The 72,089-nt window shown below is 32.1% G+C and overlaps 2 protein-coding genes and 2 long non-coding RNA genes across 7 annotated transcripts; 2 read left to right on the forward strand and 2 right to left on the reverse strand.

Annotated features, from left to right (window-relative positions):
• Nucleotides 1-34,115: 34,115 nt before the first annotated feature.
• Nucleotides 34,116-41,813, forward strand: LOC103487628 (long-chain-alcohol oxidase FAO4A). Its single transcript, XM_008446016.3, has 4 exons — nt 34,116-34,488; nt 35,842-36,111; nt 39,129-40,269; nt 41,000-41,813. Exons 1-4 carry the CDS (start codon nt 34,135-34,137, stop codon nt 41,698-41,700), a joined length of 2,466 nt encoding a protein of 821 aa, XP_008444238.2. The 5' UTR covers nt 34,116-34,134; the 3' UTR covers nt 41,701-41,813.
• Nucleotides 38,907-46,457, reverse strand: LOC127150259 (uncharacterized). 4 transcript variants are annotated; one of them, XR_007822463.1, is made up of 5 exons: nt 46,316-46,457; nt 46,025-46,203; nt 45,664-45,764; nt 39,546-40,230; nt 38,907-39,209 (listed from the first exon to the last, which is right to left on the reverse strand). It is a non-coding gene; the product is annotated as an uncharacterized LOC127150259 (long non-coding RNA). The 4 variants fall into 4 exon arrangements; XR_007822461.1 differs by having other exon boundaries at nt 38,908-39,209; nt 45,660-45,764; XR_007822460.1 differs by having other exon boundaries at nt 38,944-39,209; nt 45,660-45,748.
• On the forward strand, nt 46,080-48,284 carry LOC103487629 (protein MODIFYING WALL LIGNIN-2). The gene is made up of 3 exons (XM_008446018.3): nt 46,080-46,223; nt 46,307-46,509; nt 47,837-48,284. Exons 1-3 carry the CDS (start codon nt 46,116-46,118, stop codon nt 48,075-48,077), a joined length of 552 nt encoding a protein of 183 aa, XP_008444240.1. The 5' UTR covers nt 46,080-46,115; the 3' UTR covers nt 48,078-48,284.
• Nucleotides 48,285-49,588: 1,304 nt separating this feature from the next.
• LOC103487627 (uncharacterized) lies at nt 49,589-55,038 on the reverse strand. Its single transcript, XR_537304.3, has 5 exons — nt 54,811-55,038; nt 54,527-54,725; nt 53,143-53,204; nt 51,173-51,300; nt 49,589-49,702 (listed from the first exon to the last, which is right to left on the reverse strand). It is a non-coding gene; the product is annotated as an uncharacterized LOC103487627 (long non-coding RNA).
• Between the last annotated feature and the right edge of the window lie 17,051 nt (nt 55,039-72,089).

Consider the following 72,089-nt stretch of genomic DNA (forward strand, 5'->3'; position numbering starts at 1 on the left):
ATTCACTATTCTATGCCATTTACTTAGGATTGTAGCTGATTTTCATCGACAGAGATTATCGATGTTAAGGAAATGATTGTCATGTTCTTGCACGTCCTTGCCCATGAAGTGAAGTACCGCGTTATTCAACGAAAATTTGTACGGTCCAGTGAGACAATATCGCAACATTTCAACCTCGTCTTGTTGGCTATGCTACGACTCCATGATGAGTTGATAAAGAAACCAGTGGCAGTAACAAACAATTGTACTGATCAACGTTGGAAGTGTTTCAAGGTGCATGTAGTCGAAGTCGTATGTATGTCACGTATCAGTACGTCTCACTAAACTTGCAAAATTGCCTTGGGTTATTGGCATAAAGGTCAATGTGCTCGCAGCAGATTGCCCTACATTAAGAATGTGTAAGGGGAAAATTGCCACTAATATACTTGACGTCTGCGACATAAAAGGGGATTTCTATACGTACTGGCCGGTTGGGAAGGATTCTTAGCAAACTCACGGATTCTCTGGGATGCCCTTGCACGTCCAAATGAACTGCAAGTGCCAAAGGATATTTACAATTTGTCATCCCATCACGCCGTTTTAAAATTCCATATTGAATGCGCATAAACTATTGGTTTTCGTAAAAGGATATTATTATTTGTGCGATGTGAGTTATCCAAACGCTGAGGGATTTCTCGTCCCATACAAAGGCCAGAGGTACCACTTACAAGAGTGATGTGGTTCTGAAAATGCCCCAACCACTGCAAACGAATACTTCAACATGAAACACTCATTGGAAAGGAATATGATTGAGCGTGCGTTCGGTCTTCTGAAGGGTCGGTGGGCAATACTTCGTGGAAAGTCGTACTATCCTCTCCAAGTGCAGTGTTGCACCATCCTAGCATGTTGCGTGCCGTACAATTTGATGAATAGAGAAATGACAAATTGCGAAGACATATACGACGTTGATGAGGGGGGCTCTGCGTACACGACAACCAACCCTGTAGACGACATTCAGTACATTGAGATCACATACGAGTAGTCTCAGTGGCGCAAGGAATTAGCTGAAGCGATGTTCACTGAATGGCAATTGCATAACGCATAGCTAAAACAATTTGAAATTATAACCACTGGATTGTATGACAATTTAAATGACCTATATTATGTATTTTGAATATTTAATGTATGCATGCATGTTTTACATCAATTTAGAATTACAAATTATATGTCCTAATATTGTTTGACATTTATTGTGTCTCTTGAATATGGAAATGTGAAATTGCTAACGTGTTTTATGTATTTGTTGTCATTTGTCATTCTTAGTATGACAACCTCATTCTATGCCCTCAAACATGTATGGGCGAAGGAGGAGGAGGGCATTCTAGTCGAATGTCGTTTGGTGGAGTTGGTATCAACTGGTGGATGGAAACCCGACAATGGTACGTTTCAGCCAGGTTACCTGGCCCAACTTGTTTGTATGATGGCCAAAAAATTGTCTGGATGTCGTGTCTGAGCAACCACTGTAATAGATTGCAGAATTAAGACACTTAAGCGGATGTTCCAGGTTATCGTAGAAATGCGTGGGCCAGCGCGCAGTGAGTTCGAATGAAACGATGAGGCAAAGTGCATAATTATCGAGAATGAAGTGTTCGACAATACTTACGGATAGTACATTTAGTTTACAATTTTCGTATCAGTAGTTTGAAGTGGTCCTATTTTTTATGCAGTAGCATCCTGTAGTGAAGGGTCTCTTTAACAAATCCTTTCCCTAGTACAACGAACTTGCATATGTGTTCGGACGAGATAGGGTGGCGAGTCACATTGCAGAGACATTTGCCGACGTCGGGTCTAACGAGTTTGTCGGGTATGATGGATTTGACATGTCGAATGAAAACGAGGAGTTCCTATCCATGTACAACTAGAGGATTGCATGTCCAAGGATGATGTACGCGCATCACGACCTGCTCCCGCGTCAGACGGTAGGGCCAGATCGAGCAAATCCAAAAGAAAGAGGAGAAGCCAGCGGGATGGTGAGCTTGAGGTCATACATATGGCCCTGGAGTGTATGAATGACCAACTCAGAATGATTGTTGAGTGGCCTGCACGCGCCCTTGCCAATGACACCCATGTTCACCAGGAATTCTTACGCTTATTGCGTGAGACGCCCGACCTAAGCAGTTTGGATAGGGCATTGTGCGAAAGGCAATTGATATCTCGTATGGACAACATGCGGGGTTTCGTAAAGATGACTGACGAAGAGAGGAAGAACTTTTGCAGAGTTCTCCTACGAGACATCTCGAGATAGTTTACGTCCTTCCTTGGCTGGTTTACTTGTTTTTTTCTTACTTCACTTGGACTATGTTTTTTATTGTTCTTTATATTCTTATTTTATCAAACTTTTTTTTCCTTATATACAGTACTTCGATTTATGTATGATTTGTATTATTTTATGCATATGTTTTTTTTTTGTCCCTTTTACATCCCTTCAATTCGGTTTAAAAAGTTCGTTCAAACTAAGGCAAATAGTACAATGATGTGTAACAATTCGAACACTATGGCGTTCAAGTGCTACGTTAGAAGTGATCTAATTAATGAATATAAATATGGACATATGCGTTAGACCACGTAATGAAATATGTTAAAAACAAATGTACAATGCTATCGCTAATTACAAATACGTAATAACTAGTTTTTATTTGTAAAAAATGACTTAGAATAAAATTAGTACAATTCGTTAACAAATTATTTCAAAATTGGTGAACGATTATATTTACTAATTTAATAACATTACACATGAAAAAAAAATAATATGCAATAAAAGGGGTTTGACGCTTTCGTAATAAAAAATATACAATAATAATTTATTTGGTATATGTACAATGTAAATTTTTTTTTAAAAAAGATTAATAAGTAAAAAAAATATTCATAACCGTATCCACATAACCTTTTATCCAAACACATCTTACTATAAAATCCTCATAAACCCTTTCCACGTAACCCTTCTCCCAAACACCTTTTATCATAAAACTACATTTCTAAACCATTATCCCAAATAAGAGTTATGATAAAATTAATTTTATCATAACACTAACCCTTCCATAACTCAACTCTTCTCCCAAACGGTTCCTAAAGGTTTGTTTCACCGCTATTTTGTTTTTTTGTTTTCGAAAGTTAAATCAACGATTACTTTGTCAACCTCTACATCGTGGCTTGGTTATATACTTTATAGCAAATTGATTGTAAACACGGAAGTCATGCTTTGAAAAGTGAAATATCTTTTTATATATATATATATATATATATATATATATATTATAAAAGATGAGAGAAATAGGCTTAATTTTAAAAAAGGAAAAGGTAATTTTGTTATTATTTTTTTCGTATAACCATCATTTTATTATTTTACTTTTTTTTTTCTTTTAGTTTGTTTTTGCATAGATATTAAAACTTGCTACTTTATGAAGAAAGAATCCCATAAAGGACAGTAACAACAAACTCTTTGCAATTGGTGTTTGTTCCACTACTTCAATTATACCTCAAAGTGTGTTTAAGGAAAGCTAAATTCACTAATTCGCAATATATATAATGTGTACTATGAACTTGTATTAATTTAACCTTTTCCCATAGTATCCTATATATTTTTATTTTTATATATCAATTTGATCAAAGTTGTTATGTAATCGAATAATTAAGGCCTTCATTGGAATCCAATCTTGAATATTCTTTGAGTGGTTTTTTTATTTTTTCATGGCCAACCATTTCCTTGGGTGGGATTTCCTTTTGTTTCCATTTTAGATTATTCTATGGAAAAACAAAACCCTAACTAACAACCTCAAACTTAATCTATGGGCTTAGGGATCTACTTTGATATATTTATTTTTCTAGTTTTGTTCAAATGGATTAGTTGATTGTTTTAATTTAATTTAATTTAATTTATTTCGAGTAGTTAGATTGTTTTAATTTGATTCAATTTATTTTAAAATTGACTTTCTAAATCTTTTTTTACTAAATTTGTTATTTATGTTACGTTAGATGATATAGTATTAAATTTATTCTTACTATATTCATCAATTTTTTTCTATGAGTTGTTAATTGATTCAACACATGTTTAAAAATTTTAAAATATTCAAAATTTATCCTATGTTTAACGATGGTTTCTTTTTAAGTTTTCTTTCTTTTGAAACTTACGTGCATCCTCCTAAATTTCAATTTACAGCTCTCGAAATTTAATTAAAGAAAGAAATATTCGAATTCTTAATCAAATTTTAAAAAATAAGTCTTTGAAAACTACTTTTTTTTTCTCTACCGTAAATATTTGGCTTTGTTATTGAAAAACATAAGTGGAAATTTAAAAATAAAACGGTGTAACTTATAGGTAAAATGAAAATAGTGTTTATAAATTTAATTTTAAAATTAGAAGCCTTTCTGTTTCGACTTATTTAGATATGTGTTTATTTAAGGTAAAAACTTTAACTAAAATAATATTCTTGACACTTTTACTTTTATGTTTAATAGTTATAAATTTAATTCAGAAGCGTCCGTAAGTAATTATTAGCTAGAAACAAAATTGAAAGTTACTTGAAATATTATACATATTTTTTAAAATTCAAGACTAAATAGACACAAAGTTACAAAGTTCATAAGCTTAAACTTACATATTGTTATTTAATTTCTTTCATTCTTGTTGACTCTAAGTTGTTTCATGGCTAAAGAATAATATAAAATAGGTGAGCATTCAACTTAACATAAATTCATAGTATTAACTTCAAAGGCTCAAATTGTAAGGTTAGATACAATTAGTGAGGTGTGTAATTAGCTGGAGATTAGACAAGTTATTGTATGATATTAGTCGAGGTATGTGCATAAGTTGAATCTTAAATATACTCATAAACATTTAAAAAAACAGTATAAAATAAAAAAATATTATCAATGAAATTTCTCTCGAAATGAGTGAGCCAGATGTACCTACGTGTCGAACAAAAGATTAGGATTTAGGGTTTAGGTTTACCGTAAATATGACTTGGAGAGGGATTGGTGGTCAAGTGGATTTTTATTTTATTATTATTGTTATTGTCATATGTGAAAAAAGAAAAAGAAAAGGAAAAGGAAAAGGAAAAGTAACCCTAGTATAGGACACTCCCTCCCTAAAAAAATTCCATTTTTTTTTTATAGAAAAAGTTAATTAAAGCCACTTGGATTCTTGGAGATCACTAAATAATAACACTGTTTTTTAATATAAAAAAACTCCCCATTTAGTTAAATTTATATGTTACAAAAATTCAAGTTGCAAATATTAAAAGAAGAAAATAAAAGGAAAAAAAGAAAAAAGAAAAAAGAAAAAAGAGAGAGATTTAGTTTGAAGTAGGGAAGCTTCATATAGAATTCAAAGGCCGACAATAGCTTATGGACTGTGAACAACCCACCCATTCTTTCATTAATTTAATTATTAGATAATCTCGATATTTTAAATACAAAAAATGGGTCAATACTATTTACAATTTATAACCATTTTTTCTACTTCCTTACTAGGGGTAAGATATTCTGTGTCCATCAACAATAGAAACTGATGTACATCTATATTGATAAATGCGGATAGAAGTCTTTCAATGATATAAATCGATCATAGATTACATCAATTGATAAATTAATGTTGATAAAAGTCTATAATGTATATTGATGTTTTTTTGTTATTTCTATAAATAGTTTAACATTTTTTAATATGTGAACATTTTGTAATTTATTCTCGTTATAATAATTTTGCTTTTTCAAAATAGTAAATGTTTTCCCACGCTAATTTTACTCTTGACTTTTGTACTACGAGGGTGAGGAATTTTCATATATACTTCTTCTAGATAAGGTGGAGTTAGTATTTATGAAAGATACATTATTTTTAACGTGAATGAAGGGACTATATGAAATACTCCCATAACTTTAGAAATTTTCTCGATTCGTATCTCTTAATTAATTATTTGATTTTCTAGAGAAACTAAAAATCAAATAGTTATGAAAATTTTGAATTTTTTTTTTTTATCCATAACCTTGATTTAAACAGGATAATTAGATTTGGTAACTATTTAAGTATAGAATTTTAATTTATTTTTGTTTTTATAATTTACCTAAGAATTCAATTTTTTTTAGAAAGGTGTATAATGTGCATGTTGAACTAATATTTAAGGACAAAACAAAAAAACAAATATATCATCAAATGGGAGAAGAGGATGTTATAATTATGATAGTTTTACTCCCTTGTATTAGTTGAACATATATCAAAGAGTTAGAGATGGTGAAAAAGTACTTTGAAATAAGTTTTACACTATTATGCAAAATTTCAAATTTATATCATAAGATGGCTATTTAAAAATATTGTCGTGGGAATTGAATCTCCGATCTTTTAAGAATGAAGGTTATGTCAATTACCACACAACTAAACTTACTTAGAAGGATATATATTAGATTTATATAAGTTTTCGTGTATTTAAAAATGGTCTACAAAAGTTCTCTTCTTTGAATAGATATTTTAATGTAGCTAAAAATTTATTACTCTAAGTTCATATTTCTATTTAAATTTTAATGTATCTAAAAATTTATTACTCTCAGTTCATATTTAATAGATTTCAAATTTATGTTTAATATGTCTGATGCTATATATGCTAAAATAAGCTTATCTGAATATTACACCATTTTTCATTCAATTTCCGAGCCGTACAATGGTACTAAAAAAAAGTCACATGTTATGATAAGGATTTATAAGCTTAACTAAATTTGTTAGTCATTTATTTAATTTTATATCAAATATGTTTACTATTATTATTATTATTATTATTTTTAAAAAAATACAGAATATACTCTTATCGTACAAAATTAAATATTTAAGTACTTATTTGACATTTTTAAATTTTATTTCTGGCAATTCATTCAGCCATTTATATTTTTCTTATCAGTTCACGGCATATTATTTTAGGATTCCCACAACAAAACAAATCTAGAAATTTATTCCTCAGATATTAATTATTATGTATATTTAAACATATGCACTTTTTTTATAACATATCTTTAATATTTATATGATGAAAATATTGACATAAATATTGATAATTTGAAATGTATGGATATATGAATAGATAGATATTTCTAAAAAGATTTAGGATATATTGCAAAATTTACAAATAATAATAATAATAATAATAATAATAATAATAATAATAATAATAATAATGTAGGTTTTTTTGGTGAAACTTTAGAACAAACTCACTTAAATAATAAACTACAATTTCAAATATATAGACCAATAAATAAAAAGGGAATAGATTAATTAGAAGGGAAATACAAGGACAAGCCAACAGAAGAATATAAAGTGTAAATGAAATAACAAACAAATAAAATGTTAGATATAAGGTTGAATGCTAAAGTGATCTTAATTTGTTTAACGGTTATTGACATGACATTTCTATAAAAGTTAGAGGTTTAATTCTTCATATTTGTAGTTGTTGTATTTGTACTAAAAAATGAAGAGAAGAAAAAAAAAGATAAATATTCAATAGTAAGATGATAATTAACTTAGCCAAAACAAGCATAACTCAACTGACATATGAATTTATTTACTACCAAAATATCTAGAGAACAAATCCACCCCTACTTTGATGAATATGTTTGTTTAGATAAATACAATAAGAATAATTAATGTGTATAGTATGAGGGTATTTAATTTGTGACATTTGCAAATTATCAGTTAAATTGGTTTGCTAGTTCTTGGGTTATAAAAAATATTTTGCTATTTTTTTTTTTAAAAATGAATCTTTATAATTTGAGATTTCTATTGTAAACCCAAAAAGGTAAGATTGATGACCTATAAGAGGTATTAGCCTAACATTGACATAGTTTATTTGATTGGTGATAGTGCTATTATAAAGTCACTGCATATTCAAATTTTCTAATACAACTAGAAGTATTTGTCATGTATGAGTACCAATGTCAATACCTACAAGGTTTGAGTTTGAGTTATCATCGGAGGAAATTGTGGTCCTTGTGTATAGGTTGATGTTTTATGCAAGCTCATCACTATAAGCATGAGATCAAAATAAAGATTTTTATCCATATGTTATTTCTTGCATATCAAACTTTTAAACGGTAAAAGAGTAAAATCCACATTAATCCAGGTGTTAGAAGTGAATTGTTGCGAAAGTTCAGATGGAAAAAGTTTAGATGATGTTAAAATATAGTTTTTTTTTGTTAAGTTCTCTTTCAAATTTTATTACTTAGATTGAATATCTACAATATTTTTGATATATGACCACAATATATTTGCAATATTTCTATGAAATCTCCACGTTCCTAAATTTCCATACGTGGTATAACCCTTCATTGATATGTTGGTGATAAGCGCTTCCATTATAATACAAATGAAAGAAAATGGTATGTATATCTATACCACCTCAAATTCAATATAATAATATTCGTACCAAAATTCAAAATATGGATTTGAAAACGGATGGCCTCAATATTCTTCTACATCACCTAGCTATGATTTGATTACATTATCCTTGTTTGTTTTGAAGGCTTATATAAGAGTGAAAGTTGTCCCCACAAACCAATATAGGTCCTTTCACTATGTTTTGTCATCACTCACATGCATTGTATATAGAAAAATTTCCAAAAGGTTACCTAACCTAAGATCGCTTCAAACTGATAAGTACACTTAACTTCGAAGTTCTTATGATATTTGAGTCAAGAAAAAGAAAGAAACACCTTGTTAGTACAAGTAGAAACTCTCGATTCTTCTAAGTCTTTTTTAATCATGCTTTTATGTCCTCATGATCACTCTCATTTAGATATGATATCAGTTCATTCATATCCAACTTATAATTCTAAACTCAAAGCTTTACAATATCAACATAATATTATCGATGTAGCATTATTTTTTTTTTGTCTTGACATGGACCATAGGAGTATTTTAAATTATATTACTATTAAATTTTAAAGTAAAGATAAATTGATTTTTTAAAATAAAAATTCTACTTGTCAAACACATTATATACCTAATGATTAATTTTTCATTAGTGATCGCTAAATGTTTGTTGTTAGTTAGAAACCATCGAATGGTTTTTCTTTTTAAATAATAATAATAATAATAATAATAATAATAATAACAACAATAATAATAATTAATATTTTAAAAGATTGTGAAAACCAGCAAATTAGAAGGTGTATGTTTAAGGTTTAGGATGGTGGGGTCTACCCTACCATTGTAGTATGTGTTGTTAGTCAAAGAACTTTTGCAATTATAGGACTTTGAAAGTACAAATTTGGCTACCCACATTTCTTTTCCTAATAAGAAAATTTGTCAATAGTGTTAATACATTCAAGCAGTTTTCTATGAAAGAAAAAGCCTTTGGTAGAGTATGCTTCTACAACAATAGCCTAAATAAAAATTAATCACAAACTTTATTTTTTATTAGTATTGATTTGTAACTCTTCTTCCAAGTTTAGATTTGTTTGGACTGATCTTCTAAATGTTTATAAGTACAAAGAATATGTATGGACATTTTAAAAAATATATTACTATATGAGCTCTTAGCTAGTTGTTTCTCATCGAACCTTTCAATAGATATATAATTATTTATTGTTGTCATGTTTGGAAACAATTTCAATTTTTGTTTTTGGTTTTGAAAAGTAAGCCTATTTGTTTTCGGTCTTTGTCTCCCTATGACCCCTATATTCACTTTTCTTGGACTCTTGATGGGTCTAGAGGATCGATCTACTAAATAGTATAGTAACCATACTGTTTCTTCTTGGACCATAAAGAAGATTACTTACAATAATTGGCATCTTACTTAACACAAGAGTTAAATTCTGTTTTAATCATTTGCGTTGTATTAAGTTTAGTTAGAATTTAGAATTTAGGATAACAAACACTTTTGATCTTTAAACTTTTAATGAGAGATATCTCTTTTATAATTGGGTTTGAATTACCTTGATTTTGAACACCAGATTTCCAAGTCTTATTAAAATTTAAGGAATGAATTGATTTCACAAAAATTTAAACAACATATTTTTTTTGCATTTTTAAATCGTAAAATGAATCAAAATATTTATAAACTATAACAAAATTTCAAATCTAACACTTATGTCTATTATTGATAAAATGTGAAGTTTTGTATATTTTATAAATATTTTCGATTGTTTCCTCGTTTACGATATATATATATATATAAATATTCTATTTCATTTTATTAATTTTAAAAAAATCACATGAAAAAGCATCTTATTGTAAATACAAATAAATAAATAAAATATTTGTCACATCAATAGCTAACGAAGCAAAAGGAAAGATTCATCGGCTCATTTTGTTCGATGAGAAGTATTATTTATTTCATAGAAGGTGAAAAGTATTATTTAATTATGTCAATATATATATATATATATATATATATATATATATATATATTTATCATTGAGAACAATGTCAAATCCATATTTGATTTAACATTAGTGGAAGAAGCATTTTCATTTAATTAAAAATTAATAATCTTCGATTTGATATCATTTCATTTTATTCTATTGAACTCCAAACCCTTTTTTAAATTTAATACTTTTTTAGAATAATATTTTTTTCATTGATCTTGATTTGGTGTTGTCTAATCGAAGTCCATATAATCTTTACACACACACACACACACACAATAAAAGTCCAAACGTCCTTTTCCCCCCAAGGAAGCGTTTTAGATTATGGATTTTTAGCATATGAATTTAGTTTTATATGAGTTTTGCATTAATAATTATATCTCAAATTACAAATATGCTAATACTAATTAGCAAACCATTTGACAAGATTTTGATTTTTTCATAGAAATATATCCGTTCAAAAAGGCTCCTATAAGAAGTTAATCGTATATGAGAAAATTGGTAACGTAAAAAAAGAAAAACAGATTCGTGTTCACATACATAAAAGTTGTATAGGAACAAGACTAACTTCGATTTCTTTTTGAAAAAAAAAAAACTCAATTTTTGTTGAAGTACTAAGACCATTCAAATTACTATATACTCGCGAAAAAAGAACTGCAATAAGTGAAAAGAAGATGCATCTTTCAACCAGGAACAAAGGATTTAAACTAAAATTTTCAGATAGAGAGGATAGGGTATTAATGCATTTAATACATAATTTAAATATGTGAATTTATCCTCTAAAAAATGAAATATTTAAAGACTTGATCCTAAATTATAGGATTTTGCAATTTCTTCCTCTTTTAAGGAAGATACTAATAGTAGGGAAAATGGAATTTCCACAATGACTACAAATAACCCTTTTGATAACATTTGAGAATACAAATTGTTGTTCTATCTCAAAAAGGACTTTTGTTATAATAATTAGTCAACAAAAAATGATTTTGGTGAGACATACGAGGAATATATATATATAAATAGATAGAAAAATTAAATATATATTCTCAAAAACTAAAATAGAAATTTTAGATGAATGGAAGTATACTAAATTTTGGCACTAATTTAAAGCTTCAATATAAATTTTGTTTTGAGTTGTTTTTAAATACAGTAAAACTATTAAAAATATTTAAAAATATAGTAAAATCTTGTTTTCAACATACGATAGACAATGGAAATGTCCATTTAGATTTATCACCGATTTATCAGTGATATTCTCAATAATCTTTTACCTTTTAATTTTAGATTTTTAAGTCCATTATTTGTACGAAAAATACTCACATTCTATGGTCCCTCGTTTTATTAAATCTCGAATTGTTGAATGTGTATATATAATTTTTCTTAGATTTAAAATTTAAAATTAAGATTACACAAATCAAGTTCCCAACATAAATAAATTAAATGTCCCCTAAAAATTCCTTTGCCAATTATGAAATGATATGAATCAAAGCCCCTTTCATCAAACATGCCAAATATGGAAATTATTCCTATTGGTCCTTTTTTTTCTTAGTAATTATTTTTCTTATTATAAAACTCCAACATCTTCATGTGACAAAAAAATTTAAGAAAATCTCAAGTGGGTCCTTTTAAATTCAACTTAAATAGCTGTCTTATGGCAACTCCCAAAGCAAAACCTCCCCATAAATACTACCGTAAAATCTCATTTCTTTTGCCAATTTTCATGTCAATTTTCCTCCCTCTTTTTATCAAATAAAAGAAAATAAATTTATCAAACAAAAAAGAAGAAGAAGAAGAAAAACCCTTTTCTTTCTTTTTTATTTTATTTTTTAATTTTCCTTTTCCCTCTTCAATGGCTCACAGAAGCTTACATTTGAGTACTTTCTTTCCCCTTATCGCTCTCCTTCTTCTTCTCCTTCTTCTTCACTCTCTTCTTGTAACATCATCAAGGCCATTGCATGACATTCATCCCCATAATCGTCGTGCTATAACACCTCCTGCTCCGGTATCGGAGACGTCCTTCTCGATAAACCGGTATAAATATGTTGAAACGAATGCGTTTCGACCGACCTCGCCCGGACATAGCCCCGGGGTTGGCCACAATGAGCCACCAGGTAGGCCGTAGCTGTGTTGTTGCCGGAGCTCTGCATCGATTCAGCCTGAGTTTTTTGCAATGTGATTGTGTGTGTGAGTGTGGCTTTCTTCTGTTTGGAGAATGACTTTGAGATTGCGTTTTGTAATGTATTTCCCTTTTTGTGTGCTTTTTTCATTGAAAGTTTAATGCATCCTTTTACCCTTTTTTGTTTTGTTGGCTCCTCCTCCTTCACACACTCACACATGTAATACATATCTCTAATTTTTCTCTTCTCAGATAACAAACAAATAAACAATAATTACTACTACACCTGATAGTTCGATCTCTCCTAATCACCAAGTAAAAGAATGTATAAATAGATGAGATAGAGTTTCTATATTTGTAAATATGTAATTTGATGTGTGATATATGTTCGCGTAGTCTAAATCATTGACTTAGTTAAAGGGAAAAAAAAATAAAATAAAAAAACCATGAGCTTAAAAGTTACTGTTTAAAATTTATTTAAATTTTAGGTTAGTTATTTGTCATTTTTTATATATAAATAAGAAAAATCCTTATAATTTAGTTGGTATTGTTATGTATGTATAGAATTGATTAAGAAGGTTGTTTTATTGTTTTTTTAAAAATTGATAATATTACTTGTAACAACGATTGACGTACATAAAACATATTTTAAATTTCATTTCTTTTTATGATATATGATGGTAGGAGATCTGAATCTTAGATATTGATGTTGACGATACAAGTTCATGCTAAATGTAGTAAACTATTCAAGGACCTCAACAAAAAAAAAATGATCAACTAATTAAACTTACCATTTTCAACAAAAGTTTTTATGGTTTCTTTTTAAAATAAATTATTAAAAGTAACAATAATTACTTAAAAAAAAACCTAAAAATAGAAAGCGTGTTCTAACTCATTAATCACTCGTATTGCATTCAAAATTTGCTTTAGTTTATATCTATATTGATATTTTAGATAAGACTTTAAAAACTTTCACGATGTGATGTATTCTTTTGAAGTATAAAACTATTTATATCACATGTCATATATTACGAATCTTAATTTAGTTATATGCAATAAGCAATTTCTCAGGTATCTTTATACATCGAAGAAACTAAGGTTTGAAGTAGTAATTTCGGAGTTATTTCAGGGGGAGAAACGACAAATTCTTTCTTTGATTTTTTTTTTGTTTTTTTATGTCCACTCATTATCTTAAATAACATTTATTATTGTGTGTATCCGATGGTGTAATTTTTATAACTTATCTGGTGTTTGTTTGTTTGTTTAGAATTAGGAAAAAGAAGAAGAAACAAGGTCAATAATAAAGTAGATCACCAACATACTATACTATATAAAGTTAATAATAAATAATTAAATTAGAGGTCACAACCTTGGTGTTCAAAATAAAAATGAACAAAAAAGAAAAGATGATTTTAACTATTAGTGAATAATTTTTTTCCACTTATTTTCTAAAAAGAGAGTGGTTTTTAATAGCAATAGTTTTTTTTTTTTTTTTTTTTTTAAATATCTTGATTCCCAAATGTTTTTCTTTTTTAAAATAAAAGAAAATCTTATCCTCTTTCCATTTGAGGCCATATTTGGAGATAAAAATTCCATGAAAATCTTTCCTTAAAAAGCATTCATTTGATGTAAATTAGTTCCATTGAATTTAATTTAAAATTCATTTATCCATTTTTTTTTATTTATATATAATTTTCTTATTAATTAGGTGAGCTTTTGTTATATCTTCAACAACTTAATTATAGTTTATTTGAATAAATAAAACTATTATTACCATAACTTCCATTCTCATAATTGTTAGGATAGAAAACATATAAAGTAGAAGTATATATCCTCTCAATGTTGAAAGATTCCTTTTCTTCTTATTATTAAATAAATTAATAAATATCCACTCCACATCCCTAATTGCATTTAAAATAATATAATCATATTTGAAAATGAACCAAAATATTTACAAAATAAACAAAATTTTAGATTTTTAACTATAGATGTTGATAGACTTTTATCATTATTATCAATGACATTTAGAGAAACTGATAGAAGTAAATCACTATCTATCGTGGATAAAATCTAAAATTTTGCTATATTTTACAAATATTTTTAATCGTTTTGCCACACACACGTATAATATTGATGTCAAAATCTAGACGTATAAGGGAAAATGCAAGGAACATGAAACTTGTATAATATTGATGTCAAAATCTAGACGTACAAGGGAGAACGCAAGCAATATGAAACCTGCAAAACAAGAAGAATATGAGAACCGGTGCGATGTCAACGGTTCTGATACTTTAGTCAAGTAAGAGGATTTATTTTTATAACAACAATTTTAAGAATGCATGAGAATGAACTTAGCAAAACCATAATGATGTATTTATACGAAAGTCTTACCTAGAGATTCGTATATCGTGGTTTTTGAGCCATATTAAGTTAATTTGCATTAGTCCAAAACTCCCTTCTTTCCATACTTAATTGGATCATAGGTATGATTTTCTAGGTAGAGTTTCTTCATTTTCTTAATTGTATAGTTTGCCCAACCATCCATGGAGGTCCTGATATATATATTATATGTACGTATGTATGTATCTATATATATTTGTCTAAAATAATACAAAATACTACTTTTTGGTTATTGATATTAGTGAATTATTATTAACCTTTATTTTTGTAATTTCTAAATAATATATTATTCATACCACATGGTATGAATAGATGGAATTTAATAGGAATAATATTATGATGACTTAAGTTAATAATAATATATTATAGTATATTATTATTAAAATAATAATAATAATAATAATTATATAGATGGAATTTAATAGGAATAATATTATTCATATCAATAACTCATGATGATGATGATATTATTATTATTATTATTATTATTATTATTATTATTATTATTATTCCTATTAAATTTATTATTATTATTATTATTATTATTATTATTATTATTATTATTATTATTATTATGATCATCATCATCATCATCATCATCATCATCATCATCATCATCATCATCATCATCATCATCATCATCATCATCATCATCATCATCATCATCATCATCAATAACTCAGGATGGACTTAAGTTAACTCATATCGTTAGATTTCAAAATAAATGTTGACATGGCTCACTCCTATCGGAAAAACTCAGAAAAAAAAAATGATAAAAAGCTCAATAAATTATTTAAAGATATGGGAAAGTGGGAACTTTATATTAAAATTAAAAAAGAAAAGAATTATAGGTAGAAGGATTATATATGATTATTATTAAATAAATTAGTAAGTAAAAGATAGATAGATAAATAAATAAATAAATAAATAAATAAATAGACTACACGTATACACATAAAGTGCATATATGCTCTGTCTTGGTTATCTTCTACCATCCTTTTGGAAACAAACTTGATCCTTCTTAATTTTAATGCATTTCTTTAAAAAAAATATACATATATATATATAATGAACCTTGGGCTTAAAGTGCTCTTTAATTAAAAAAAAATTATATCAAGCGATATAATTTGAAATTTTGCTATATTTTTCTATAAATATTTTAAATATTTTTACGTTTTACAATAATATTTCAAAAAAAATATATATTTTAAGTCTAATTAAACATAATTTCGAATGTATTATATTCCATCTCTAAACTTTCAATATTCATATGTATATGTTATTTCTTAAATATATAGAACATAATCTTAATTGTTTTTTTTTTCAAAAATAGAATAAAACTGTAACGACCCAATACTAAACCAAAGTCATTATTAATTAAAAGATAAATAAAATCTCTTAAATTAAAAGTAGAAAATAAAACAAAACCTCAAATTTCTCATTAAAAATCATAAACAAATGTATGTAAAAATAAATTTAAATAAAATCATAACTCGGTCTCTATCTAATTTTAAAAGGAGAAAGTCAATAAAAACAAATATATAAATACTGAAATCTGAACAAATAACATAAAGCGGAAGTAAAAGTGTTCCCTATGACTCGCCACAGTCACTTCTTGTCATTCATCAGCTTCCCTCTACCTTTACCTCTACCTCTACCTGTAAAATTAAACAAGAAAGAGCGAGTATAAAAATATACTCAGTAAAGGACCTACTACTAGTCCTGCTAGGTGCCTGTTAACTTCCTATTAGAGTCCAGTAAAGAGGTACCCCTAAATTGGCACGTTCCCGAGCACGTGCAATCTGTGATTTCGTAGGAACATCTTTGGTCTTCGGTGAACCCAAATGAACACCTAGGATAAACTGGTCTTTAGTATACTTGGGGAAAATACTAAGACAATCGGGCTGTGACCCCGTCGAATCACTCATAATCATGTCTATGTCATACTACAGGTGATCCCGTCGGACTATACAGTCATAAAAAGGTGGTGATCCTGAGAGACACCCATGTCAGTACGACTCTAATAGATAAACCCTATCCATAGCATGAACATATCACCACATCATCATAAACCTGACATAAGAATCAATCATAGCATTCGTATTCAAATATAATCATCATAACATATCTCAATCGGACCTAGCAGTCATCACAATCAATCATCCATATACTGACAATCATTATCAACAACATCAAGTTATTCATTTTAGCTACCATCAACGCATAATCATAATTACATGTGGTTGCTTAAATTCAGTTCAAAGGTCTAGTAGGAGGATCTCTTACCTAGAGATTAACTTAACCCAAAATTATCCTAACAGTCATGGTCAAGCTTTCCAACAGTCAAGTCCTAAACAACAAGGGAACCCAATAACTAAAGTAAATAATTTAATTAACAGTCACTTAAGGATAAAAATCCAATTATTTCAACTTACCCAAAGTTGAAGATGAATCCAAATTTATTCCTGGTTTAGGAAAATTCTATAGTACAACTCCCAATTGATCTATCATGAAAAAATAATTCAATTAAATCCATAATTAAATTATTTAGGTTCCAACTGATTCTTTCTTGGGCATTAACCAAAACCCAACTCAAACTTACCAAAAATATAGGTGAAAAGGCCAAAATAGGCTTGACGGCTAAAAAATGGTTAGGTGGCTCGGCTCGGCTCAGGCTAAGGCACGCGGACGGATCGACGACTCATACAGACGAGTGCGACTTGGATTCACGCGGGTGGCTGGCGCGACTCGGGTACGACTTCAGGCAACTCAGGCGAAGGTGTGGCTCGAGTTCGCGGAGTTCTCCGATACGATTGGATGGAACTCAAGTGAACGAAGGTGGCTCAGGTGAGGGTCGGACGATCGGATCTTGCGAAGGGTTCGGTGATACGATTCAGGTTTGACTGACGGAACGACTCAAGCGACAGACGCAATGATGATCTGTGATGGACGGCTAACACGACGGGGCTTCGAGCGATGACTAACGGAGGAGGCACATCGGAATGCGTCACACGGACGGCTTGAGACGAGCGGCTTGACTTGCGACGAAAACCACGGCGGCGACGGTGATTGGCTGTCGAACGGAGGCGGAGGACGTGCGCGGCGGAGGTTGGTTGAAAAAGATGGAGGCGATGGTGGCGACTTGCTAGGGTTTCTTGGTTGTGTGATTAGGGTTTAGTGAAGGAGATGATGAATGGTGATTTTCCCAAGGCCTATTTAATAATAATAAAAAATTATTATTATTTTTCTTTTTCTTTTTTTTTTCTTTTCCAAATAAACCAACCATATCTTCTCTCACTTCATTTAAAACCCCTCAAATCCCCTTTGAAATAAATTATTCTCCCTCTCTCCAATCACATCACTTTATCTTCCCAAAAAAATGTAATAACCTTAAATAATTACATTATCTTTATAATATAATTATTTTATCCTCAAATCAATTAATTTAATACCCAAACGTATAATTAATTAAAATTCTTTCAAAGAAAAACATAATCCTTAAATAATTATATTATCCTTATAATATAATTATTCTAACTTCACCATCAATTAATTATACAATCAAATGTATAATTAATCAAATTTCCACAAATACAAACAATTGGATATTTTTTCAAAATATCTAATAAGTTCCAATAAAAAATTTCAACAATTGAATAACACCCAAAAATTCAAAAAGTTAAACTTAAGATAATTACAAATAAATTACCTTATTTGGGGTGTTACAATCTTTTCTCCTTTGAGAAACTTTCGTCCTCGAAAGTTCTAATCCTCAAACAACTCAGGGTACTAGGCTCTCATGTCATCCTCCCTGTCCGATGTGGCATCTTCAGATCCGTGGTTTTGCCAAAGAACTTTGACCAGTGCAATCCCTCTATTACAGAGCATCTTGACATCTCTTGCCAAAATCTCAACGGGTTACTCCTCATAGCTCAAGTTCTCATTAATGTGCAACAGCTCAAAAGTCAACTACATGTGTCGGGTCTGCAACATACTTTCTCAGCATAAAGACATGGAATACATCATGAACTGCTGAAAACGTTGGGGGCAACACCAAACGATAAGCTATGGGGCCAATCCGCTCAAGTATCTCAAATGGCCCTACAAAACGTGGACTTAGCTTCCCCTTCTTCTCGAACCTCAAAACACCCTTCATAGGTGCTACCTTCAGAAACACTATGTCTCTTACATCAAACTCAAGATCCTTACGCCGTTCATCATTATAACTCTTCTGTCTGCTCTGTGCTGTCAACATACGAGCTCTTATCTTCTGTATGGCTGCATTGGTAGTCTAAACTAACTCAGGACCTAACATTCCCTGCTCACCAACCTCCGTCCAACATACAGAAGATCTACAACACCTACCATACAAAGCCTCAAACGGTGCCATGCCAATGGTAGCCTAGTAACTATTATTATAGGCGAACTCCATCAAATGCAAATGAGAGTCCCAACTCCCTGAAATTTCCAAAACACAAGCTCGCAACATATCCTCCAACATCTGATTCAGCCTCTCCGTTTGACCATCAGTCTGAGGATGAAAGGCTATCTTGAAATCTAACCTCGTGCCTAAAGCAAACTAAAGTCCTTTTCAGAACTTTGAAGTGAAACGAGCATCTTTGTCAGAAACGATAGATACAATCATTTCATGCAGTCTCACTATCTCGGTCATATATAATTGTCCCCACTTACTAGCAGTGTAAGTGGATTTTCCTGGAATAAAGTGAGCTGATTTCGTGGGCCTGTCAACAACAATCCAAATCACCGTATAGCCCTTCAGAGTCCTAGGCAGTCCTGTAATGAAGTCCATCGACACACTCTCCAACTTCTACCCTGGCACACTCAAGGGTTGCAACAAACCTGCTAGCCTCTAGCTTGGTGCTTTCACCTGTTGGCATACCAAGCATTTACTAATGAAGTCTGTTACTTCTCTCTTCATATTTCGCCACCAGTACACACGCTTCAAGTCCTAGTACATCTTCGTACTTTCAAGATGCATAGAAAATAGAGAACTGTGGGCCTCAGTCAAAAGCTCAGTCTTAATTGCACTATCTGTTGGGACGCATAAACACCTCTCAAACATAAGTCCACCATCACAGGATATGGAGAACTCCTCACCATGCCCTGCTTTTACCAGGTGGCGCTTCTCAACCAAATATGAGTCATTTAGCTGAGCAACGATAATCCTCTATCTCAAGGTCAGCTGTACTGACAACTAAGCCAACTGTGAGATAACTTCCCCTATAGAAACTGAAATCTCAGCTCTCTCAAAGTCTCTAAGAAAAGGGGCTTGCTCAGTAATAAGTGCTGCTGAATGCAACACCTTCCTATTAAGTGCATCAGCTACCACGTTCGCCTTACTTGGGTGGTACAGAATCTCGCAATCATAATCCTTTACTAACTCAAGCCATCTTCTCTGTCTCATGTTCAACTTCATCTAGATGAAGAAGTATTTAAGGCTCTTATGGTTAGTAAAAATCTGTATCTTCTCACCATACAAGTAGTGTCTCCATATCTTCAGTGTAAAGACCACTGTAGCCAACTTTAAATCATGGGTAGGTTAGTTTTGCTCATGGCTCTTCAGCTTACGAGAGGCATAAGCGACTACCTTACCTTGCTACATCAAAACACAACCTAGTCCCTTCTTAGAGGCGTCACTCTAGATCACAAAAAGTTCCGGACCCATCTGGCACTGTAAGGATTGGCGTAGTCACAAGCTTCTGCTTAAGCTCCTGAAAACTCCTCTCAGATGCTGGGCTCCAAATGAAAGAAGTCCCCTTCATGTTCAACTAAGTCAACGGACTGGCTATGCGAGAGAAATATTCCACGAACCTTCTGTAATAACCTACTAAACCCAGGAACTACAAGCTTCGCTAACTCTAGAAGGTTGATGCCAACTAGTAACAGCTTCAATCTTCACTTGGTCTACAAAGACTCCTTCACTAGACACGACATGGCCAAGAAAAGACATCTTCTTCAGCCAGAACTCGCACTTAGAAAACTTAGCATAAAGTTTATTGGCTCGAAGAGTCTCTAAAACCTGATGTAAGTGCTCCTCATGCTCAGCCTTTGTCTTAGAGTAAACCAAGATATCATCAATAAAAACTATAACAAAAGTGTCCAAGAAATCCTTAAACACTGTTCATCAGATCTATAAATACAACATGAGCATTGATCAAGCCAAAGGACATTACAATGAATTCGTAATGCCCATATCTGGAACGAAACGCAGTTTTAGGAATATCACTGTCTCTAATTTTCAGCTGGTGATAGCCTGAACGTAAGTCAATCTTAGAGAAAACAATGGCTCCTTGCAACTGATCAAACAAGTCATCAATTTTGGGCAATGGATAGTGGTTCTTGACTGTCACCTTATTCAGCTCTCTGTAACCAATGCAAAGGCGCATCGACCCATATTTCTTTTTCACAAACAATACTGGTGCTCCCTAAGTTGACGCACTTTATTGTACGTTTATCCTTTTTTCAAGGCTTCATTATATATATTCTTTCATAAATTTATTTATTTTTGAGAGAAATTTACTTTTTAGAGATATTATTTGGAGGGCTTAAATTTAACTGCACTTTCTATTGTTAAGGCATAAGTGCACTTTGGATTTAAGCATAACTATTTAATCTCAAACCTTAAATGATTGTAGTGATTTGATCTTGAATTTATATTTTGAAGTAGATTAGATATATATCTAGAAGCTGCAAAAGTATCGATTGTCATTTGACTTTTGAATTCGTAAAAAGAGTGTTGCATCAAGTTAGTTATAACCTAGAAAAGAATTATTCTTGTACTATAATACTCAAGAATGAGTCGTGAAGTGTGAAATGGAGATCCCCAAACCAATATAAAAATTACTAATTTTATCTCTTTCTTTCTACTGTTTTAATTTATGCAATATAATTAATTTTGTTAGTTTCAATTGATTTGATTTCGTTTAAATTTTTCAAAGAAAAGAAATTATGAAGCAAAGTTCGTCAGATGAGGGACTTGAAATTAGGGAGAATATGTCAAATGATCCAATTCTTTATAAAAGTATTGATTGATTCTTTGTTGATGTCAAATTACTAATGAAATTACCGAAATACACTAGCGCAAACACTAGTAGAAAAAGGGCCTACGATGACAGTTAAATGTAGTCATAGAAAGATTTCATGACAGTTATTTGCAGTCATGGAAAGTACTTTATGACATTTCTACAAAACTGTCACGAAATGTGTTTTTCATGACAAAAAATAAATGTCACAAGTTTATTATTTTATGACAGATTATAATTGTCATTATTTAGATTTGATGATAGATAATAACTGTCATTGTTTATATTTTATGACAACGAATAAGTGTCATTATTAATCTTGTTTGACAGATATTAAATGTCATTATTTATTATTTATGACACTTATTAACTGTCGTCATTTCACCTACCATGACTTTAATTAACTGTCAAAAAAATGTTTTCGACGACAATTTTTTTTAGATTCAAATGTCATAATTGTATTTTCAGTCCCTGTTTTTCTTGCCCTATTTTTTATTGAGTTCCTGTTTTTCTTGTTGCCCTGCCATTACACAAACCAATACAATCACAAAGTACTATACAACACACCTATATGGAAAGAAACGATGAACGCTTTAATATATATACTTTAACATACACTTTCTAATATCTGTACAATTGTTGGTAAAGTGTTTATACAATAAAGCAATGAACATATATGTTTTGGTACGAACAAGCTATTTAAATATTTGAACCAAAATTTTGCTACCAAACCTACAAAAAGGCTTATACATCAATGAATTGCCGCAAATATGGCTTCACGGCTCCAATTGATTCTTGAAAAACCTAGTAAGAAAAGAAAAAGAAATTTTAGAGTATGACTCTACGCATTAACAACACAACACATTCATTTCAACAACACAACACATTCACTTCAACAATAGAGCACATACACAACACACTTCAACAACACAACACATACACAACACGACACATACACATTTGATGATGATTGTAGTAGGAGTGCAATATAACAACTTTAAGTAGTAAGACCTTAAAGGTACAAATAAATTCATCAAATGAATTCAAGCCTTGTAGTTGTAATAAGCAATACCTTCACAACATTAAAATTTTAACAAATGGTATGTATGATTCAAAAAATGGTGACAGTATTAAAATTGAAGACAAGTTGTTTCTTGGTTGATGATTATAGTTCAGTTTGATGATTATAGTTCCAACCCACTACTTGCTACCTTCATCTTTTAGATAATTAGACTCCACCTATTAAGGTGTAGAGGTTTTGAAACCCTCTTTCACTGGCACAGTAATAGGAAAGAAATAATTATATCTTCATCTCACAAGCCATAACATCCCTACGGATTACTCACAGTTATTCAACGTATCTATTACATGTTGTTATTTCATTATAATTAGAATAATGATTCCTATCTATCAACGTGTACTAAACGTTATCAGAATTTGGGCATGGTCAATGAAAGCTGTATTTTCGTAAAATAAGAAAGTAGAAGAGAAATGAATCTTATAACCTAACTTCTATAGCAATTGAAGTTGTTTCTCAATGATCAAGCAAAAACTATGAATGCAAGTGTGTACTATATCGACTTTTCATGTTTTATCTGAAGAAGGAAGAGATGAGAAAACTGAGTTACCTTAAAATTATCGAATAACATTAACAAACATAAATCACCACGGTTCTTAATTAAAGCTCTTCAAGTTTGTCAAAGGAATTGCTCGCTTGATGGGTCAAGTAAAGAAACATGTGAAAAATCTCCTTCCAACTAGGGAAAAGAAAGCTTACAAGTTAGTGAATGTTCTCCTTACTCTCTCAAGTCTTTACTTATTCAATGCAGAAAGCAAAATTTTAGTTGGAGCTTGCATCATTAGCCAACAGAATATAATACACAAAACAACTTAATATAATAGTGGTTGCAGTTCTAAGGAACTAAACTAAGAGAGAATAAAAGCCACTAAAATTACCTGTTCAAGAGAGTAGCATCTTTCTTAATGAAGTCATAAAATTTTTTGAAATATTGCTTTGATAGACAGACATCGTCCCATGGAACCTGTTTAGTTGGAACAAGATTTATACACAAACCCATTCAGAAAAACATACATGTATATACCCTGGATGTGATCTACCTCAAATAGAAAATAGACTAAAAGATGCCAAAACCCACAAGGTTTACCATTCAAATTGAAATCTTCACAATTTACAAGATTGACTTACATAAATATCAATATTGAACTGGAAACTATATACAGTGTTAAAACAAAAGTTTAGCTTCAGTGATATAAAACTACCCGATAAATTGATTTGCCTTGGATGGGCAAATACATCCTCTTAGCTCAACCGAAGTAACACTTTCTAGCCCAAAGTTAGTGTCTGTTTTTTTTTTTTTTAATGTAGGTCATAAAATTAGTTCAATCTTATTCTTCATTTCCTCAACTCATGAAGTATATGGCATTGCCATTATACCCCTCACCTCACAATTTCAGCTAGTCTCCACATTGATCAGTTCAAAAGAATTATCCCTTAACAATTAACATGTATTATCTATATATTAATTTGATGCACACACTAGATGGAAAAGAAAAATAAGAATAGAAAAACCTCATACAATAGCATCTCTCTTTCCTGAGACAGTTTTCCTATTTCAGCCTCAACAGCTGAAACCCCTCTGATCTTTAAAATTTGCTCTTCCAATGATTAAATATCACGGGCAAGCTCATCAACTTCAGTCTTTGTTTTCTGGTAGTTCAAGTTATCCTCAATATTCCTTCTTAATTTATCTTGATTCCGCATCAAGTCCTTGCTTTTGTTTAATTCAGCCAATATTTCCTGCTTCCTACTGTCACACCCTTGAAGTTGAAATTCAGCCTGTGCCTTCTTTTCCTGCAATTCTTTCAGCCTCTCATCTTTCTTTAATGAAGTCATAACATTGAAGAAGCATATTCTCAGAGAAATCAAGAGCAATTACACCTGAGAAGGACCCAGATCTTATAACATTGTAATTAGACTTGTTTTTCTCCACGAATAATCTTTTATGTAATTTTCTTGCTTTGAAGAATAGTTTTGGGATTAAAATTGTCTTTAGTTGTTCTAAAAAATAAATCAATGGAAATAAACAAAAATAAAATACAAGAACATATGATTTTCAAAGGCTCTAGCAAACATATATTCACTAAACTGGGTTCAAAGGTTCTAGCAAAAGACTCAAAGTCACAAAAGTAACAAACTTCCATTTAAATTGAGGCTATAAAAGTAAAAAGTATCCAAATATGAAGTCAGACTTACATCAACCAAAGTGACAAAATGATATGTTGTCGTTCTGTTGTGGAATCCAAGTATTAGGACACCTTCCAATGCCAGAATATTGGACGGATTAGCGCTCTCATGCAAACTTAAGTCCAGTGTCAGGCGTAGTGCATCAGCATGGGTGGTTGGCCTGAGGGCTCGAACGATACTCTAGAGGTCTAATCTGAGACCTTTAATGAACTTCTCGGTCCTGGCCTCCTCATCCTTCACTACATCAGGGACAAAACGGGATAGCATATCAAACTCGACGTCATACTGCTCCATGGTCATGTCGCCTTGCTCCAGGTTCAGGAACTCTTGCTGCTTAGCGTACTTCACATTGGAGGAGAAGAACTTAGCATAGAAGCTCTCCTTGAACTGCTCCTAGGTTATCTTGCTGACGTCGCCACCCAGCATCCTCTCTGCAGTCTCCCACCAGGTGGTACCTCTATCTTCCAGGAAGAAAACTGCGCACTAAACCTTCTGGTCATTAGGGCATTTCATGTGCCTGAAGATTTTCTCTATAGAGGTCAACCACATCTGGGCCTTGGTGAGATTGTCCATGGTCCCGTCAAAAGTTTTAGGATTATACTTCCTAAAGTCCCTCAGATGTTTAGCCTTGGTTGACAACTGGTCTGACACGATCTGAGGTATCACTAGGGCCTGGGCATGGGCGGTCTGCGTCTGAGCAGGGGCGGCCTGGGTCTGCTGGGCAGCATGAAAAGGTGCTAAAGCAGCACGTAGCATGTCCTGGTATCGCTGCTCCATCACGGCGAGATCCGCCTGAATGACAGGTGCGATAGAGTTGGCTACCTGCACAGCAGGTTGCTCCTCAGGCTGGATACGTCCAACTCCTCTGCCTCCCCTACCACCCCTTCGATGTGCACCCCTACGTGGCAGCATCTTTCTTGAAGTTTCACCAGTAGAAACTTTTCACAAAACAGTCATAACACTTATACTATCTATATTTATTTTATTCAGGCAAGGTTATAACCATAACATTAGCAAAGTCTTAAAATATACCTGGTGAGTGACGAAGGACCGTATAGCCATAGGAATAACAAAACAAAACAAAGACTTACATTGTAAGTCGGTCTACAGAACCTAAAACATAGGCTCTGATACCAACTGTAAAGACCCAACCTCTTATACTAAGTTGTGGACTTTACTTTAAAAGAAAAGAATTAAAATTTATTTAAAGTAAACAAAAAATAAAATAAAACTGCAAATTGTCATTAAAATTATAAACATAATTCCTATCTCGGGCCCTACTAGTTTTAAAGGGAAAAACAAGGAAATAAATATAATAAAATAAAATGAAAAGAATATCGACACTGAAATTTGACACATGACATAAGCAGAAGCAAACGTGTCCCTATGGCTCGCCACGGTCACTTCTGGTCATTCGCCAGCTTGCCTTTGCTCTTACCTCTACCTCTGCCTGTAAAAGAAATGGAAAGAGTGAGTATAAAAATATACTTAGTAAGGGACCCACTACTAGTCCCACTAGATGCCTGTTAACTTCCTATTAGAGTCCTGAAAAGTGGTACCCCTTAACTGGCACGTTCCCGAACACGTGCAATCTGTGATCCCGTAGGAACAAGCTGGTCTTTGGTGAACTCAAAGGAACACCTAAGACGATCGGACTGTGAGTAATCACGTTTGAATCACTCAAATCATGTCTATGTCAATGTCAATGTCAGACTGGTGGTTCCGTCGGACTACGCAGTCATAAGTGTGAGCGATCCCGTTGGATCTCTCAAATCATATCTATGTCAATGTCAATGTTAGACTGATGGTCCCGTTGGACTACACAGTCATCGAAAGAGTGGTGATCCCAAAGGACACTCATGTGGGTACGACTCTAATAGGTAAAGCTAACATACACCCTATCCATAGCATGCACATAACATATCATCATCATAACATGTCATACTAGAACAAATCATACCATAACATATCATATCATGTCATCCTCAACCACAAAACTATGTCATTAGAACGTAGGCGATAACATCGACATACTATCAGCGCTAACCGTAAAGTCAACCAGCAGAAGCAATTATAGTATCAGCCTTTCTCTCTATAACCTCGAGTTATGTACTTAGCTACCATTGATACATAATCATATATTCATACATGCGGTCTCTTTAAAGTAATTTGAAGGTCTAGTAGTAGAATCTCTTACCTGGAGATTAGTTCACAGCAAAAATATCCTAACAGTCACGATCAAGCTCCTCAACAGTCAAGTCTTAAGCACAAATGAACCCAATAACTAAAATTAATAAACAAATTACTAATTGCTTAGGGTCGAATTCCAATTATCTCAACTTACCCAAAGTTGAAGATAATTCCAAATTTATCCTTGGTTTAGGAAAATTCCTCGGTTCATCCCCCAATTGACCTATCAAGAAAATAATTCAATTAAATCTATAATTAAATTATTTAAGGTCTAAATTGATCTTTGTTGGGAAACAACCAAAATGCAAACAAAACTTACCAAAATAGGTGAAAAAGGATAAAAATGGCTAGCTGGCTCAAAAAGGCCTGGCGGCTCGGCTGGAAGGAAGGAGGCGCGGCGCAGCTCCAACAGACGCGCGGTGCAGCTCGGCTCCAGCAGACACACGATGCGGCTCGGCTCCAGCTGATGCACGACACGACTCGGCTCGGGCGAACCTTGCACACACGGGGCTTGGCGGCTGCTTCTGATCTGATGTCTGTTGACGGCGGCGAGCGACGGATCAAGTGACGGATGCACAAACGGCCGAAGACTTGACAAGAAAGGGAAGAGAAGCAGACGAGGTTGAGCACCGCTGGCTGACGGGGCTGCGCGGGTCGGTGGCTGACGATCGGAAGAGTGACGACTGTCGGACAGAGGAGATCGGTGAGTTTTGAGCGACGGAGACGACGGATGCTGACGGAGACTTCAACGATACGGGGAAAGGTGTGGCAGAGAGGACGACTGACGTGACTTGGGTGCGGGTTGTGGCGGTCGACGGTGCGAAACGAGGTGGCAGCAGCGGAGCAAGGGTTAGGGTTTGTTGATGGAGAGGAAAATTAGGGTTTTTTTGTGAGGAAGAAGATGGTGAATAGTGCCTCACGTTTTCCAATGGTCTTTTTAAAGAAAAATTAATAATAATATAATAATTATTATTTTTTTATCTTTTCCCTAATTTACTCCAAATAAAACCACTCATTATCTTTCTTCATTTAAACCCATCAAATCTTCCCTTTAAATTCAAAATATTCTCCCTCTCTCCAAATCACATGACATTTACCCTTTCAAAAAATAATTATTTTACCCTCATAACATAATTATTTTACCCTTAAACTCAATTAATTATATACCCAACACATAATTAATCTAAAACCAACTAAAACAAACATTGATTCCAAACATTAAAACAATTAGATATTTGTCAAATATCCAATAGAATCAAATCTCCATAAAGTAAAATACTTCAACATTTAAATAACACCCAAAATTTCAAAATTACACTTAAGATAATAAAATTAAATTCCTCAAATTTTGGGGCGTTACATGAATGATAGCCATCGGCCATGCTATTGGACAAGCGGCAACCCCCCTTTCCTGAACAGTAATTTGGGCACACAACATAAATATACACAATATTTGCAACAACTTCCTTACCTTCATATGTCAACTGAGAACACATGGGAGTGACCATGTCTACCTGCAAATGGAGATGGCTACCGTCGTTCGTGGCTGCCATGGAGATGGGAAATGGAGATGGCTATCGTCATCTCCATTTTCTCGTCGTCATCGTCATGCATCGTTTGCCACTCGTGGCTGCCGTGGTCTAAGGTTAGTTTCAGATGGAAAATGTGGAGTGGAAAATGGGGTTTTTGGGTAGTACAGTGGAGATCGAGAGAAAATGAGCTTTACATTTTTATTTCTGTTTTTAGTTTTTAATCAATCATTTTTCTTTCTTTCTCTTCACTTAATTTAAAATAAATATTTTTTATTTTATTATTTATATTTAATGACATTTAAAAATTGTCATCGATTTATGACACTTAAGAATTGTCATAAAATTTCAAATCCGAAAAATCCACTTTTTCCCACCAACAACGCGAATTTTTGCATTTATGACAGTTTTTTCTTCTTTCCTTTCAATTTGGGTTTTAGGAAACTGTCATAATAGGTTGTTTTTCTTGTAGTGAAACATGAAAAAGCAATCTCACTCTCATTCGTCTCACTCATCTTGCTCTAGCACAATCTTCTCTTTCTCACTCACAAATCACTACTCTCACGTAAAAATCAATGTTGCTCTCTCTTAGCCAGCTTTTGGTATCTCGCTTAATATTGTTGGAGAAGATGTTACCAGTGTCGCTAACTGGTGTCGTTGGGATCGTGTGGATGGTGCCGAAGATCTAGAGAAATTGTGTTGGAGATCTCAGACAAGAAGTTGACAAAGACGATAAGTGGTCGAAGAAAATGAGTGGTCGAAGAAAAAAGAAAAATAAAACCTAAATTAACAAAGGGAAAACAAAAGTGTAATTTCATGTTGTTAAGAGAGGACATTTAACATTTTTCAAAAATTGGATCATTTCACATTTTAGGCTTTTAAATTGAGCCTTTCTATACAATTAATCCAACTTATTCCTCCTTAGTTTGCCTAGATCCTAAAAATTAAAAAGAAAACAACTATAAAAGGGAGACTAATTAAAATGGCAGAAAGAGAAAAGATAATTAAGTTAGACATTTTATATAGAGGTATATTATATAAAAGAATATTAGTTAGAGAAAATCAAATAAATATCTTTTTAGTACAAAAATAAAATAAATATTAAAGCAAGATAAATTAAAGAGCAATAGATATATTAGATAAAATACTAAGTTAGAGAAAAGTTGAGGAACAAAGATATTCTATCTCATATGGATAATATTGGTCACAACCAAAAATTATATTATAAAAGCAAATTTTCATATAAAAAATTATAGAGCAGATATAATGATTTTTGGAAAAAAAATTTAAAGTAATACAAAAATAGTCTTATAATAATCTTAAGCATTATAATAGTCTAAAAATTATAATAGTCTGCATTTGAGTGCAGACTATAATTTTAGTTTTTGTTGGCATTGTTTCCTTTTGTAGTGGTTGTTACTAGAATTTTCGCTTTGGCTTGATCTTCTACTTTTACTTTAAATATTTGGAGCTTAGTGAGAGAGGGGTGTGAGGAATAGAAGAAAGAAGGGGAGTGAGCAAGTATTATCATAATACTAGGATTAGAAAAATCCTAATAAGTATTATCATAATACTATGATCAAACATCGAATAGGTTAAAATAGCACATTCCACTCTTCTGTAGTCTAGGGCAAACAGCTCCTTAGAGATTAAAAGAGAGTGAATTTTTTGCAGAAACTATTGAACATCACATTTAGTTCATAATTTGAAATTTGTTTAGTAACCATTTTGATTTTCCTTTTTAGTCTAAAAACTTAAGTATTTTTTTTTTAATTTTTATTAGGATTTACGTCGTTTTTCTTTAAGTGCAATATGGTTGAATTTTCAGTCAAATTTCAAAAAAAAAATCTTAAAATCTACTTTTTAAAAAAATGGTAAAAAGTAGATAATAAAAAAGAAATTTAAAAATGAAAGGCTTAAGTTTAAAAAACCAGAAACAAAAATCAAAATAGTTACCAAATGAGGGTCTAATATTGTGTTTGATTGTGAACTTGAAAATTATATAGTGATGTATCATATATCCATAGTTTTGAAATCATAATTTAAAAACAAATAAAACAACAATTTCTTGTCTTTGAAAATAAATTTATTTCATGAGTTGTTTTTTGAAATCGTCTTAAAGAAAAAGTATACCGAACATGTTTTAATTGTTTTAAAAGTACTTGATTTGATCAAATGAATATATGTAAGTATGACATCATATATATATATATATATATATATATATATATATATATATATATATTTGAAGACAATGGGTGATAGAAATTGATAATAAAACCAATATTTATCAATACTATGACATTTAGTTGCAATAATTAATCTGAATTCATGGTTAAATATAATCTTAAGATGATTGTGTTTTAATAATAAGATGGTGATAACAAGTGGTAGGTATGAGAAGAGAAGGAAGTATAAGATTATTATTAGAAAGTAATAATGGATTAAGATGAACATGAACATGAACATGCACTACAATGGTTCAAAGAAACAAAAAAAAAAATGTGGCTTATATCAGCTTTCTATTCCCCACGTCTTTAATTCAAATTTCTCAAATTCTGCGCACCATTTTTTAATATCATCTGTTTGGATGTAATTAATTAACTGCAAGTAAATTCAAGGGTTTATTTTATTTTTAACAACCAAAGTGTACTACGTTTGCAAATGTTATATATATATATATATGAACCCTTAATTTAAACATTTTTAAAACACATTTTAATTTAAAAAATGTCTGTTGGCATTGATGTAAAATTGAGATCAATTTATATTTTTTTTTTATATCATAAATATATTTTAAACATTATCTAATCAAGGAAAAGCTTAAATAAATTATATTGCATGAATAATATAATATAGATGGGGAGAGCTTAATCAAATTTCTCCTCTGGCAAAAGATGGTGGATGAACCTAATAAATAGCATTTATTCAAAACACTCAACATTTATTTATTTTCCAATTTTCTTTTTCTTATTTATTTATTTATTTATCTTTTTTATATAATTGAGATTCAATATTTCAAACACCGACTTCTTACTCTTTTAGAACTAAACTCTTTTTTATTTTTTTCTTCTCTTTTTTATTTTTTTCTTCTCTTTTTTATTTTTCTGCATCATATCTATTCATTCCTATTCTTTTATTTATATATATATATATATATATATATATATATATATATATATATATATATATTATGAAAATAAAAATAAGGACTAAAATTATTATTTTAACTTAATGGAATATAAACATTTAAAAATTTGGAATAAAAATGTAAAAATTACTTAAGAATCTCTAGCTAAAATTGACCACCTGAAATTGAGGACTAAGTGTATATATCCAACTTTTGTAACTTATTGCTTTTTATTTTCTTGATATATTAAGTCTTTGTCTTTTTAGATATTTTTAATAGGTCCTTCCAACTATAAAAAGGAAAATTGTCTATATCAAGACTTTTAATTTTGTGAAGACAGCATTCATGGTCTTATTAAACAACTAAAAATAATTATTTATTATATTATTATGACTAAAGTATTGAATTAAAAAAATAATGTTTTAAAGGGACTTTGCATAAAAAAAAATTCATAACACCTCTTTTTTGGATATTGCAAATATGACAAGTGATTAATGATATCAGACAACCATCAGAGAGCTATCTGTTTTTAAATTTGCTACTTTTACAATTTAAAAAATATAATGACATGTACTCTATTATCATAAATTTTTTTGCTATTTTTGCCAGCACCACTATTTTGAATTTTCGAAAGAGATTGGTGATTACAATTATTAATTAGTCAACTTTGATAGCTGTAGTATATTTTCCCTTAGCTTCATGTAAAAATTTTAAAGTATAACTTCAAACTATGATTTTAACTCTCAAATAAAAATAATACTTTATCTAGAACCTTTTTTATTAAAAAGAAATAGAATTTTGATGTCTATTTTTCTTTTTATTATTTAGCGCAACGATAAAAGGTATGAAATATTCGAATCTTGAAGAGCTTATAGGAAGGAAGATATCATATTAATTATAGTTGAGCTAAATTCACTTTAGCATCAAATATCTACTTAGGGAAAGATTGAAAAATATGTACCTAACAAGAAAATCGAGATAAAGAGATCGAGCACACAAAATTTCTAGAATATAATATGAAAGACAAAGTGGTAATTGTTTTCGTTTTGTTTTGGTTTCTCTATTTTTTTTTTAATAGTATCCTATAAGCACCATAAATTTTCTCTTTAACGTTCTTGCTTTTATAACCTACTTATAAACATACTTTCCATAATCAAATTGAAACTTAAAAAAGAAACATTGCTTCATCAAGACATAGTTTTGACTTTTTAAATTTCACTTACAATTTAAATACATGTTTGAAAAGAAATTATAATTTAAGAAAAAAATATAATTTTTCTGAAAAGAAAAAATTTAAAATAGTGAGGATGACTTTAGGCAAGACCCAAAAGCCAAATGAAGAGATGCAATTGCAAAAGAAACTAGAAAGTATCATGTGAAAATTAAATGCGAGTCTCAACAAGGTAAAGTTACAACCTTAGATTTTGGGCCGACAAGTCGAGCAAATGAATACTAATTGAAAAATAATCGACATGTACTCAAGTGAAATCCTAGAGTGTCGTGCACGTATGTATACACCTTACTAACTGTAAATAGATCCATTTTGATGCTTTCCAATAGATAAAGTAAATAACTCCAAATGAGAGTGCTTTATATGCATCGAAAGATATACATTTTTTTTTTTTATATACATGACATTACTTTTGTACTATATATACAACTTCATCACTTATTAACATAGACATTGGAATATATAATAGGCTTGACACACATTCCTAAAATAACGACAAGTCAACAAAAAGAAATCAAAATAATGATTAATTTTGAGCCAAATAGTTATAGTTTGCAACCCTCCAAAATAATGAACATTAAATCATCATAAGGTGATTAAAGAACTTTTGTCTACAAACGAAATAAATTCGACTACTACTAAAACCCTAAAATATTCAAATGCTACGTTTAACCTAAGAAGCAAAAGAAAAAAAAAGGAAAGTCAAAATTTTGATTCTGGCTTAAAAGCATGCAACGTGTCTTCCTTTAAAAATAATTTTATTTTGTTTATTTAGTAAAAGAAATTGAAAGAATAATAATTAAAAATAAAATAATATATTCCGAGTCCTTCTTTCATTTGAAAAAATTATTCTATGAGCGTACCTGGAAAGCGACGAAACCAAAATATGGGATACTTCTGTGCGGCGGCGAATGGCGGCGGCGGTGACGACGGGGAAACAAATCACCAACCCCACCACCACTGCGTGATAGAGCTCCACGGCGGCGCCGACAGCTTCCACGACGGAGCATCGGTAGAAATTTCACAACATGCAAACTCCAATAATGACTACTACTCCTCCGCCGGCCACCTCTCCGCCGCCGAAATGGAGTCTCTTGCTGCTCTATGCGATACATTTTTGCCGTCCGTGGCTCCAGCCACCGCTGCAGATAGATCCACTGCCGTGTTCTTTGAGACCTCCGCATCTGCTGTCGGAACTCCCGAAAGAGTAAGTTGAAAAATATTATTTTATGGAATAATCTCTATTTTAAAAGAAATATAGTTTGTATGTTGATGCATGCAAGTATATATACAAGTAGGAAAGAAAATTCTTAACCATGGTTAATCATATACATATAAATAAAACTTAGAAGGTTGGATTTGATAACAATTTTTTCTTTGATTTTTTTTCATTTTCAAATTTATGTTTTTCTCAATTTCTTTATTACTAGTTTTTACACATCTCATTTATATAAACATCTTTTTTTCTAAAAAAAAAAATAAATTAATTCTTAGCTAACTGTTTTTTCATTTTTAAAAACTTATTTATTTCCAAATTTTAGTTTGATTTTTTAAAACTAATTTATTTTTAGTCCGTGTTGGATAATATTTCTTGTTTTTGTGTTTTCTAAAATTTTATTCATTATCTCAAAATATGTGAACTACTTTTAGTTAATTTTTTCAAAAGAAACTATATTAACTCTTTTTCTTTTTCTTTCTTTTTATTACGGGAGAAAAGTAATGATTTCCAAATAAATAGTTACATAATTATCTCAAATTTGTACACAATCTGAGTGAGTCTGAGTGAGTTTTAGCTTGAGATCAAAATGAAGTTTAGAGTTGGATTAACATTTTAAATTTGAAGGGTTTATAAATATTTTTTCTATAATTATAAATACATTTTTTAAATATTTAGAAAGTAAATCGAAATATATACTTAAAAAAATTATAGTATAAAAACAAACTTACATCTGTTGTTTTTTTAATTTTTTGAATAAAAAGGTTGAATTTTCAAAAGAATTTTTGTGATTGGACTTGACAGTAATAAATTCTTCCTACCATCTAACTATTGTAGTACCTCAAACAAAAAATTAAAAAAATAATTTTTTTTTTTCTATTTCTCACAAAATGTGGTTCTTCTTCTTTCATTATTCATCAAAACATTCCATAGTCAACACAAAATTCTTACTACCTAATTAGTAAAGAAATAGTCACTTTTCCTAATTTACTTTCTGTTTATATTTTCCTTTTATACTAAGCTATACTTGGGGCAAATTATTTGAAGTCTAAAAGCATTTCGAACCAATTTTATCCCTTGGTTATTAAACAACATGCAAATTCAATATCTAAAGAAAATTATGAGACAAGATATTTTGTAGTGATCTCATTGAATAATTCTTTTCTACTCTCTTGATGTTGAATTAAATGAAAAAAGAAAAAGACCAGCGTTTTAGTAATAGACGTGTTTGATCCCTAAAGTTTTGAAAGGTAAGAATTTAGTCCCTTAATTTTTAAGAAAATGTTTCAAAGAGGTGTTGGAGTAATATTTTGAAGGTAGAACGTAAAATTTTGATGTATGCAGGTGGGAGAGATGATAATGGAAAGGGTTAGACATCCAAAGAAATGGTTAGTTAGGGTTAGTCTATGGATGTTATCAACATGGTATGGGACATACATTCTATGTGGTAATGAAAGCCTTTCAAACCACTTCCCATACTTTAAGAGATTTTCAAAAGTTTCTCAAAAGAAAAGAGAACAAATTGCACTCTCTTGGTCTCTAAGCTATTTTTTTCTACTTAGAATGTTCTTCAGAACCATTAAGATCCTTTGCCTCCTCGCTTTCTTCACACAGGTCAGTTCTTTCTTTTCGTTTTTGGAAATTAATACTTATCGTTTACAATTCATTCAATCGTTTTTAAATATTTTTAACTATAATTCGAACCAATAATGAGAAGACGTAATCCATAAAAGATTTGTTTTGTTGCATCTATCAATCTACCTGCTTAATTGATTTTATCACCAATAAAAAATAAAATTTGTTGTTATCGTAAACATTGTCATTGTCGGCTGTTTTACTTTATTTGAAAACAACTCTTCCGTTTATTTATTCATTTGTGTTTTTGAATTGTTTTTGTGTAGGTTTAGTATTAAATAAATTCTCAACTAGGTCACTCCACTTGTCTTCATAATTCTACACGTTTTCATGAAAAGAAGAAAATATAAATAATATAAATGTGGGGTAGGAAGGCCAGGTTCAAAATCTTCTCCTTAAAGTCAGAATGTTATTTATGTCTTTTAACTCATACTGCTTAATACATTTAGTTTTGGACGTTTTATTAACTTTTTTTTCTTTTTCTTTTTCTTTTTCTTTCTTTTATAATTATTTTAATTCGAAAAACGAAGTTACGAAGATAACCTAGATTTGTATTAAGGAAAGTGACTGTCTATCTAATATTTTAACATTCAAGATCGTCTTGTAAAATTAGTTAAGTTTGCATGTAAGCTATCCACAATTCTCAAAGCGATTAAAAGAAAAATGACGATTTGAGTATTTAATTTCTTATCTTAAAACTTGATTTATTTCGGTTTAATTTCAATCTTTGTAGCCTTTTATTTACAAATTTTGAAAATGTGTTAGATTTTGATTAAAAGAAAATTTTAACTTGAAATTGGGGACATCTGAGGTTAGTAAAAAATACACATGTCTTTTTTTAAAAGTAAATAATACTAAATTTAGACATTTTAAAGTGTGTATAACTAAAATAAAATGAATTCAAAAAGTATATAGGAGTTGATATTTAAAACAATATAATCTATTTTATTTATTTTTCAAAATAATGAAAATAAAGACATTTGAACATAGAATTCATGTTAAAGGTCCTACCAATTGAATTGTATCCAACCAACAAATTTAATCCATTAAAGATATAATGATATTTTCAAATATTGAGTTTTATCCATGAAATTCAAGAAAAATCGTCACAGATAGATCCTTGAAGCATAAATAAAATTTGAGCAAATTGTGGAAGTATCAACATCCATTCATTTATTACTTGTTGTTTAGGTAAAAATAATATTCTCACCTCATACTTTGATGTTTGTTTAATATTACTCTCTATACGTAATTATAATTAATACTGATTTTGGAGATGTAACATTTTAAAAAAATTGTAAATATAACAAAAACTTATCAGAAGACTTTTATTGCTGATAAACTTTTTAAGGTTTATTAGTGATAATAGACTCATATTTACAATATAGATTTTGTTGTATTTGTAAATTTTTTGAATATTACTATATATGTACAAATATTTTGAATCTAAGGTTGTTTTCACATATAATAGCATGAATCAAAATATTTACGAATATAACAAAATTTCATTATCTATCTATATGTACAATAGACTATCATCATTGATCACTGTTAGATATTTATCAATGTCTATTATTATTTATTACAAATACTGACATATTTTACTGTATTTATAAATATTTTTATTAGTTTTGTCATTTAAAATGATTACTCATAATTATTTATGGTAAAAATAATAATAGTTTTGAGAGTTTAAATTTAAGATTTATTAAGAATAAATGAAAGTAATTAAAAAAAGTGCACAAAACGAATAGAATGTATAAGGGTAATAGATATCAAATTTTGCTATATTTTAAAAATATTTTTTTATAGTTTTATCATTTAAAAGAAATTTCTTTTAGATACTAGAATTGAAAAAGTTCAAAATACAGAAAATAAAATAATTAACAAAAAGTAATACATTGAGGAGGAGGAGGAGGAGGAGAAGGAGGCATGAAATTATGAATGAAAAGGATAGTAAAGTAAAAGTATAAAAGAAATGGGTCCACCTTGTCTATATAATTGATAGTTGTAGATGAAAGGTTTCAGCCTTTCTGATTATTAACAACTGACAATCTGAAGCAAATAAATGGTCCATAATGTTTAATTCCTCAACCACAATTTGTCACTTTCATTTCTCACTCTTATTTATTGAATGATTTTTCTTTTACAAGGTTGACTTCTCTGTAATCTATCGTTTTTATCAAAATATTCATGCATTTTTTTTTATTACTAGAAAATAAACTTGTTAGTCGTCTTGATAAACTTAGTTACGAGAATTTAAGATAATGTTTGGTAACCATTTAAGTCTGAGTTGAATAACTAGTAGTCAAATTATAAGACATGTTTTAGAAATTAAAAAAGAATTTAAAACTTGTTTTCCTTTTCAAAGTTTGACTCAGAATTTCATTTTCATTTTACTTGAAAAAATTAAGAATATAATTAATTTTATAAATAAAAACAAAAAATTAAATGATTATTTAAATTTTTCTTTTTTGTTTAAATTTTCAAAGCTTGTTTTGGTTTTTTAAAACATTGTTTCAACATGTGCACATGTATGTGTGTATATATAATAATTGTTTTTTAAATTGTCGCTCGGGAGTAAAGAAATCAAAAGATTGTTATATTATATCTAGGTTAAATAACAAATATACTTCATGAACTCCGAGGTTTTTATTCATTTACTATCTAAACTTTTAAAAGTGTAGATTTAGTTTCTGGACTTTGAACCGTATAAAATTAGAGCTACTAGACACAAAATTAAGAGTTCATAGTTAGATTAGACATAAAATTCCAATTTATATCAGATAGATCAATTGTCTTTAAAAAAAAATTAAATTTGTGAAAGACTTATTAGACCCAGAATCGAAAGTTTATGAACTTTTAAAAGTTTAATGGTCAAATAGACACGAACTTTAAAGTTTAGAAATTAAATAGGGTGTAGGTAACATGTTCAAAGAGTTTAAAAAGAGTTTAATTACCCTCTAATAAAACCTCTTGCTCTGCCACTGGATCAGGTTGATGAGGAGATGAACAACATATCATGGAAAGCAATCGACTACCCAGGAAGTGACCCCCAATTCAAACCTCCATCAAACCTAAAAGAAAAAGACAGTAAATCAAGAGAAGTTGATGAGGAAGGTGATGAAGAAGAAGAAGAAGCAGAAGAGCTTTATGGGCCTCTTTTCAAAGGCATTGTCAATCTACAACACCAACAACAGATACAAGTAGCTGTAGGAGCACTTAGAAAATTTGGATTTCCAGTCACTCTTCTTTCCCCAACCACCAAGCCTCCCAACCCTTCAATGATAATCAAGTGCGATGCAGTGGTGGTCGGGTCCGGGTCAGGCGGCGGAGTGGTAGCTGGGGTGCTGGCTAATGCAGGATACAAAGTGCTTGTATTAGAGAAAGGAAGCTATTGTGCTAGAACAAACCTGTCACTCCTAGAAGGGCCAGCCATGGAAGAAATGTATCAATCAAGTGGTTTAGTGGCAACTGATAATATGAATGTGCTTATACTTGCAGGCTCTACTGTTGGTGGAGGGTCAACAGTAAATTGGTCAGCTTCAATTAAAACACCAAGTCATGTAACTAAAGAATGGTCAGATGAGTATGAATTGGAGTTGTTTAGAAGCAATTTATACAAAGAAGCAATTGATGTAGTGTGTAAGAAAATGGGAGTTCAATCAGAAATTGACAATGAAGGGTTTAACAATGCAGTTTTAAGAAAAGGGTGTGAGGAATTGGGTGGTCATGCTATCAATATTCCTAGAAACTCAACTTCTGATCATTACTGTGGTTGGTGCTGTCTCGGCTGCAGGGATGGGAGAAAGAAGGGGACTGCAGAGACATGGCTTGTGGACTTGGTAAGGTCGGGAAATGGCGTTATACTTCCAGGCTGCGAAGCCATTAAAATCAGACAGGAGAAGAAACACGGGAGAGAACGCAAGATGGCGAAAGGCGTTGCGTTTGAATTCTGGTGTGGATCAGCAGCCAAACAGATGTGCTTGGTTGAGTCCAAGGTGACTATAGTAGCATGTGGGGCTCTTAATACTCCTCCATTGTTGAAAAGAAGTGGGTTGAGAAACCCAAATATTGGAAAAAACTTGCATCTTCATCCTGTAACAATGGCATGGGGTTATTTCCCTGCAGAAACTGGTATGTGATAACTCAAATAATATCATATTTCTACTAAAAAGGAAACACAGCACATACGACTTACAATAGCATATCACCAACAATATTTGGGTAGCTCACTCCAACCAAAGGATTTTAGAAAAGGAAGAGTTTGTCATGTGACAAACTGTGGTTAGATGACCGAGTGGGCTACAAAAAGAAGGATGCCAAGTGCCATGTCTTTTTCGAAAAAAGTGGAAGAAATTCAGTAAGATGCTTCTCTAAAAGCACTGTAGTTTTGCTTTGTTTTTAGAAGTAGAAGTAATCAGATCTTAGCCAAATAAAACTCTTTTTACCATTTTTCAAAACTTCAACCAAACACTGTCCAGTGGTGTTTGAAAAAGGAAAATACACTTTTAGCCATCCATACCATATGCATTTAAAAGGATTCAACTGTAGGTTATTAATAGTTGTACACACAACTACTATAGTTGGCACTCCAAACATGGAGTGGGCTATGATAACCCACCCCATCAACTTCTAGTTGGTACCACAAATGGCCCTTGAGTTCTTATCAAGATTTCAAACAGTTTTTTTTTTCTTTTTTTTTTAATTTTCAGAACTCTGACATTGGTTTTGAAAATATGGTAAGAAAGTAGATAAAAAGAAAAAAAAAATAAAGAAATTGATATATATAAGTAGTGTTATAAGCTTAATTTTCAAGAACCAAATAATTATCAAATGGGTCCTTAATTACATTCTTTCTTTACAGATAAATCATGGCCAGAGAAAGACAAGAAAAGCTATGAAGGAGGGATAATGACAGCCATGTGTAACATAGGGCCGGAACCTAATCAAGAACCTGGATATGGAGGAGCAGTAATCCAGACACCAGCATTACACCCAGGACTCTTCTCAATCTTAATGCCATGGGTCTCTGGAACAAATATCAAACAAAGGATGTGCAAATTTTCAAGAACAGCCCATGTATTTGTATTGGCAAGAGACAAAGGGTCAGGAACAGTGAAATCTCCAAGCTCACTAAGCTACAAAATGGATAATGTGGATGAACAGAATCTACAGAAAGGATTGGAAAAGGCTTTGAAGATTTTGGCAGCAGCTGGAGCAGTGGAAATAGGAACTCATCATAATAAAGGGAGAAGCATAAATGTGAAGAAAGTGAGTTATAGAGAGTATGAAAAGTTTGTGAAAGAGGAAAGTTCAAGGCCATTGAAGGATTTGTTGACACCAATCTGCTCAGCTCATCAAATGGGGAGTTGCAGAATGGGAAGTGGAGCTAAGGATTCTGTGGTGAATCAGAGAGGGGAGACATGGGAAGTGGAAGGCCTTTTCATTGCTGATTCCAGTGTTTTTCCAACTGCTTTGGGAGTTAATCCAATGGTTACAGTTCAAGCTATTGCTTATTGTACTGCACAATCTGTTCTTGAAACTCTTAAGAGGAAGAGAAATTGATGTAAATTAGAGGAGAAAACCTATGAACTCGACGTCATATGTCTTTTCTATCTTTTTTCTCATGTTGGCAAAATAGCATGGCTTTTTGTAATAAAGGAAATGTTTGGAGCTCATTTCTTTAGGAACTTTTATGTTTTTTATGTATATGCAGAAAATAATATAAATAATAATGCACTAATCCGATGTTATAATACTAAATTTACATTCATCTATCAACTTAACCTTTTGGTCAATCGATAATTATCGATAATTTAACATGGTACAGAGCAAGTGATCCAAGAGGTTAAGTGTTCAAGTCTCCTGGAAAGTGTTAGAGGAGAAAATATTAAATTTACACTCCATCAACTTAAGTTTTTGAATCAATAGATAATGATACATTATATCATATAGGGTTGAACTTAAAAATAAGATAAGGTTTATACAAACAAATAATCTAAGAAATCAATAGGACATGGTACAACTCTGTCTTTTCATAATACAATCTACTTACAATATAGAGATAATGAATCGCATCACTCATCAAAAATTGAAAGGAAGGAATTGAATCAGAAATCATTCTCCTTCATGTTAATTGTTAGTACTGATGTTTACAATAAGTCATGGATGATTAGTGGTCCATACTAATTTTGTTTTTCTTTTATAGAAACAACTACTTTCATTGAAAAAAAAATGGAAAAGTACGAGGACATGCAAAAAGTCTTCAAAATCAACTTCCAAAGGAACACATGAAATCTAGTCCAAGACCAAACCTCATTATGATCCCTTTACCTACCACGAAATACCAAATCATTCCTCTCCTCCCAAACATCCCAAATCACTACACACATCTCAGCAAGCCACAAAAACCTTCCTTTCTCTCTAAAGGGTGGATGGAGAAGGAACTTCTCGATTGTCCCACGAATGCAGTATGCCTGCAAAGCTAACACCAAACTTCCACAAGAAAGAGCACCACACAGCCCACACATACTGGCACTCCCAGAAAAGATAATCAAGGTCTTCCACCTTCCAACATAGCAAACAACAAAAATGTTCCACAAGCAAACCTCCTAAAAAGCCTATCAACAGTTAACACGACCAAGCAAGACTTGTCGGATAAAGAACTTAACTTTCTTAGGAACTTTAATCCTCCAAACCACATAAAAAATAGATTCCATAGGGGGTGAGAGATCTAATAACAAACAAAACAAGGATTTACCCGTAAAACCCTGAATTGGGTTAATCCCATACCAATTTGGTAAGTCTCTTGTATTAAATTTTTTGAGTGTAACATTCTCTATGTTCTAATCTTAATTCATTGACGTAGGACAAGTACAAGAAAGCATCCCCACTAGCATAAAGAATGAGAAAAGGATGTCTGGACACATTAAATACATACAAATCCATACGTGAAAGCAACAAGTAGTTCTCTTTTAGGCTATCAACTTTTAATTTCAAAGATGTAAAAAAAGGGTTATTAAGCGTCTATCTGAAAGTCCTTAATAACGGTAATTGGGAATGTTTGAGGCATCGAGTTGATAAAGTTTGTGTAAAACCTGCATTTTGAAGTAAAGAGATTGTGAGGAAGAAAGCTGTAAAAATTTCTGAAGTATAAGTTCTACGCGTTTTGAAGTGAAGGAGGTTATAAAATAACTAAGCAAAAGAATGATGCGTTTTGAGGAAGGAGCATGCGTTTTGGCTAGGCGACGCAAGGAAGGGAACTACGTGTTATAAAACTAGGTGAGGTGCTAAGACAAGTAAACGCGAGAAGGAAAGTTTAGTAAGCATTTTGAGTTAGGTGAGGAAGAGCAAGAAATTAGCTGGGAAGGGAAGGCGGCAGCAAACACTTAACCAATTTATAAGAAGACAAGTTTAAGTTAAGCATGTGTAGAGGAAATATTAAACCTACACATGTAAGGCACTAAGTTAGGAGTTGGCATGCTAAGATGAGTTTAAGGGTGACTAATCCAATTTAGGATTAGTATAAGTGGGCCTTGAGAGTTTAAAGGAAGTTATAAGAAATTCGAAGTGTTGAAACTCTGCCAAAGGAGCATCAAACAAGGAGAAAAAGAAGGAATTAAGAAGGGGTTTGGAGGGGACATTTTAGCTTTGTGAGTGACCCTTCCAATAAAAGAATAGAGATTTCTAAAGCTTTACTTTCAAAGTCATGTTATGTTATGTACAATATAAGCATGTGTAACTTGTTTACGATTTGTAAGAGAAGCATGACTCTCTGAAAGTATGTTTCCAAGTTAAAGTTTTCATTATATGTGCTTGAATTTTGATTGTATGTGAGTAAACTATTAGCTTTATTCCTATCATGAGCTGGCTATTATGTGCACATAAGAGTCAAGGCAACCATGTGTTGAGTGGTCCGCATGGTGAAAAGGTGGTCGGATGCGTTAAGAGGTTTGCATTGGAACTGACCGCCTAAGCAATTGGAATTGAACGCGAATTCTCCAGGGATACTGGTGGTGAAATGAGTCATCTTAGGAGTCTTTGCATGGGGAAGGTTCAATGTCCAGACAAAAGTAATAAGTAAAGGCTAATGAGGTTTTTATTGTTTTTCAGCATGTATGCATTGTGAAGTTGATCTTATAAAATGAATTTATGAATGTACTTGTTTTCCCCAAAGGTTTTTCCTAAAATGTCATTTACCAAGTGTTAGGCTTACGTTTTAAGTTCCCTTTCCCCAGGTAAGCAAAGCGAGAAGGCGAATTGTCTCACTCTGAGAGCGGAGAAAGACAAGAGGTTTCTCCACAGGATATTGCTTTACGTATTCAGAACACGCTCCGTTGCATGTCGATTGTAATTTCTACTGAAAGAAAGGAAGGTAGCATACATTACTCAGTAGCCGTCAATACGGTTGGAAGGTATACTTCCGTTAGTTTGATCCAAAACAAAGGTTCAAAGCATATTTCAAGGTTCAAAGCATATTGAACCGCTTCCTTGTTACATTGTGCCAAGCTATAAGAGCTGTACAAGGCGTTGGAGTTTAAGTTTAGAAGTTTTAAGTACTTAAAGCTTTTCCTTGTAATTGTTCTAAGCTTGATCTTGAGGGAATAAAGTTGTTCAGTTTTCTCAAGTTACTAGTGCTGAGTTTTCATATTGCATAACATGTTTAATTTAAGAAGAAGCTTAAGTTTTAAGGACTAGACGTCCCGATGAATCTTTTAAGTTTAAGTTAAAGTCAAAATTTAAGACCAAGCGTTCTAACATTTCGTTTAAAGGCATTGGAGTTGCCTAAGTCGCGTTCACGTTCGGAACGCGAGTTAAAATGCACAAACTCAATAATGAACATTAAGAAATCGGTGGGCCAAATACACCGTTAGAAAGTCATTCTAAACATGTTGTAAACTGGAGTGGGAAAGGAGAGGAGGAGGAAGGTGAGGCATCTTTGAGAAACTTTATATAAGAATTGAAACTTTTGAAGTTGAAGCTTCTTATTTTATTTGAGCATCTGATGTCAAAGGCTTTCATTTATTCCATTATCCCATGAAAACCCATTTATTTAAAGTCATAAGTCAGCTGGGTCCCACAAAACATAGCTCCCTTCTACAACAGGTCAGGTCAACTCTTTATCTCTCTCTCCCCTTCCTTTTCTATTGGCTTTTCATATGTGGAATTTCTACCTTTTCTCTCTCTTCCTATTTTTATATGAAAAATAGAAAAATATTTATTGCTATCATAGTACAAAATACCTTCATTCGATTACTTGACACATCATTACGTAATTTATTAATTTATTAAATATTTTTCTAGTGGATCTCACACAATTCTTAATAGCAATTTGGGTGACCAACAATAAATGGAGGTAGTATAAAAGAATTTCCTACTTTAGTATTAGAAACTTCCTCCAAAAACTGTATCCATCTTTCATTTAGCCCAACCACCACTCAATGATGTTGTGCCACGTCGCATAATATTTTTAATGATTTTTTTATATTTTCTTTTGTGAAGAAAAGAAAGGGGGGAGTATGCACCTACTCATTTCCCCTTTTTATATTGGCTTCTCGTATGGTGGAATTTCAATCCCCTTCCTGTGTTTGATAAGCTTCAGGTAAACCGGTATCTGGGAAAGGGCGTACCTTTGAAAGTTGAATAAATTATTGTAAAATATCCTGACTCGAAACATAAACATAACTTAGCTAGTTAAACATATTATTTAGATAAGATCATATATTCAAATTCTCGCTCTTTATCTAAACAGTTATTTTATAATTTAAAAAGAAAAGAATTGTAAATTGCAATCTGTCTCTCTCTCTCTGTATGTAATTGACTAGTGATGAAGATGAAGTCTAAAATTTCACAAGTCAAGAGAGAAAATGATGAATTTTCCACCACTAACCTCCAAGATTCATTCCTTTTCTTCCAAAACCATGATTTAAACTCCCCACTTCTTCTTCTCTTCCTTCGATCTTCTTCTTCTTCAAGCCGCCATGGAAAAGCCCTCTTCTTCTAGCTTTGTAATAAGCTTTTCCATTGTTGCCATCCTCACACTCGCCTCTTTCGCATCATGTTTGGCGGCTGAATTCAACAGAACAAAAGTAAGTTTCTTTCAGTTTTATTTATCTTTTCTCATTTGTAAGTCTTAATTAGAATTCCTTCAAGAAATTGGAATCTGGTGTAGAAAGAGGACCTGAAATTGAATGGCAAGTTCTGCTTTCTGCCTGAAAGTGAAGCATTCAAATTGGGAATTGGAGGTTTGGTTTGTTTGATAATGGCTCAGATCATCGGAAGTACCTTAATCTACCATAGCTATTGGCCTAAAGAGCATAGAAAAAGTTGCAGTGTCAAAAAACCTCTGCTTTCCATTGCCCTACTCATCTCTTGGTCGGTAATTCTTTCTTCATACTATTCTTCTTTACCTTTTTCTTCGATGTATTTCTCACTATATATTACATGGTGGGGAAAATCAAACTGATCTCGAAATTGAAAATCAATATCAAAATTGATGAGATATAGTCTAGGTCAGAGTTGAATTAATTTTTTAAGAGTTTTCTTGATATTCAAATATTGTAGGGTGAAAAGAATATATATGTGTGATTTGTTATTAATTCCACATACATACTTTAGTAAACTTTATTTATTTGGTCTAATTTTTAAAAGTGACTATCAAGTTATTAGGTAGAAGTTTGAATTTTATGTTTAATAACCTTTTAATTTTGTGTCTGGATGAGTTTTCAAAATTGATTTATGGATGAGTTTTCAAAATTGATTTAAGAGTCTAAGAGTTAAGATTTTTAATTTTAAAAATTTAATCTATTTGATAACTATTTGTATTTTTTCCTTTAAATTTTGAGAATAAAATCTATGAGCACTCATTTCACCTCCTCTAAGATGTTAATCCAAAACCTTTTAAAACTAAAAAAAAAGTTTTTAAAAAGTTGTTTTGTTTTTAAAATTTAAAAAAACAAATTAAGCAAATAGGCTTGATTTTTATTTTATTGTTTTATTTTTTTATTGCAAAATCAAGATTTTTTGAATTGGCATTAAAAAAATAATATATCAAAAGAACGTGGCCAGCTTGAGGTGGTTCGGATTCCTATACATAGGATCCATGATCTACTAAATTACAAAATATATTTTTAGTACAATAGAAAAAGATGATATTGTAATTTCTTTTTGGAAAAAAAATGACAGTTATTTTAAAAACTTATCCTGTGACTAATAACGATTCTTTTGATGGTTGTTAAAAGTAAACCCTAAAATTCATATAATTTAATCATTTAAGCAAAAGGAATCTTTCAACTTCCACCCAATTTCCTTTTTAAAGGTTGTCTCTTTTTTAAAATAGTATAATATAATAACTTTTCCAATTATTATCAATAAAAATGTAAAAGAAAAAAAATCAAAGATCCAAAATTATACTTAAGTTGAATGCATACTATCCTATCATTTTCTTATGTAGTTTGGTGTTAGAGATGATTGTTTCATGTCAATATAGCAATAATTTTCTCACTTTATTTGACTTGAACATTGCGATAAAACATAGTCATCTTATTAGAACTACGTGACATTCATGATCTCTAACACCACGGTAGATAGGAATGATGTTAAATTTGCATGAGTGAGGGACTAAATTAAAACATGAATTATATTTGAATTGAAAATAATAAAGATTAGAAAAGAGAGGCTAAAAGGGTAAATGAAATACCAGGGTTAGTTTCGTAATTGCGGTGATAATGATGAGTGGAGCAACCAGCATGAGCAGGAGACAAGAGTATGCGAGGGGATGGGTGGAAGGAGAATGCTATTTGGTCAAAGACGGAATCTTTGTCGGCGCCGCCCTTTTGGTTCTCATTAACGGAGGCTCCACCATCGGCTCCGCGGCCATTGGGAGGAGGAGGAGGAACCATGTTGTTAAAGCACCCAATCAAATACACGCTCAAATTGGCTAACAAAAACAAAATTACACGTCATCAATACATTTTATATTTATTTCATTTATGGAATGATGAATAATGAAAAAAAAATGTCACACATTCCCACTTATACTTTTTCGTTTATTTTTCTTCTTCTCCTAATTTGTATAGTGCCCCAACAAAAGAAAATACTCATACTTTACAATCTTTCACCTCAAAATTAGAATCTATCATTATTCATAATATTGAGATCTTGTTCTCTTTCGTGTAAGTGTATTTAATTCAGTGCACTTTTTATTTGATATTTGTAGTATTTTTATTTTTATTTTTATAATTATAAAAAAATATGGCTGAAATGCATAAGGAAAAAACAAATAAAAATTATCGATTTGGTTTTTTTTATTTGGGCATAGCTTCAACTCGGTCCATGGCTTAAAAATTTTCATTTTAGTCCACCACATGGGAGATTGTTACAATTTGGTTGTATTTTAAATTTTCAATTTGAGCCTTAAATAATTTTGTTGAGCTTTAATATTCATCTTTAATTGTATTTTTATTGCTGGAAAAACCTACCTATTTTCCTTTTATATTCTATCCAAGTTTTTAGCATAAAATAACCGACTAGCAAAGTTGAAACACATTTAATAGGGATAAATATAATATATGATGTTTGACTAATCTATGGGATTAAATTGAAAATTTTAAAATGATAGGGACCAAATTGGAACATACTCCAAACCATAAAGAAAATTTTGGACTTCTAAAACCATAAAAGATAACATATATCCATCCAACCCATTGGGGCCAAACTAAAAATTTTAACCAAAAAGTCTGAAAAACAACGCATCATAAAATTTATTATTAAAACGATAACATTGTAATTTTTAGGGAAGAAAATAAACTTTTGTTCTGTAAGTTTTAGGGAAGAAAATAAACTTTTGTTCCTTTAGGCTTTGCTTCTTGTTTCAATTTGGTTCTTAAGTTTCAAAACGTTATATTTTTATTTATTAGGTTTTCAGTTTGATTTCAATTTAGTTTCCAAATTCTAAAATGTTGCAGTTTTACCTTTAAAGTTTGAAGTTTGTTTCAATTTGTCCCATAGATTTTAAGATTTCACTTTTATCCTAATTTTTCACAAAATGCTCACTTTAGTTGATGGGTATTGATTAATTAAAACTAATTATGAAGTAAAATCTTAAAAACTAGTTTTAATAGTTTTTGGAAATAGTGAAACTTAATTAATTATAATTCTTTTAAATTAATTAATGACATATATTAATACTCAACCTGGAAAGTAAGTGTTTGGAAAAAAAAATCAAAGTTAAAAGTGTAAATCTTGAAACCTAAGTATCAAATTAAAACAAAGCTTAAATTTAATAGTAAAATTGAATCTTTAAAAACTTGGAGACTAAATTGAAACCAATTTTAGAACTAAAAGTGTTACCACTAGATCGAAGCTAGACCCACAGACTACAAAAGGAGAAGATAATTCTCCCTAATTTTTAAGTTCCCATAAATATGTGAATGTTGGAATAAAAGATTTTGTCCATCACTAAAGAGAAGAGAGTGATATGTTGACAAAGAGAATAGGGCGCACCAGTTTGAAAATTCAGTGGCAAGTTGCAAGTAGATACTAGATAAGAATCCTTAAAGTTGCAAGCCTGCCACATGACCAGAGTGTATCATATTCAAATATGTAAAAATAAAATTAAACCACAATTTCTATTACTTTAATAAGCACGCAAGGAAAAGGAAAGTGAATTCAAACTGGAAAGTTGTCTAGTCAGAAAAATTCTGGTCACAGCTTTCCATGGACATGGGTAAAAAAATAGGTTGGTGGTTCATAAATTCTACCTAAAAATGTATGGAATAAAAAAGTCCTCCACAAAAACAGAAAAGTTTTCATAGATATACATAAAAATCTGCATTCAAGATGCAACTGGTGAAAGAATAGAATGGAAAAGGAATTGGATGTTGAAGAAATTGGCACAGAATGAATGGCAGAAAGAAACTTTCGTTAACAACGTACGGAGATGAACAATTTTGAGAGTAGTTATTTACTCTCGCAGCAAAACACACTCGATCAGTTTTCACTCTAAGTGTGGCTAACTCTCTTGCTTTTCTTTCTTTCTTTGCTTTCTTTATCAACAAGGACACCAAACAACTCCTATTTATGGACATTTTAGAATATAAGTCATGATCGATATTTCTATGAAGCTTATCCCTACCCAAAGGAATTTTCAACATAGAGCAAAACCTATCCTAGATCTTTTCTTTGGTATATTTATTTACAATCTTCCAGATGAAACTAGAGATGTCTAATATTTATACTTAAAGTTATTTATGTATATACTTTAAGAAGGTTTTAGAATAGGTAGTGTTGTTTCTAGTTCCACATGAGCGAGGTCTTCCCTGACTCTAACGGCGGGGTTGTATCGGCAGCTTCCAAATTTTTGAAGATAAGTGTGGAGGTAGTGGCTCTGCTGAGGCTTTGGCTCTATTATTTGGGCTTCAATTGGCGGGTGAATGGGCTTTTCAAATATTTTTTTGGTGGAATCCGATTCTCAAATTTTGGTTAAAGCTCCTCATGAAAATGCAATGGGTCACTCTCAACTTAAGATTATCTTGCAATAAATAAAGGAAAAGATGATCCAAACAAATATTTTGGGTCTTCTCTTTATTTCTCGTGTTTGTAATCGAATGGGGTGGCTCATAGGTTAGCTGAGTGAGTTATTTCCAATGTTGAGGGAAGTTTATGGGCGTGAATGCTTGCCCTCATGGCATCCATTATGATGCTTAATCTTGTACTCGCTAGGAGTGTTTTTCTGGTTTCCATGTCAACAAAAAAATGGACATGTGCACACTGCATATATCAATCATATTCAGTGAAAAGTCAATACTTAGCTGAAAAAAAATAAACAACTTTGTCACTTGGCACCAAATGATCGAGCACAAGATTATGCTACAAAAATGGTCGCAGCTAAGTAATACTGGACAAAAAATTAGGAATGGTATGCTCTCTTTCAAGAATTACAGAAAATTGGATGAGGCTACAAAACGAAAACTAGGAGAAGAAATCAATTAACACCAACAAAAACCATGAAATGTATGATATTCTTCGTAAGTCATACCTGAGGAGTTAGCACTAGATATATCATATATCTCCCAATGTCTCTTTTTCTCCCTCGTGACAAAACCAATTGCATTTTTCCTGTACCCTCCGAAAGAAGGTTTCCCTTGGACTTCTCAATATTTAAATCTGAAAAAAAGGCATGATCCTAACATTCATCCTACCAAGATTGAAATGTGTAGACTCCAATAATTCACAAATATATGAAGAGACATACTCTAGCAGGCTGGCATACCAATTACCATAGCTCAGATTTTCCAAAAGTAAAACATGAGGTACCCAAAACTTGCATTACCTTAACCCAAAGGCACCAACTTTCACACAACTGTTTGAAAGTTATTCAATGAGTGTCTTAATTGACCACGACAAATGCTAACTCGTTTTACCTTTTTTTTTCTCACTCAATATCACATTACTAACAATCATGTTCACCAACTATTAAACCATCCCTTTAAGCCTACTAGTGTGACAACAAATTTATAAACATAATCCTAATAAACCCTCATGAGTTTGCTTTTGGTTTCATCTAAAAGATCTCGTACCAAGTTGAATTGGCTTATATATCCATGATGATCCCTTTTTTCAACACATATTAGCATCCATGCAAGCACTGTTGCAAGACCAAGTAAAAATAAACCATGTAGAATTCATGAACACTAAAGAAAAGAAATCAGTTTCCAATGTTCGATTCAAAATGATTCAAACGAAATGTGAGCTATATAAAATGCACACGACAAATAGATGTAACATTTTTGTAAATTGGACAAATGTTGCAAAAATATCTAAAATAATGTGCATGCCTCCATAAAAGAATATGAATATAATAAGACTGAGAATGTCAAAGTTTCACAAAAATTAAGTAGCAACTAGTTCAATGTTTTCATGTTCCTGCTAATTCATAATTGTTTTCAAAGATTAGACTCCCGGAGGCTTTGAGAATTTTAAAACAATTAAATAGTAATCTAGTTAAAAGATAATCTATACCGGTGCTACACTATTGTTTTCAAAGATTTGATTCCCATGCCCTCTTTTCTCTCTCAATGATTTTACCAGAATAAATTTAACATCAGCTCTCCCAATCTTCTTTTTCTATAAGTAGAAATGCAGACATCTTGTGAGTTGTGATTATATTAATTTGATTGACAAAAAGGTCGGAGACTTTTGGGAAAAACCTCTGACTTCTGTGGCAGGAATAAAAAGAGAAAATATATATATATAGAAATACAAGAATTAACGTGGAAAAACTCTAAACTAGAGAGAAAACCACAAGATCATAAAAATCCATGATGTGAAAAATTATTACAACCACGTAGAAATCTCTTCTTGATCTCAAAGACAAAATCACTTTCTCAAATATTTTGACTACCCACACTCTTTTCCCTCTCTCAAACTATAGAATACAAGAAGAGATTTAACTAGAGTTAGCACACCTAAGCTTAAAGTGTTTCTAACTGAGACAACTCGAAACCAAAGGCATAGGCTCCTTTTATAGTGTTTAAAGTCCATCACTTTCTTCAATATCTCCGATGGAGGACAATTGCACTCCTAATATTTTTGCCAAAACCCAATAGACCACCGTAAATATCAAAAGCACAAATCCAAAAACAGAAAATTGACTGCCAACATCAAATGTTTAGAAAGAAGAATCTAAAATAATATAGAGAGAAAGGAAACACTATAAAGTGAAGCTATGCTTCACCTGCTGATATGGTTGCATATAAGAAAGAATCAGGCCAGTTTAGAGTGTATTTCGATGGTAAGCCTCAGGGCATTTTACATAATGTTAAAGACCAGGAAAAAAAATTAAACTCGTAGAAACTAATAAAATAAAAAAGAGAAGAAAATAACAACAACAAACAAATGGATTATATCTAGTTTGTCATCACATCTGAGCTTCTTTGGTTAGTGAAGTTAATAACAGGAATGTTATGAAAATGTTATAGACATTATAGCTAAGACTAAGAAAATTACCCTTGGGTTAACTTGCTTTGCTTCCACGGTCATCACTTGCATTGTTCTCCACAACTCTGGACCTATAAAGTTGAGGAATACGAAAAATAATTCTTATATCATATATTTTTGTTTATCAAATAAGAACTTTAAAGACATTCAAATAGTACATTTCATGTTTCATACAGCAAAAGATTGTATGATTTTTAATTAATCCAAGTTGATTAAAGGGTTTTGTTATCAAATAAGGAAATCACGAATGTCTTGAGCGGCAACCTCCTAAAATCTTGATAACTTGAGACCGTGGTTGATTTATCAGGTTTCTATTCTCTCCCTCGCCTCGAGAATAAATACAAATAAAAATAGAATTCCTTCAATGGATAAAATCCAAGAAATTTCTTAGAAAGAAATATGAACTATCAAACATAAATTCACATCTTCCTAAATGGCAACAAAAACAAAATAACCAAAAATATAACTATATAAACCTCATAGGAACTGAAATTTTTAAGATGATTCGTCACAAATAACACAAATGATACACAGAGAGTCCCAACAACCACAAAGACAACATGTTAAGTACAAACAACAAACTGAGAGAATAACATAAAGAGTTTGATAACCCAGTTTGATTATATATCACCTAGGTCTTAGGTAGTCTGCCCACGAAAGATAAACTCACTAATATAAAAAAGTCAAATGTTTACGGCATTATACTTATCTGTAAAGTAACCATAACTATAGTGACACATGCAAAGCCTAATTTAGTTGATCACCTAAGGTTATCCTAGGTGCGAGACTCATTCTCAATAGAACTTAGACTCCCCTAAGCATGCTTATATTAGTGATCACTTAAGCTCCCTTAAGTGTGAGACTCCCCCCCACTGCGACTTCATCTACCTTCCTTCAAATGAAAACCTTTTCATTTGATAAACTTGGGCTCCCCTAAGTTTGAGAACTATTCTCAAACAGTGGTGCCTTAAGATCCTCTAAAGATGAGAATCCCTTCTCAATCAAACATGTCTTAGCTTCCCTTTAAGGACAAGGATAACTTCTCAAGAACAATTCAAACATTATGAAAAATAATAACACAAGCCACTAAGTACAAACTATATTTCTTGTTTCTCGAACTCTAAAAACACATAGAGGTTTATTTTTCTGCCACACAAGGCTATATTATCTCTCTTATGACACAAATGTAGCTACCCTAGCAAGACACGGTAGACTTTGCTATATTTACGATGTTTTAAAAATGTAGTTGTACACTTTGGTATTCCTACCGTTGCCATCCATTACAACTACCCTTTTGCATAATCAACATTCTGTGAGATATATTCTAAGACAGCCACCAAATGCTCTTAAACAAATATAGCCAATTCATAACTCCAACAGAGAATATACGAACCCAAGTTCTTGATGGGCAATCACAATAGCGGGTTGGTCCATAGAAAAGCACGGAGGACACTATTCAACCAACAATAGAACATAAAATCAATATCTATGATCAAAAAGAGATGTCGATGATACGTAGACTAGCAGTCTCGAGGGCGCTGTGAGGAACCAAACCAACCCACTTCATCACATTTTTCACTGGCTTCGGCCGACTGTGGATCGAAAAAATGGACGGTGAGATGACACAACAAATTCTGAGAAACAAGTGAAACGAAAGCAAGGAAGAGGGAACCGTACCATGCATCTTCACCCATGGCTGAGAACTCTGCTACAATGGCGCCAATTTTGTTTAGCCGAAATTTGAAGAAGAATAAAGGAAGAAGAAGAAGAAGAAGAAGATGATGATGATGATGATGATGGAACTCCGACGAGAGAGAGAGGATTTTGGACTGTTTTTTGTGGCCGTGAATAGAGAAATCAGATGAAGTTAGAGTATCCGTTTTAGTGAATGCATTTTCAGAGGTCGTTGATATCAACTCCATTTTCTTGTATAGCAAGTTGAATTTGAGTAAAAATATTTATAAAATATCCCTAATCATAAAACCTTTCTTTTATATATTTTTAGCAGTTTTATTCTTTATTATAATTTTTTTAATTAGTAAATAAAATTATATGATAATATTTGATTAGGCAGTTTGAAATGTAGGTAAGATCACGATAAATTTAATATACATTCAAATGCTTCACCCCTTCGACCTTATTAGAAGTTAGTAATAAAACCGTCTCCCAATCACTCTATAACCCTAAATTTAAGTTTCAGTCATTACTTTGTCCAAGTTCTTTTCTTGAATTAAAATTTGACTGAGTTATCATGTTCTGGTTGCAAATAAAATCTTGAAATAATCATTCTATTAAGCATTTTAAACTTTGATTTAACAAAATTGACGATTATGAGTCAATGCATAGATTGACTTTCAAAAATAAATTTTTGGTCTAAATTGATTTATATTATAAAAATCTATGGATTTAATTGATACAATTATAAGTTTTACTCAATATATTTTTAGATAAAATGTAATGGTAAATTGATACATATACAAAACATAAATATTTAAATTCATATAATTATTAGTTTATTGTAAAATTGATATGACCATTTAAAGTCTATGGGTATTAATTGATTTACACCTTGAACTATGAAGAGTGTATCAATTTAAAGCTAAACTAATAATTATATGTAATTAAATCATAAACTTCGAGTTTATAGCAACTTAAACTCCAATCTAATAGTTGTACAAATTAAAATATTGAACTTTTACAAATATTTATGAACATAAATAATTATATCAATTTAAACTCTCAACTGTTATAAATGTATCCAAATAAAACAAAGTTTAAATTGATACGATTAAGGGTGTACGTGGATTGGGTTGAGGAGGGTTACTTTTTTTTGGACATTTTCAAATACAGCAAAATCTATCAAATTTTCTACTGTCGATATTTAAATTTTTTTTGCTACACTTTGTAAATAATTTCAATTTTTTGCTTTTCATAAGATTCCTCCAATTTTTTCTTTTTAATGTTAAATACTGTCACTTGATCGATGACATGTGATTAATAACTAAAAGCTCTTTAAATTCAAATATAAAATGCCAATATTTATGATATTTGATACAAGCACTAAGTAAACACAAATATCATGACAAATTTAAAAGAAAAATATTAAAAATTCACAAATTAATCAATAAAAAATAGTCAAACTTTAAATTATATATATTCAAGTTGTGTTAGGCCAACCTATTTTATTATTTTAGCCAACCCACGACCCAACTTGACCCAAAAATAAAAAAATGTTAACACAACCAATTCTTACTTTTTGAGTTGGATAGTCTAGGTTGTTCGAATTGCCAGGTTATTGAACATCCCTAAATACGATCATGTAAATTCAGGTTTTAATTGATACACTAATAAAAGTGTGTTTAGGGAGGGAAAGAGTTATGGGGGAAAAAGATTATGATAGTCCTAGTGTTATGATAGTCCTAGTGTTATGATAATATGTATTTGGGGAAGGGTTATTATTGGTAGTGTTATTGTAATATGTGTTTGGGGGAAGGAATGTGAAAGGTGGTGTTATGATACTATGTGTTTAGGAGAGGGATTATTATAGTAGTGTTATAATAACATGTGTTTGGGGGAAGGATTATTATTGTAGTATTATTATAATATGTGTTTGGGGGAATGATTATTATTGTAGTATTATTATAAGATGTGTTTGGAGGAAAAGTTATGAGTGTAGTATTATGATAATACTTGTTTGGGACAAGGATTACGTTAATTGGATTTAGAATATATTTTTTTTAAATAATGAATATTAATATAAGAGATTAAAAATTATAATATAATTTTTTTGTAAATTATCAATATTGATTTATTTATTAGAATAACCCAAAATATATTTTACATACGTTTTAAAACATTTTTCTGATGTACCCTGTGAGTAACAAAATATTTGTTTTCTAAACCGTTATCATAAGTCCATTTAAATTTTTTTTATTCTCTAATGTTCTGTCTGCAAAATTAACGCATAAATCTGTAATTCCATTAGCGCATTTAAACAAATTATTTCCACGTGTACGTAATTGAGAAATAGTCTTTCAATAGAACTTCAACGAAAAGAGTACATTCATACGATAGTACAACAATATGATACCATTACATAGGAAAGCGAAATGAAAATACAAACCATAAAGTTTGAACACGAATAGAAGTTCGTACGATAATAGGATAAAACACGTAATAAGAACATATAGTCGAAGTCAGAAAAGCCACTAATACAAATACAACAAACAAACTGGTCATCGGTTTTCTTAAAGAATGATGCTGCAGTACAGGTACTTCATATTGTCGGGAATGTCAAGGAAAGCTTTCATGTCATCCATGTTACGCATCAGTATACGCATTAAGCGATACCTATCCATCAATGTCAGCTCGAGGATGGCCTCCAACTGTTGGACGACCTCTTGACGTGTTTGGCTTGTGTCTTAACATTGTAGGACAAGCCAATCAGCAATGCAGTTAAGTTGTTCGTTTCCAAACTCAATCGCAGTGCGAATTACTTCCCCACTGTCTGAGGCCTGTCCTCTACGTTTCCGCTTAGACCCACTCGAAACATACCTACTCTTACTTACCCGAACGGTTCTTGTTCCCATCAATTCATCAGGTGACATGTTCAATCCCTGACTATACATTGGCTGAAAATCCATATCCGACGCAGCGTTAGCGGCAAATGCCTCGTACCTAGCAGGATCGTTTAACCCAATGTTCGCAAAAGTCTCAACTTGGGCTCCCATTGCACGATCTTTGCCAAACACGTACGACAGTTCATCGTAGTGGGGAAACAACTTAGTAAGGAGGCCCTTAGTTGCTGGATGACTCTGTACAAGTGCAATAATAAATGGTTAGTCTTTTTTTTAAAATATAGTACAATAATTATTAAAATGACTAATAACGCACTTTGACCCAATCGTTGAACACTTTTTTCTCTATGACGATGCACTTTTGTTTATCGTTCCACCTAAACCCACTGCAGGTCGGGCCACGCATCTCCGCTAGTGTATGGAACATTATCTTCAACAATTTTATTCGGCTATCGATCGTTGAAGCATGGACGTTACAACCTGGGATCTTGAAGGTCATCATTCTCACCAGCTGATTTAGGTACCCGGGGAGAAAGGTCCCATTGTTGGACCTCCACCCACCAACATTTACTAACTCGACGAGGCCTACCTCTTCCTCTTTAGTCCAAGTGTGCTTAGGTAGTCTCGATGTACTTGCCATGCTATAAATCAAACGCAAAAATATGGTGTCATTAATTTCCCTACGATTACAGTACAAATACATATTACATTCATCTCCTACTGAAAAACAGTTTGTCATTCATTTACTTGCATAATCAATACACTCGAAAAAAATATATTCCAAAAACTATGACAAAATAAGACCCAATGCAATCACTACTTAAGTATGAAAATCAACGCTGAACATTCAATTGTTTTACTGGTTACGCAACTCCCAGTTACTAAACATTTCTTCTACAAGCTTGTCCCTCAACTGACTCCACTCATTGGAGGTCTCTATGTAATGTATGTCATCGTCGGCAGTAGTGGTGTGGGTGGAACTAACCTCATCTATGTCGTCTGCTATATCATAGTTTGTCATCTCCCTATTGATAAGGTTGTGAAGTAGACAACATGCGAGTATTGTGCGACATTGGACTTCTACAGGGTAGTATGACTTTCCTCGCAGTATCACCCATGACTCTTCAAGACACTGAAGGCTCTTTCGATTACATTACGCGCAGACAAATGCTTCATATTGAAGAACTTTTTTGACGTTGAAGGTGCATTTTCAACGCCACGCCATTCTTGCAAGTGGTAGCGTTGGCATCTGTAGGGTGCCAAAAAACCCTCTGCATTTAGGTACCCGACATCAACCAGGTAGTAATAGCCTGTGATCACATTGCACGACTAAAATACCGTAGCTGTTAATTGTTAAATTGCATTTATACGTACAATGCCGTAGGTAGTTATCCTTGGACACTTTCAGGCATTAGGTCTTGAAATGGCATCACGAAGGATACGTGAGTCTGCAGCTGATCCTTCCCAACCGGCAAGTACGTAAACAAAATCTTCTTTCGTGTCACACACGCCAAGGACATTTGTGGTCACCTCTCCCTTGTTGTTCTATACCTAGGCCGCTCACTTTCTAGAACATTGACTTTGATATACATGTCATCTAATGCACCAAGATAATTCTGATGATTAATGATAAGATCTTAAGTCGACTGGTTGGAATATGTAGTTTGAGAAAATAACGAACCTCAAACCACCTCCATCTTTGGTCTGTGCAACCGCTCGGTACTAGTTGTGGTTTTTTTCAAGAGCTCGTCATGCAGTCGAATTACTGCCAACAACACCATGTTGAAATGACGGAAAATTATCTCACTCGAATGCATGAACTCTCGTTGAATGACACGGTTTTTCACGTCGTGTGCGAGTATGTGGAGGTACATTGTGACCATCTCTTCAACATCAATGACTTCTGTCGACGGTAATCCAGTAATGGTCCTAAGTAGGTGGCACAAAATGGTGAAACATCTTCGGTCCATTCTCGTACTTTTTCGACACACTAGGTCTGATGCATGAATCATGCGAAAATAGGCTAATTGTCTAATCATATGCCAGTGTCCAACGGGATGTGGGGTATTCTCTTTGTGTCGTTATGTAACAACTCCAACACTAGTAATAACTGACGTTGGGATGTTATTAACGCATTGAGTAGAGACGCAAACTCGTGTTTTTCCATTATAAATTAAATATCGACACCTTATTGGAAAAGAATCTTAACAACGCGTTAAAAACGACTAAGGTTAACCTAATCACATACTATAAATTTGGGTTACGTTTAGAGATTTTGGAAATATGTTAAAATGTAGTTTTAAATTGAAAATATATTCAAAGCCTCATCGCAACTATTTGATTAAAAAAAATCAAAATTCACTATGTTTTTCAAATGCCACGTTTTTTCTAAAAACGAATTAGTTTTTTTTTTAGAAAGTGTAATATATTTTGAGATTCATTTTATATCAAAAAATATATGGCACCTTCTAGTAATTGATCCATACTATTAGGAAAAACAATAGCAGATGTAGTATGTTTCTACACATTTTTCCTACAATTGTAGTCAAAATTGAGTGAGAAATTTTTTTAATGTTATTTGTATTTAAAGTTTTAATAAAATACGAATGCACTCAACTTATGAAAAAGTAAAAAGAGTTATGGATTTGATTGGGTGGAAAAGAATTAAACATATGAAGTAAATCAAATTTGAAAGAATAAACTTGAATAATAATTTAAAATTATATCTAAGTTTAAGAAAATCCATAAATTTAAAACAGGTTTAAATTTTAGCAAAATTAATTTTAAATGAGTGAAAGTTACAATGATTCTCTAAAACGACTACATTGAAATTCCTATGTGTATGTTTTATTATATTTACGTTGCTGAAATTCGTTATTCGTAGGATACATGAACATGTAAATGAAGTGTGATTTATATATTGAAAAAAAATAACGACACCACTAGAAGTTGGAGATATACAATGGTATATATATATATATATATATATATATATATATATTTTCCTTAATCACTTTTTTTAAAATCACTATAACACAGTATAAACATCAAAAAAAGTATATTTATGTATGTATTTTTAAATATCTAAACAAAACTACTTGTAAACAAGATTTTTTTCTACCAATAATAACGAAGTAACAAAGTGGTAGTTGGTCGCAAATTTTATGGCAATATACAAAGTAAGCAATGAATCAAACAATATTTCTGTAATGTTATAAAATGAAGGCAGTAAGCAAATGTCTTTTACATGATAGAACAAATCGTTAAAAACTATGGACAAAATAAAGGGAATTATTACAACATTTCATTAACAAAATGTGAATAGACAAAACTTGAAAAAGTACATAGTTATGACCGTAGTACCTCGTGAATGAATTGTTAAATTGCTACAACCTGAATTAAGAAACCAAAGATTACAAAGCATATCTAATACGAAATCAATGATTACAAAACATATCTAAGCTGGTCGTTATAGATTACATAATGGGAAACTAAAGAAAAGCTGTAAGAACATACCTTAACCGAAATTTTCTCTTACAAATCCATACAACGGGATAATAAAAAACAGAAGCATTAGTAAATAATGTAAGGGAAAGGAAGTAGCCTCAGAGTTAAGAAATTTACGCAAAGTCATTCAAGAAGAATTTCGTTCCGATAGAATTTTGTGTGGTGGACATAATGACATCATAAGTAAATGCAAAGCAAGCAATGACAAGAAGCGTGTGTATAAAGTTTTTTTCAATAGTTTTCATGCTTTAAAATTACAACAAAGGGATGAACCATAGGGACGACACAAATAGATAAAGAACTTGAAATAGCAGTACTAATAATTCAAGCTAACATTATAATGAAGCATGGTAAACATACTCAATACACTTAACAATGGAATAAAAAATAGGCCCCAAACAAAGGGACAAAACAGAAAGGGAGATCCTAGAGAAGTTGGTGTGTGCTAAACAATGAAAGCATACTTTTATTTAAACATATCAAAGAGGGAGAAGATAGTGAAAATATATAACATAGGAATGCAATGGAATGGGAACTAGAGGCCATATATATAGCCAAGGAAAAATGGTAATAAATAGGACACCAAGCATTAAAGAACCAACTAAGTATCCCAGAAAATAGGGGATGTGGCAATTGAATGTGACCATGGAAAATGATAGTCAAACTTGAAGACCTAAACTAAAGAAATTAAGAAGTTAGGTATGCAAAACTACAACAGCATAAGTACACATTACACAATAGGAATGATAATATTAACACAAGCAGAGATGAGCAGTGGAATTGACAAAGTTATAAAGAACCAACAAGCAGTAAGCAAATCAGATTGGAACAATAAGAAAGAAAGGTAGTGAAACCAATTGATTCGATCGCAAACCATACATTAGATTAGGACAACATAGATAATTTGGGGGGTGTTGAAATAGAAAGGAACTTATTGATGAAGCATACAACTTGTTGAAAACATAATACAAAACATTTCATCTGCAAACAAGTATTAGACAATGAAAAAAATAACAAAGAAAATTAAAAACCAATAGGCCTCAAACAAGATCTAATGGAATGCGGATGGAAAAAATTGCAGTCACAACAATTAATACCAAAATGGAAGGCATACATGTGGATGGAAAAAGACAAAAGTGGTTGGGGGGTGTTCAAACACAAATGCACTATATTGAAAGGAAAAAGCAAATGAAATTGAATAAAATATAGAACAAAGCAAGAAACGAAGGAGTTGGGCAAAAAAATATGTGTCAACAAACCGAAGACAATCAACAAGCAAAGATTTTTTATGATGTGAAAAAGGAATCAGAGAGTGTCCACCAGCAACGGACTTATCATGGACTACACAAAGGTTTGATGTTGACCGACAACCCCTACTGTGCTCTGTCGGGGCCCTACTCGTCTTCCGTTCAACTTGGTGTATCATCTGTCACTTGATGCGACTTTAGGTCAAAACGAAAGTGACGAAAAGTCCAAATTGGAGCAGGAAGGCTACGTCTAAGAGGCAAGATTACAACGGCGTGACAACTGTTACAATAAAATCGTGAATGGAAAGATTGTAACGCCCAGCAATTTCGGTTTTCTTTTGTTGTTTTGACCATTAATATTAATATTAAGTGTGGTTAATATTATTCTTATTAAACTAAAGTTGTTTTTTTTCTTTTTATATTAATTATTGAAGTTAGGGGTAAATTAGTCAATTAATGGAGTGGCAAATTAATTATTTGCCTTGGAAAGGGTCAAGGGTGGAGAGAGAAAAAGGGGGCTATTAAATTCTTTTATTATTTTTGGAAATTCTTTTAAAAAGAGGCATTGGGAGACGTGAGACTCCTCATCTCCCCAAAGAAGAAAAAAAAAAGGAGAAAACCCTAGCCGCCGCCACTCTCCGCGCCGCCGCCGCCCGCCGCCGCACGCCGCCAGCTTCAAGCAAGCGCCGAAGCCGATCCACCGCGCGTCTGCAAGCCGAGTGGAAGCCGAACCATCCTCCGCGCGTCTGCAGCCGAATCCGCAGCCGCCAGCCGAGCCGGAACTCGCCGCGCCGCTTCGACCTAAGGAGGACAGCCGACGCCGCGCCGCTCCGATCAGGAGGATAGCCGAGCCGCGTCGCGTCGCTTCGATCAAGCCGATCCGTGCAGCCGAAGCTCGCCGCGTCGCGTCGATCTGAGAAGTTCAGCCAGCCGCGCCGCTCCGATCGAGCCGAAGGGAGCCGCTTCGATCCGCGCACAGCCGTCTCCCGCAGCCGCAACTCGAAGCCGATCTGCCACGCGTGCCTCCAGCCGACGAACGAACCCGGAGCCGCTCCACGTCCGCGCGCCCGAAGCCGGAACTGAAGCCGCGCCGCGTCCAGCCCTCTCCGCGTGTGAGCCGCGTCCGCGTGGGAAGCCGCGCCGCGCGTTTCCGCGTAGCCGAGCCGCATCTCCTCCCTGTTGCAAGCCGAGCCGCACGCGTAGCTTCCTGTACCGAGCCGAGCTGCGCCTGCACCAAGCCGAGCTGGTCCCTGTCTTCTTCCAGCCGAGCCGCCAAGACCAAATTGGCTCCATCCACCTAAATTTTGGTAATTTAATTAATTATTGTGGCATTTCCCAGTAAGACTCCATGCTTCGGACGTCAATTAAATTAATTTGGGACTAAAATTAAGTTATTTTCCTTAAGGGACGTCTTGGACCAAGTAATTGCTGCAGCGCGGGAATTCTTCAGCACGGGGGGCTCGAGCACTGCAACCTCTCTAGGGTAAGTTATTTCAAATGAGTCTTGAACCGATAGTCGTTGGCGACCTAATTACGAATTTTGGCATATTAAACAGTTAGGACTTCGTCGCTTGGAAAGCGTACTGCCTCGCGGTTAGGACTCGACAAGTAGATCTCCAGGTAAGAGATTCTACTACTAGCTTCATGTTTAGAAGTATGAGACCATGTATGCCCCGACTTTTCATGTAAAGAATTAGACAGTACGTTGTCTGAGATAAATGTTAGTATGATGCAAATGACGACATAGTTATACTATAGCCTGTTATGTGTGGCAAGAGCTGTTATGGCTACGACGAATGTCGGGACGGAGAGTGTAGAGATGATTTATGTGACATGTTATATGCTGATGCCATGTGTATGTATACTGCAATTGGGGTACCTGTTAGCTTAATCTGTTAGAGTCGTACCTGCATGGGTGTCCTTCGGGATCACCACCTATTGAGGACTGTGTGGTCCGACGGGACACCAGTCTAGCATGGATATAGATATGACTCGAGTGACTCGACGGGGTCCTCGCATCCCGACTGTCCTAGGTGTCCCCCGGGGCACCGAAGACCAGAGCTACGTTCCTATGGGAGCGCATGATTGCACGTGTTCGGGAACGTGCCAGAGATTGGGTACCAGTTATCAGGACTCTAACAGGAAGTTAACAGGCACCTAGTGGGACTAGTAGTGGGTCCCTTACTGAGTATTTTTATACTCACTCTCTCCATTTTATGTTTTCAGGTAGAGGACGAGGCAAGGGCAAGGGCAAGCTGGCGAGCGACCCGAAGTGAGACCGTGAAGGGCCATAGGGACTACCGCTTCCGCTTATCTTTATTTCAGACTTTCCATTTGAGTTTGAGTACTTTTCATTACTTACCATCTTTTATGTAGATAGGGCCCGAGTAGGACTTCAGAACGCATTTACACTTTTTTTTTTGCATGGCTACCTTGTTTAATTTTTCATAAATGAAATTTCTTAAACCGTATGCATTTTAATAAATTTTATGACTTAAACCACTTGTTCTATATTGAGTAATGACTTCGATTCAGTATAAGGAGTTGGGTCGTTACAAAGATAGAGAGGAAGGCGAGAAGTTTCGGAGGCAACACGCATAAGCGGCAATCAATCACAAAACCAATCAGGGAGTGGAAGAGATTTGTTTCGAGGGGAAACGAAAATAGAATCGAAAATGAGGAATAATACAAAGAAAAGAGAAGGAAAATCAAACGAATTACAGAGGAATAGAGGAGGATTACGACCGAATTTCACTAGGGTTGAGGAGGGTTATACAAAGGGTTATAGAAGATGACGATAGGTATACAAGAAGGGTTATGGGGATTAGGGTCCATTTATGCAATTAGGCCCAAATAGGGATTGGGCTTTAGTCTCAATCCTAAACCCCCGTTATCCTTACCTCAAACATAGCCTAAGATTTAAATTAGTATTAGTTAGGCGTCTAAATAAATACGACCTCTATAGTTCAAATAAATTGATATTTTCCCTCCGATTTTCTTAGGACCTCTTTCAATCATAGATATTCTACATGTACAACTATTAAATATCTATGTTACACGTAAAATATCTATGTATTTTTAGACGTTAGTAATGAAATTCATGTAGTACTAATTATTTCTTACATAATGCAGTAAATTTTTCTAATGTTGTTATATCTCTATTCTGAAGTTACACAAAAATATATATTGGTTTCAATGTATTAATTATTACTTTCATTCTATTGATTTTTCTTTGGTTGTCATATTTCATCTAAACTTTGGATCTCATGTATGTAGGTGAGTGCAGGTTTTTGTGTTGTTTTTCTTTTACATATATACGCATCTCACATATACATCGAAATATCAATGCACCCTACCCATCCCATCATGTCCCCATCTAAAACACATTCCTCTCATGCTCCCGGGTGCAAATGCAACATGGGCAACTCCAACATCTCTAACGAGAGGTCAAAACGCCTAGACTTAAACTTAAACTTAACTCTTCTCAAGCTTAAACTTGTCTTTAGAACTCTACTCTTGAGACTCTAAGAGGCTTTGCATTGCAATGCAAGAATGCAACACTTAAAAACTTAAACATCTTTATTCATTTATTAACAAACGAAGTACAATTACAAGTCAATGCTTTATAGACTTTTAAACTTAAAGTCCAACTCCTTGTCGCATGGCATAACGCAGTGGCTTGCCTTCACAACGCTGCCTCCTCGCTTCTCTTACCTAGGGAAGGGGAAACTTAATTAAAATGTAATCCTAACGCTTAGGGTTTGTTTGATAACATTTCTATTTCTTATTTTCCGTTTCTGTTTCTCGTTTTACTAAAAAAAACATATGTTTGATAACCACTCTCATGTCTTGTTTCCAAAATTTAAGAAATGTTTCTAAAAATTGGGCAAAGATGAAGAAACTATGGAAAATAGTTTCTCTCAATTTTGTTCCCATTTTATTTAATTATATTTTCATTATACCTTAACATATTTGTTTTGCTCATTGGTAGAGAGACATGCCTAAATTTGGTTTTGACCCGAAAGTCTTGTTCAATTCCAAACTTTGATGACTTTTTACATATATATGTTTCTTAACTTTGTTTTGTTTGTTTCGTTCATTAATTTTTCATATTGATAAGTTTAATATGTCTTAATTTATTTTTTCTTTATTTATTAATTTTTCATATTATATGTTTCATATTTATTAATTTTTTTCTTTCTTCATTAATTTATATATATATATATATATATATATATATATATATATATATGTTTAATATTTTTTAATTTGTTTTCGTCTTAATCTTTTCTTAATTTTTCAAAATTATATCTTTATTTAATTTTAAATTTTAAATTTTCTATATTTTAGATTAATGTATTATTTGATTTTTAAATTTTAGATATAATTTAATTTTTTTATTTAGCTATATTTATTTTAATAATTTATTTTTAAATTTTAATATGTTCCATATTTAAATTTATATATTATTTTTATCTTCAAATTTTAAATTGTGAATATGTTTACTTAAATATTTTTTTAACTTTAAATTTCAAATTTCAAATTTTGCAATATGCAATATACGTTATTTTAAATTTAAATTTATTATTTTGAGTATCATCTGAATTAGTTATGGCTCGTTTGGTAACGTTCTTGTTCCCTATTTCCTATTTCTGTTTCCATTTTTTAAGAAATGTTTGATAACGTTCATTGTTTCTCAATTAATGAAAAAAAAATAGTTTCTTTTGTTTTGTTTCTCAATTACTTCTATTGGTTTCCTTTTTCTCAATTTATTTCTATTTGTTTTCTTTTCTTTTTTGTCAATTATTTTTTATTTGTTTCCTTCATTTTTCTCAATTATTTTTATTGGTTTTTTTTCTTTTTCTCAATTATTTTTATTTCTTTTCTTTTCCTTTTTCTCAAGTATTTTTCTTGGTTTCATTTTCCAGTTTCTCAATTATTTTTATTGGTTTTCTTTTCCTTTTTCTCAATTATTTTTATTCATTCATTTTCATTTTTCAATTATTTTTATTGGTTTTCTTTTCATTTTTCTCAATTATTTAAAATTTGTTTCCTTTTCATTTTTCTCAATTATTTTTATTCGTTTCCTTTTCATTTTTCTTAATTATTTTTATTTGTTTTATTTTCCTCTTATCTCAATCGTTTTTCCCAAATAATCATCCTCTTCCTCTTTCACTCATTGTTTTCCTCTGCACACCGTCTTCCTCTTCACCTCTCATCGTCTTCCTCTATAACCCGAACTCTTCCTCTTCACTAGATTGTTCCTCTTCGTCGGATCCATAGTTTTTGCCTGATTGTTTCTCTTCGTCGGATCTATAGTTTTCATCTTCCTCTTTGTTCGAATCTGGGTTTTCGTTGTGGGTTTTTCTCTAAAACATCATAGGTTTCTTTCAATTCTGAATATTGAAGACATAATAACTTACTTTAAAATTTATATTAAATTCTGGATGCCACGAAATAACGATGAGGCTGTTGAAATTGATGGATTAAGAAGTGAGTCGACATCATCTAATAGAAATGGCCCGAGTGAGAGAAGATATTGCCAATCAAATTTGGCAACATTTGAAGGATAAATACAATTTTATGTTTATGTTATTATTTTTATTCGTGCATTGATACTTCTTCGTATTAAATGAATAAACTTTTGATAATTTTATTTTTTAGTTTGATGGATAGACCTATATTTTTGTTTAATGTTTAATTGTAGTAGATATGAAAAATAAAAAACAAATCTAGAAGAAAATCAATAAACAAGAAACAGTTATCAAACACATTTTTTGTTTCTGTTTCTTTTTTTTTTCAAGAAACAAGAAATAGAAATAGTTATCAAACGCATTACTGTTACTTGTTCTAAAAAAAAGAAGAAACAGGAAACAGGGAACAAGAAACAAGAAACAAGAAACAGAGAATAGGAACGTTACCAAACATTACCAAACTTGCATTATATAATATTTTTTACTAAGATAATCATTTAGGTTATCTTTAATATTTTACAACCAGAACGTTGAATTTGAATTAACATCATTTAAGAAAAATGAATTGAGTGAAAAGTAATCAAATTTTAATAGCACATAATCAATAAAAATTATTGTATTATAGTTATTCATTTTGCAATGAGATTTATATTTATGTGTTTTTGATAATGTTAATGTTTTATAACTATTTTTTCATGTATTAATGAATTCTATATAGTTTTTATTTTTTACATAATTAAATTATATTTATGGGGTCTTTTCAATAATATAACAAAGCGACAAATTAGTTACACTTTATAGAACAATTTTAAAAAATCGAAAAAAGCCCACAGGCCCATAATGCGAAATACCAAAAATACCCCAATAAACGCGCAATTAATCGTTCGTGCATGTTCGATTAATGTTAATAAATGATTATTAGATGTCATCGTGTAGAATAATATATAATTGATACACGATCTTGTAAATTAACAAATATGTAAACGATAAAAAAATAAGCGCTAAAGAATAACAAAAGACATTATATATAAATAATCATATAGATTATCTTTAATGATTATCTCATATGTGCTTCTGATCAAGCATGAAAGTATAAATGATCGAAAACAATCATCATATACAATCTTGTACATAACCATATATATAAACAATAAAGTAATAAACAGAAAAAAGATGGCGAAAAAGTTTAGACATAGATGATCATATAGAGTAGCTTCAACGATCGTATATGTAAGTATAAACGATCAACTAGAGAAATTAGCTCCAATAACTCATAATTACAAAAATACCATCAAAATCAAGGAGCTATAAAAAGGTGAAGGAACTTGCTCATACTTTTTATCTTTTTTACAATCTTTTATCTTCTTCACTACTTTTTCGTTCACCATCTTCCTTGTCAATCATTTATATCATCGTAACTACTTCAACAGAACTGTCTTGATCTATCACGATCTGTCTCGCATACAAAGAGTTCTGAATTTATATCCTCGTAATCTACATTCTAATCTAATATATATATATATATATATATATATATATATATATATATATATATATATATATATAATTAAGTATTTAATGGTGAAAGGAAGAATTAGATGGATATCTATCACAGAATAAGAGAATAAAATGTAATAAACAATAAAAATAAACACAATGTAAAAATAAATAAACGATGGTGCAAAAAAGATAATAAATACTAAACGATCATTTAACAACAATAGACAATCGTATACAATAAATTAAACCATCGTATAGAATAAACTAAACGATCGTTTAAACTGTAACGCCCCAAATTAAGGTAATTTAATTTTAATTATCTTAAGTGTAATTTTGAAAAATTTTGGGTGTAATTTTTTTTCAATTGTTAGAATATGTGATTTTTGGCGTTTGGAATTTATTAGATATTTTGGAAAATATCTAATTAAATAAAGTTGGATTTTTGATTAAAGTTGATTGTTTTAAGAGATTGTATTTGGGAGAAATTTGATTAATTATATATGATTATGTAATTAATTAAATTTGAAGTTGAAATAATTATATTATGTAGATAATATAATTATGTAAGGATATTTATTACTGGGAAAGATAAAAGTGAATTGATTGGAGGAAGAGGGGGATTTGAGTTTTTTTTAAAAAAATTGGTGGATTTTAATGAAGAGAAAGTAGAAGATTTTTTTTTTTTTTGGAAAAGAATTAGAGGAAAAGAAAAGATACTAATAATAATTTATTACTATTGATGCATTAAACAAGCTCCTTGGGAAGAGCACTATTCATCATCTTCCTCAAGAAACCCTAATCCCACTACCAAGAACCCTAGCTGTTAGCGCCACCTTCTCATCGTTCGACAGCCACCGCAAATGCCGTCTTTTTCGTCTGCTCGTCAGCGTCTTCGCCTTCGTCCATTCACCCAAGCCGTTCGTAGCCGAGTAGTCTGCCGTCAACGTCTCAAGCTTATTTCATCATTCGTTCGCATGAACCAAGCCGACAACCACCTCTCAGCCGCACTCTCCTTCGCGTCTCCTTCACCATCCTAGCAGTCATCAACGAGCAGTCATCAATGAGCTTCACTAGTGCGAGTCGTCGGTTTCACAATCGCCCGAGCCGACCGGTTACGTCAAGCGTGTCATCAAACCTCGCCTTCCGTCAGCCGTCGTTGATCAAACAAGTCGCATTTGAGTGAGCTGTGCACAAGCCAACCCGAACCACTAATCTGCGAGCCGCTTCTAGCCTCAGCGAGTCGCGTCTGCACAAGCCGTTAAGCCACCCTTCACTCAGGAGTCGTGCGCGAGCCGACCAACCGGTTTTCTTCCCTCAGTCGAGCTGCTAGCCAATTTTTCCCCTCTAGCCAAGCCCTTTGAGCTGCCAAACTTGTTTTTAATCCTATTTGACCTATTTTTTTTTATAAGTCTTGGTAAGTTTGATTGGATTTTGGGCATACCCAACAAATATTAATTTTGTACTCTAATTAAATAATTTTTGGATTTATTTAGTTAGACTTTATCTAGAAGTTTGAATTGTGGATTTTTCCCAACCAAGGATAAGTCGGTTTCGACCTTGACTTTGGGTAAGTTAAATTAACTGGATTTTTGCATCCTTAATCAAATGCGAGTTAAGTTATCGAACTTAGTAAATTGCCTTTTCTGTTTAGGATTTATTCTTTGGAAGCTTGACCTTGCTGTCAGGATTATATTTGGTTAAGCTAATCTCTAGGTAAGAGATTCTCCTACTAGACCTTCAAACTGAAGTAAGAGCTTGCATGAAGTTTCCGTTAAGCATTAATGTAGCTAAGATGTGAAATGAGTTTATATTGTGATGATTGATAATCATGGCAGAGTTTATATTTATGATGACTGTTAGTTATGACATGGTAGTGTGATGATGTACTATTCATGTCATGCTCATGATGTTATGTTATGCTTCATGCTATGGATAGGGTGTACTGTTAGCTTTTTCTATTAGAGTCGTACCCACATAGGTGTCCCTCGGGATCACCATCTTTTATGACTGTGTAGTTCGACAAGATCACCAGTCCAGTATGAGATGATATGTTTATGAGTGGCTCGACGGGGTCACTCACAGCCCGAGATTCACTAAAGATTAGCTTTGTCCTAGGCGTTCCTTTGGGTTCACCGAAGACCAAAGATGTTCTTACGAAATCACAGATTGCACGTGTTTAGGAACGTGCCAGTTAGGGGTACCACCTTACAGGACCCTAATAAGAAGTTAATAGCCACCTAGCAGGACTAGAAGTGGGTCCCTTATTGAGTATATTTTTATACTTACTCTCTTATGTTTAATTTTCAGGCAGAGGTAGGGGTAAGAGTAGAGGAAAGCTGGCGAATGACAAGAAGTAATTGTGACATGCCATAGGGGACCACTTTTACTTCTGCCTTATGTTATTTGATTTGATTTCAATACTTATGCACTTCTATTTATTTTATTTTTTTTAAACTAGATAGGGCTCGAGCTAAGAACTTACTTTTAGATTTATTTCTATTTACTTTATTTACTTATGTTTTTAATGAATATTTGAGTTTTTAAATTAAGAAAAGTTGATATTTTTCTATTTTAATTGAAGTAGTTTTATTTTTATTTGAGTAGTAATGACCTCAGCTTAGTATAAAGAGTTGGGTCGTTACAGTTGGTAT

The sequence above is a fragment of the Cucumis melo genome, chromosome 7, assembly GCF_025177605.1.
Source record: "Cucumis melo cultivar AY chromosome 7, USDA_Cmelo_AY_1.0, whole genome shotgun sequence".
NCBI classification, from domain to species: domain Eukaryota; kingdom Viridiplantae; phylum Streptophyta; class Magnoliopsida; order Cucurbitales; family Cucurbitaceae; genus Cucumis; species Cucumis melo.

Bases quoted from the DNA above. Each gene is read 5' to 3' on its own strand.
- LOC103487628 (XM_008446016.3), top strand. From the start codon at position 34,135: ATGAGCGTACCTGGAAAGCGACGAAACCAAAATATGGGATACTTCTGT. The intron at 34,489-35,841 runs GTAAGTTGAAAA...TGATGTATGCAG, and splicing joins CTGTCGGAACTCCCGAAAGA to GTGGGAGAGATGATAATGGA. The intron at 40,270-40,999 runs GTATGTGATAAC...CTTTCTTTACAG, and splicing joins TTATTTCCCTGCAGAAACTG to ATAAATCATGGCCAGAGAAA.
- LOC103487629 (XM_008446018.3), top strand. From the start codon at position 46,116: ATGGAAAAGCCCTCTTCTTCTAGCTTTGTAATAAGCTTTTCCATTGTT. The intron at 46,224-46,306 runs GTAAGTTTCTTT...AATCTGGTGTAG, and splicing joins CTGAATTCAACAGAACAAAA to AAAGAGGACCTGAAATTGAA. The intron at 46,510-47,836 runs GTCGGTAATTCT...ATGAAATACCAG, and splicing joins ATTGCCCTACTCATCTCTTG to GGTTAGTTTCGTAATTGCGG.